Source organism: Polyodon spathula, chromosome 6 (genome assembly GCF_017654505.1).
Source record: "Polyodon spathula isolate WHYD16114869_AA chromosome 6, ASM1765450v1, whole genome shotgun sequence".
NCBI classification, from domain to species: domain Eukaryota; kingdom Metazoa; phylum Chordata; class Actinopteri; order Acipenseriformes; family Polyodontidae; genus Polyodon; species Polyodon spathula.
Genome location: NC_054539.1, coordinates 58,694,315 through 58,766,403, shown reverse-complemented (window position 1 = coordinate 58,766,403; position 72,089 = coordinate 58,694,315). Strand labels below are relative to the sequence as shown.

Sequence of the window (72,089 nt, the reverse complement as noted above, 5' to 3'; positions counted from 1 at the left end):
TTACGAAAATGGCTGTTTATATACTGGGGTTTGTACAAACATCTGTTAATAATTCCAGGACAGCTGTTGAGCATGTACACGTTTGATAATTGTTTGTGTTGATATTTGCCAAACAGACAGTATCAGTCAGGAATCACAGTGAAGTAGTGGAATGACAGCAAATCCATGTCTATATGGTAGAAGCACATATTTCCAGTGTTCCTCTGTCAAAGGGACACAATCCAGTTTATCGCAAGGCTCAGCTACCACATATATGTCCAAAGTTGTGAATATTCAAACAGAGAAGTCTATTTTAGAAACTTCTTATGCACTGTTAGAGATGTCACGGTATACCGATTTTACCGTAAACCGTGGTATAAACTGCCATGGTTTTGAAACCACAACCATTTTTCAAACCATGATTACAGAGTTCACGATATCGGCGCGTTTTTGTATTCTCCGTTTGTCCATCGGTGAGCTGCACTGACATTTTGGGGTTTTGTTTGTTTTCCAGTTTCCAGTCCATTTTAGTTTATAAATGATCAAGACAGTGATGCAGCAACTGTTTCAGCCAGCTGCGGTGCGGGTGTTGGCATTAAGCATTTCAACCAATTGGCACTAAGCAATACTGTGCAAGGGCGGGCGTTCATAGTTTCAAACTATCGCTGGTCATGTCAGCATCTGCTGCGAGAGACGACATTTACTGTATTATCCTTTCGCTAACTGTGATGTTGGATGGCAAACCTTAAAAATAAATCTCTAACTTATAGAACGCCACATTTAAAACAATCAAAAATAAAAATATTTTGCTGTTTTCGTAGCAGTAGTAGCTGAGTGACTCAGGGGCTCTGGCAGCATATGCATAATAAACTCTAGGATTACACAGTACAGCATAAACTCCGGGTGAGATTTTGAGTAAACAGCAGATCCCTCCAAGAAAATAGCTTGAACACTAATTTGAAGAAATTATAATAATTCATGTTTTTATTTATTTCACGCCTCATTAATGCAGTGGTTTCATTTGCATGGTAGTTTCTATACTGTCATTTATAAATTATGTAACGTGTATAGAATACGTTTTAATTGAAGCTGCGTAATTTGGCCCAGTACTAAACAAAACAATTGTGTTGAATGTTCGGTTTTGACAAGATCGTACTGTATTGCTACTGCATAAAGAAAATACAGCGGCATAAGGATTATACCTTTCTACCACAGAATGTATTCTTAAAAAATCACACAAGAGAAGTGGTTTATGAACAGTAAGTACACAACTTTATTATTATGTATATTATTTAAGTAAGCTGTCAAATATAAAACTTATATTTAATGAAAATATAAGTCAAATTCTGTTTTTAAGTAGCATGTGTAAACCTTACTGTATTACTGTAGATACCCTACCCCCTTTGCAACCTAGTTTTTATTTTGCCTCTTGAAAATCAGAACACAGAAAGCGCATTTTCACCATGTTTTTTTTTTTTAAACATGTTTTTAGTGGAATTACTATAATCTTTACGAAGTAGAAAATGCACTATGCATTGTGATTAAATACCTCCACAAGAGGAAATCTTTTTAATTTGATTCGTTGTACAATGTAGCACCTTTTTCATTTGCAAATGGAGATTTCAAAGCCAGACCAGTTCATTAGTGTGGTGTAATTAAATACAGCAATGTTAAAATTACAATAAAACCCACTAAGAGAAGAAAGCCATTTTATAAAAGCCTGTTTTTAGTCTGTAATGGTCCCAGCTTACCTGACAAATAAAGGCACAGCATTCCATAATTTAGGACCTCCCATGTTGCTTTTCTTGACCCTAGGAATAACCAGCAGCCCTGCATCCTGTGATCTCATTCTATACTGCGCAGGAAGTCAGTGTAAAGAGGCCAAAACAGGGGAAATATGTTCACTTTTCCTGGTTTTAGTCAGAATTCTAGCGGCAGTATTCTGAACAGGCTGCAAACGGGATACCACACATTCTGGGACACCAGAAAAAAGTGCATTACAATAATCAATTCTAGATGAAAGAAAGGCATGCAATAGTCTCTCTGCACTAGATAATTGGTCTAAGTTTGGCTATATTTCTCATATGGTAAAAATATACTTTAGTACCTTCATTAATGTGCATCTCAAATGAGAGATCAGGATCAAAGATGACCCCCAAACTCTTAATTTCTAATTTAAGTTTTAATGAGACACTGCAAGGGTCGAGCTCATGTAATCCCACATTTCCTTTTAGTTGGTTCTGAGAGCCCACTAGTATAACCTCTGTTTTATATGAATTCAACATTAAAAAAATCTGTGACATCCAATGCTTGATGTCTGTAAGGGAAGTAGCTAATAATACCCAGGCAGAACAAATCCCTGGCTAGAAGGACAAATATAGCTGGGTATCAACAGCATAGCAATGGAACTTCACTCCATGTCTGCGGATAATGTCACCTAACGTTAGCATATATAATGAAAACAACAAGTGACTGAGAATGGAGCCCTGTGGAACACCACAGACAACTTCCGATAATGCGATTTTACCTCCCCAATAGAGACAAACTAAAACCTATCAGAAAGATAAGATTTGAACCAGGATAGGACCAGGCCAAACAGTCCCAATGTGCTTTTAGATAATACAGTAGGAAGGAATGGTCTACAGTATCAAAGGCAGCACTTAGATTTAGAAAAATTTAAATTGATGGAAACCCAGAGTCAGTTTGCCAGCAGATCATTCACAGGTCTGACCGGGGCAGTCTCTGTGCTAAGTGCAGCATGAAAACCAGACTGAAACTTCTTGAATGTACCATTAAATGTTAGAAATGTTTGTAACTGAATTGCAACAGCGCTGTCTAGAACCTTATCTAAGAATGGTAGGTTGGAGATTGGCCTACAGTTATTGAGGATTTTAGGGTCCAAATTGTGTTTCTTAAGCATAGGCTTTAACACAACTATCTTAAGTGCTGAGGGAACTATGACAAGGGAAGTGAACTCTTTGTAATTTTTTAAATGTGGCTATTAATTACACCAAGAACATATTTTAATAGTTTTGTAGGAATAGGATCATGAGAGCATGTAGTTGAACTAGCTCTGTCAGTTATTGTAAGGTAATAGAAAAAAGCCCCCATAGTAGCCTTAATATGTGTAGCTGGTAAAATTGTGCTGAAGACCTCCTAATAGAAGGTGTCTGAAATCTCATTTCTGATGTCTAGTATTTTATTTTTAAAGAAATGTAAGAAGTCATTGCAGCTGTGAGAGGAGCCAATGTCAAGGGTAGGACTATTAGGGGAAGGATTAATATCGAGAGTGGCAAAAATAAATCTAGGATTATTTTTATTTGTTTTAATTATAGTTCGTTTTTGGTTTATAACAAAAGGTATTCATATTAATTAGTATTGATTTTATTTATATTTTCTTTTTTATTGTTTTATCAGATTTAACAATTTATAAATAATATTTATGACTGCTTTTTAATTAGAATCTAGGGTTATTTGATTAATCCAAGAAGGACCCACCAGCGAATAAGTAACCAACATCCAGGTGGTAATGTGTAATTACTTATGAATTATAATTAATAAAATAAATAATAACACTTTGCTACATGATGGCAGCATTATGTTGTTATATATCTTTGTAGCCTACATGGGAAGGGATATAGATTATGAAAACAAAAAAATGTAATACATTTTATGAAAATTAAATCTTTATAAATATCGAGGGTGGGCTGAGAGCAACAACTTACCGCAACTGTCTGTCAGTAGAATTTAAGAAAGTGAAAGTGTTTCCTATATGGGGAAAATGATACATATTATTAAAACCCATAACTTAATATATGTGATATATGTTTTCTTTGCATACATGTAAAAATCGGACTATCAGCTTGTACCATCTCAATTGAGATCTACAACAGCCAGCTAATCTTAAAATAGGTCAGTTGGCGCAGGGTTGGTAAAGCACCAGCTCCCCAACCGCGATGATTAGCCAACCGTGCCAACCTTATGCCAACATTGGGCCAACGCTGTGTGCAATCTGGGAGCAATCTTATTGGCTAACAAGTGTTCCAGCCTGTGTAGCTATATCACCATACCAGCGCAGCTTGGAACTTTTAAAACCATCTGCCTAATTAACTTGATGGGGTAAGGAAGTTAAATTCATAAGTCCAGAGGTGTTGTTCCTCAACAAGGTAAAGGCAGTTTCCACTAAAGCTCTTATGCCTGCAAATGTTGTATCAAGTAAATGTTGTGCATCATTGCATTCATAAAGAAAGCCAATTCCAAGTTTAATTACAAGTTGTTCTTTAGATACGTATACATGTAAAAAAAAACTTAATTGTGAGTATAATGTAGACATTTTTATTATGACCTACTGTAGGGTAGGCATTTGTGGACTGTTTTACTCTACTAAGACCTCTTGCTTACTAAATAACTTGGTATCCCTGAATGAATTACAATACCATAAATTCAGTGAAAGGCCAAATCTTATCAAGATCAGTTGGGTGACACATTTGGTAGTTAGTTATTCAATTTGACCAATATTTTTACAAAACAAGAAATCATGAACCAGTGTAATACGTTAAGTAAAGTAATGTGGACTTAAGCCAGTAAGACCACAGGTGTGAGTATACATCTCTACCACATACTATTTCCAATTGTGTAATTGCACTGGTCAGTACTGAAACACACATAAACACATCTGTTTCTGATTTGACATTAACTCATTGTGTTTTGAAACAATATGCTCATTCAGTCTGGTCATTGTATACTCCTAAGAAGTATAAAAAGTACATTTGGAAATCTGTAAATATCTTTTGAACAGATTTTAATACAATTTACTCCCCTATTAGCAGATGATGCAAACGTATTCAGTGGTGGAAGAGGTATAAGGCTATACTTCCAATGTTTTCTTTTTTGTTTTTTGTTTTTTAGTTTTGGTAAAGCTTGACATTTTATAACCTCTCCTGTCCCTGTCAGCCCATTTATTAATTTGCACATTTTCTTACTTGGTGTGTTCTTCACCTTTTATTTTTGCTTCAGAACTGATGTAAAAATATAAATATGTAAACAGAAATTAAATCAAGCTTTTATTTTAAAGAGGTAATTTGACCGCAATATTAAGAAGAAAGGCCCACATTTGGTTAGCATTTGCAGAGATTGGAGGAACCGTAAACTGCATAAATGAAATAATCGAGAAACAGTATCTGGTAAGCTTAGAAATGACTGCACCTGGCCAGTCGAAACACATTTGCTAATGTAGGCTGTGTGTAAATATATGTGCTTGGTAACCAGTCAATGTCACTTGAAAGTTGCAGTTTCAAACAGATGTGTGATACTACTTCCCACAGTTTACTAGGCCAATACTTATTTGGGCCTGTTGTAAATGGAACCTACAACCACAAAGGTTCTGCAACATAAACAGCAAACTTCTGATGCAAGACAAGGTCGCAGATAGTGGATGACATAACATCAAGGTGATAGTGACATCATTATTTTGAGCAGGCAGGGAGTTGTCTTTGGCATAGGCTTCCTGTCCTGTAAGGGAGTATTATGTTCTTTTATAATTATTCCAGCCCCCTTGACTGTTTTCGATAGCTATGTAGAAATGGAATTCTGATAAAAAAAACAAGCTTTATTATACAGGGTGATTAGAAAGTAAGTTTTACCACATCAATTCACTATGTGTTGATGTAGTAAACTTACTTTCTAATCACCCTGTATATTGACCCATTACTAAGTGTAAAAATAAGGAACAAAAGATACAAAAGCAGGAGAAAAGCAATGTATATACAGTATATTGACATGAAGGGAGTAAATAGCACATCTCCTAATCCTAGATCACAGTGTGTGTTTACAGCTGCAGCCAGTTAATTAGCAAAAGCAAAAACATGGCTTGCAAACTCAAACTTTTCAAGACTTTAAACATTACTCTTAAAACATCACCTGTCATTCTGGTGATAATTGATTATAGAATTTAGAAATCTTTATTATAGGGTTTGGAGCAACATTGTTGTTATTAATAGCAAGCTGTTCTATTTTGAATGAATCATTTTTGGATGTTCTAAGACTTACAAGTTAAATTATGGAGCAATTTGCAAAGGGTAAAAATGAATAATTACTTTATTGCTCTGAATGTGATCAAAACAAAAGCAAAGGAGATGCTAATTTTAAAAACTGATTTCTCTTGAGCACCACTCAGCATATTGAGGAAATATATTGTATTTTATGTGCATGGTTACTATGTTAAGTTTATTTTCTGTTTCTTTTTGTTGCTTTTATCTATTTTATTTCAATCACATATTAACCTCATGAATGTCTGGGGTTCTACTGGCAGCAGGTTTAATGCAGTCATGTAAAACTGCCTGGACATTACTTCCTTCATTCATTACCTTGGTTACTGAGCTCCATCTTCAATGATGATAACATTAAGTGACCTTATCTGTATAAATACACAATGCCCTGTCAATTTCAAAAGCGAACTGTGGGCCTCAAAGGAGAGGTGTTTGCCTCGAGTTTCCCCAAAGGATACTGTACTGACCCCCACTATAGTGACCACTATGCATAACACAACTAAACAGGCATAGCTGCATTTTACATTAGGTTATTCATAATATAAAAGTATAGTACTGGCTGGTGTGAGGTAAAACTGTCCAGAATGGTAACCATATCCCTTGCAGTCCTCAGTGTAAAATAAAGAAATAGGTTAACCGTACCAAATACATGCGGCCTGATTTAAAGCCTAATCACTATTATTATAAATTTAGAATGATAATAATAATCCAATATAAACAACAACAAAAAAACAGGGCATTTCAAAGTGACTATAAAAGTTTATTTATCATTGAGTTTGTAGAGCTGCAGTAAATGTGTGTGGAAATTCGTACTGTAAGAAAATAGCAAAGACTGAGCTACTGGTTACAGACAATAAAAAAAAAAAAAAAAGGTTATCTGAAAGTGATGTCAAAAACAATCAATGAGCCAGGCAGTTATTTAATATTTAATACAGGTAGGAACAAAAACAATCTGGAGCCGACCGCCACTCCCCATTAGAACTGGCATACTGAGTGAATTAATAACCACTTCCCAGCAACTGCAGGGACTATGCTTATAATGAGGGTGCCACAGCACATTAGTGATAGCACCAAATTTGAATAACATATTGTAAACCCTGCTGCCTGTGTAAATGAAATCTGCTGTCCTTTAATGGCAACTCTAACTGCCCACCACAGCTGGGAGGAGGGGGATAGCGTGCCAAAGCCTATTATCAGAATATAGAAAAAAACACCACCTGGCTTTATAAAAGATAGGCTATCCACCTCTTATCAGAGTATTATAAAGTCAGTGGTCCACTTTGCAATTCTGCATTCTGCACAAGTAATATTATCACCATATCCTGGATAAAATATCTGATTCTTTTCTACTCTAACTTATGCAGCTACTTGTACCTAATTGCTTTCTGTGTTGCAGCTAAACTCTCAAACAAACCAGATCATGTACCTTTTCTCAAGGGTTTCTGAGATTTTGTAATTTTAAACACAAGCATTGACTTGAGAGCACAACAGGAACACATTTTAAGGTACCTGTGTTTGAACAAATACCCTAAAGGTGTGGCAGCAAAGCAAAGTTATAGTATATATATATATATATATATAGAGGCCTGGACAGTATTGTATATATATTATTATTTCTGCGTGCTCTATCTGTCGTTTCGTATATATATGTTTATATATCGAGGACAGTCAGAGACACATATCTCGGGCCTGTCACGCACGAGTGCACGTCCATGAGGTAGCTGGAGACCCTGTTCTGACGGGGTTCTGGCTGACGGCTTGTCAGAGCGACCTCCTCCTTATAGGAATAGTTTAGACCACTGTTCTGAGGGGGGGCGTCTGGGTGACGTCTCAGTAACGAAACATAGTGGTTGATCACTGTAGGGGACCTGACGTTTCAAACTAGTATTAAACATCTCCCGAATCGAGAATCTCACCTAATTGTATCAAAAGACCCCTGACATTCCCCTGGACATTTAATTAAATTTGGTAAGCTCTTTAGTGAAGTTCACTAGAGGGTTCATCACTGTGGCATACTCTGGGATGAACTGTTGGTAATAACCGGCCTACCCTAAGAGAGACCTCATCTGGGACTTGTTTTTTGGGATTACGGCATCCATCAAAGCCTGGACTTTGGTGGCAATGGGTTTCACTTGCCCATGTCCCATAATAAATCCTAAATATTGTGTTTCTTCTTTGGCAAATGCACATATACCCAAGTTGGCTGTCAGCCAGGCTACCATCAGAGACTATAAAGACGGCAGTGACCCTAGCCAAATGCTCTCGCCAGGGGGAGCTGTAGATAACCACATCATCAACATATTCATCATGTGGGCTTAAAATCTGTTCCATTAGTCTTTGAAAGTCAGCAGATGCACCATGTAGCCCAAACGGCATGGTTTTGACATGAAACAGATCATTGGGTAGAAATTGTAGTTTTCTCATGTGATCTGCGGGTTAATGGGATCTGCCAATATTCCTTCGTCAGGTCCAAAGTTGAGATGAACCTCGCCGTTCCCAGTCTGTGGAGAAGCTCGTTAACCGGAGGCATAGGATATGCGTCAAACTTGACAATAGTGTTTACCTTTCTGTCCTGTTTGGCGACTATCACAATTGGACTGCATCATTTGCTCCTGGAAGGCTCAGTCACCCCAAGTTCAAGTATCGCCCATACCTCTTTGTGAATGCCACCTCGACGACTTTTTGGGATCCGGTAAAGTTTCTACCAAACCGTGATGCCTGGGGGAGAGATAATGCCATATTCAACGAGATTAGTTCTTCTGGGCACGTCAGAAAAAAAAAAAACATCCTTGAACTTCTCAATTAACTTGCACAGATCTCTCTTCTGAATAGGGAGTAACTGTTCCCCCATCGTAATGTTCTGTATGCTAGGGGCCTCTATACAGGGTCCAAAATCATTCTCTAGCTCGTCTGGGGCTATAAATAAGGCATCCCTTGCCTACCAGGGCTTTAATAAATTGATATGATAAATTTCCTTTTCACTGGGGCGATGACTGCCGAACTTCATAATTGACTTTCCTTATTGCCCAAATGACCTCATATGGCCCCTGCCATTTAGCATATATCTTGGATTCCGACGTGGGAAGAAACAGCATTACCTTGTCTCCTGGTCGAAAGGTCAGAATCCGTGCTTGTAATGCTGCTGTTGCCGGTGCTGAGCCAATTTTAGACTGACCTGGGCCAAACGACAGACCAAATCCAGGTGATCACAGAGTAGGAGCACAAGCTGCACTATGTTTTTAGACAAGCCTTTGTGCTCTTCCCAACCCTCTCTCAACAGATCGAGGATGCCACGAGGCTGTCGGCCGTACAACTCTGGGGCACCTCTCACTGCAAAAACGAGGTAGGGAAGGAATTCTGCCCAATGTTTCTGCTCTTGATTCAAAAATCGTCTCTGCAACTACTTTAATGTTTGATTAAAACGTTCCACCAAACCGTCCGACTGTGGATGATAAACAGATGTCTGGATGAGATGTATATTTTATACACCTACTGTAGTGTTTGAGACAGAAAGTTAGTCCCATGATCAATCAGTATCTCTTTGGTGATCCCTACTCTCGACATAATCTGCACTAGTTCTTTGGCTATTGCAGCAGCACTAGAGGACCTCAATGCAACTACCTCCAGGTAATGTGTTGCATAATCCACCATTACTAATATATGTGTATACCCAGAATTAGAAGGTAGCAAAGGGTCCACTATGTCCATTGCAATGTGCTCAAATGGAGTGGAAATAATTGGCATTGGGACCAAAGGGGCAGGGTGCACTCGACCTGGTGCTACTCGCTGGCAGTCTTGGCATGTGGCTACATATTTCGACCCTTCATTATGAAGCCCAACCCACTAACATTGAGCCTGTAAGCATTCCCTCGTCTTGCTGGCTCCCAAGTTTCCTGCAAAAGGGATGTTATGCACCAGCCTCATGACCTCGGGCCGACACGACGGGGGAACAATCAACTGTGTTACAGGCTGTCCTGTGACCATGGCAAGGTTTGCCCTATGCAGTAATTGCCCCTTGATAATGAAATGCGGATATACTAGCACCCCAGCACCTTCAACATCCTTAACTTCAGTAGACTGAACCTGTCCCCAAACATGCACCAGTGTAGGGTGTTTTTATGGTCCCACACTAGATCTGTGCTTGAGCCCCACATGTCCGGTATATTGAGAGGGCCCAGAGCAACATTTGTCCTGGATGGCCCCGTAAGTGGTATTTGATAGCATCCGTGCTTTCTCCCATCACTCCCCAGCCTCATTTCAGAGATGCACCTATCCATTTTTCAGTCCATCTCTCTCTTTGTTTTCCTAGGACAAAAAAGGGAAGAAAACAGGTCAGCTTGCAGGGGGAAAATCTCACCAATCATTTCCTCTGCTCTGACTGCCACAATTACTTGTGCGGTCGGCCTTTTGAATTAATTGCCGATGCTGTGGCCAGTCCTGGCCCAGAATTACAGGGTGCGGCAGCCTTTCCACCACCCTCACTGTGAGGTGGCGCTGTGTCTGACCTATCAACACGGGATACATTTTAGGTTGGGGTATGTCACCATGTGTCCATGAATATAGGAGATCCCCGCCTTGCCTTGTGGCTGCCACGACACACCACCTAAGAGAGCTGATTGAATTAACATCTGTGCACACCCTGAGTCCACTAAAGCCTGGTTACTCATATTACCAACCACCACATCAACAATACAAGGCCCCTCCCGACCATTTCCCTGTTCCTTACCTTCCTCAGATGCTCGTTCCTTACCTTCCTGAGATGCCAGATTGCACGGCACTCCATTACCGAGGGACATAAGTGGGCGATGTGTCCAGGTTCATGGCACCAATCGGGGCAGAAAGCATTGGGTTTATCTGTCTGTTCCACTGCTGATAAGGCAGCGTGTTGGGGGGGATTTTGGGGTAAATCCACCCCAGCTGGGGGCCAACCGCTGCCTCCATGGTAACAAGGTTGGTGCAATAAAAGGGGTCAGCAGTCCGGTCTTCATAGAGACCTGGAAGTCCTCAAAATCCTCTGCCAGTTTGACCATCCTTGGGTCTCGGCGCCAACCATATGGCAGAACTGCTCCAGGAAGATGGCTTCTCCCATTTGCTGCCCTGTCTATTTGGCATGGCTGAGCCAGTGCACCATGTGGCCACAGAGCTTTTGCGCAACCACCCTGGGACGGGTCTCCCGTGGCCTCTGATACTCTCGGAACCACACCCAGTGTGTTTCCCCCATGATATTCAGATGTTGGAGGGTGGCCTGTTTAACCAGGTTGTACTGGCTAGCCTCGTTGGTCATGGCCTGGTATGCTGCCTTGAGCTTCCCTGCTCAGACAAGGGCCCATTTGGCTGGCCCAGTACTCCTTCGGCCATAACGCGGTGGTGGACAACTGCTTGAAGGCAACCAAGTATGCCTCTGGGTCATCCTCTGCAGTCATCTTTTGTTTTCTTATTTAATAAAATACTGAGATTCACCCCTATACTTCCTGAGTCTGTGTTTCTGGTCTGACGTCACCCCTGCAGTCTTCCTGTTCACAGGCTATCATTGCTTAAATAGACAATTATTAAAAATAGGCTACACCAATACAGCTTTATAAAACCTGCTATTAAGGGATTATACAACATTTTAAGTTGTACTGTAAAACCTGTCTTCACTGACACCAGAACTAAGTGGTCACCTCTTACCAGCCAGCAAATGCCAGAACAGATTTTTTAGTTTTAATACACAGGAATGACAGAGACACTTTGCATAAGCAACTAATGTTCAGTCCCTTTGGAGACTGGTTATAATTCAGGCTTCAAAGTAATTACAGTGCAACCTTGCTTTAGGGCCAAATCACAGTTCAGATCACTAGTCCTCATTTGCTCCTATTGACAGTAAAGTCACCTTTAATATAAAATATATAATTATTATTATACACACACACACACACAGTGCCTATAGAAAATCTACACCCCCTTTCAAAATTTTAACATTTTGTTGCCTTATAGCCTGGAATTAAAATGCTTTAAATAGTTTTTTATTTTCATTTATCTACACATCCTACCCCACAACTTCCAAGTGAAAAAAATATTCTAGAAATTTTGTAGAAAATTATTTACAAATAAAAACTGAAATAGTTTGGTTTTATAAGTGTCCACCCCCCTAGTAATAGCAATCTTAAATTAGCTCAGGTGTAACCAATCACCTTCAAAATTAAAACACCAAGTTAAGTGGCCTCCAACTGTGTAAAATTGTAGTGATTCATACAATTTCAGGATAAATTTAGCAGTTCCTGTAGGTTCCCTCTGCTGGGTAGTGCATTTCAAAGCAGACTCAACCATGAGCACCAAGGCACTTTCAAAAGAACTCCAGGACAAAGTTTTTGAAAGGCATAGATCAGGGGATGGGTATAAAAAAAAATATCAAAGGCCTTGAATATCCCTTGGAGCACGGTCAAGACGATTATTAAGAAGTGGAATGTGTATGGCACCTCTAAGACCCTGCCTAGATCAAGCTGTCCCTCCAAACTGGATGACGAGCAAGAAGGAAACTGATCAGAAAGGCTACCAAGAGGCCAATGGCAACTTTGCAAGAGCTTCAGGCTTTTATGGCCAAGACTGGTCAAAGTATGCATGTGACAACAATATCCCAAGCACTCCACAAATCTGGCCTCTGTGGTAGGGTGGCAATAAGGAAACCATTACTCAAGAAAGCCCACCTTGAATCCCGTTTGAAGTATGCAAAAAAAAAAAAAAAAAACACTCAGGAAATTCTGCAGCCATGTGGCAAAAAAAAGGTTTTGTGGTCTGACTAAACTAAAAGCTAACTTTTGGCCTAAATGCAAAGTGTTATGTTTGGTGCAAAGCCAACACAGCGCATCACTAAAGAACACCATCCCTACTGTGAAGCATGGTGGTGGCAGTTATGGGGATGTTTCTCATCGGCAGGGACTGGGGCACTTGTCAGGATAGAAGGGAAAATGAATGGAGCAAAGTACAGATAAGTCTTTGAGGAAAACCTGCTGCACTCTGCAAGAAAGCTAAAACTGGGACGGAAGTTCACCTTTCAGCATGACAACGACCCAAAGCACACAACCAAAGCTACACTGGAGTGGCCAAGTAACAAAAGGGTAAATGTCATAGAGTGGCCCAGTCAGATCCCCGACCTAAATCCAAACGAAAATTTATGGCATGACTTGATGATTGCTGTTCATCAACACTCCCCAATGAACTTGACAGAGCTTAAACAGTTTTGTAAAGAGGAATGGTCAAATATTGCCAAATCTAGGTGTACAAAGTTTGGTAGAGACCTATCCCAACAGACTAACAGCTGTAATTGCTGCCCAAGGTGCTTCCACCAAGTATTAACTCAGGGGGATGGAGACTTATCCAATTATAATCTTTCAGTTTTGTATTTTTAATATATCATTTTTTTCTCACTAAAACCTTTTTTCCCCTTAACATTGTGGAGTATGGTGTGTAGAAAAGTGGGAAAAAAAATCCTCATTTAAATGCATGAAACTCTGAGCCACTGACACAACAAAATGTGAAAAAAGTTAGAGGGGGTGTATACTTTCTATAGGCACTGTGTGTGTGTGTGTGTATATATATATATATATATATATATATATATATATATATATATATATATATATATATATATATATATACTAAAACCAAGTTGGAACAATTTGTATATAAGAAAAGAAAAATAAATAACTGGAACAGTTAACTGCTCAATATAATGTCAACCAGTTTAATAAGTTGGCTAAACAAAAAGCTTTTCAAATAAACAAAACCCTATGGTGTATATGTCCCTTCAGTAGTAAGGTCACCCCACTGGTAAGACCACACTTTGTTGGTCCCTTGCCGGTAGGTTTCACAACAAGAATATGCCACTAGTCTTGCTATTAATATAACACTGTAATACAATTCTATTATAATTATAGATAAAGAAACTAAAGTGTGACAATTACAATTATAACTCAAAAGATCTAGTTTTGTAATCGTTTCTTTGCACTTTCTACACTCCAGATTGGCCCGTGGATGTCTTTAAATTAATTTATGACTTCCCACCCGTCCAGCATATGCAGAGGACAAATGTATTGCAGGGACCATTTTGTAAACCGACCTATATTCTCTTTGCTTCATGTCATTCTGAGGGATGGTACAATTAACTTTGGCCCAAAAACTGGTGAGACTCATATTGAGTGGGCATATGTTAGTTCTGTGTTCCTCCATGGAAAAGGGCTATGAAACGAGACACAAATGTCACTAAAACAGAGGAGGTAGCAGCTGCGTCCACAGCATCCCTATTATCCTAGGGACTCTGTCACCATGGTATTTATGTTTTAATGCCTGCATAAACACTTCTGTGGCTGTGTTGAATCGCTTAGTCTCCACTGTACCAAAGGCAAGCTGTCACAGTGGAGTTACTTATTAGCAAAAAAAAAAAAAAAAAAAAAAAGGATTGTGCAAAAATTTTCTTCAGAAGCAAATATTCTTTTCTTTTTTCTCAGCAAGCAAACAGCTAGCCAACACTGCCTTACCACTTTAATAGGAACTGTAGTACAACCTTCACACAATGTGACACAAGGTGCTGGAAGGTGTCATTCAGTCTGTATTGTTTTATGCACAGAGGTAAACATGCTTGATGGGATTGAGATCTGGAGATTTTGGTGGCTTTGGATCTGTCATGTTTCTTAAACCATCCACTCACGGTGCTAGTATGATTTATTCTCTTCTTGAAAATAACCATCGTCATCAGGGTACAAGAGCAGCATTGTTGGGTGAACTTATTCCGCAACAATATTTGATTAAATTACAGCAGTCATATTGTCTTCCGAAATCAAGGGGCCCACAGCGTACCAGGAGAACACATCCCACTCCAGGGCAAGGCCAAATCCAATCAGGTTGACTGGTCCTAATAAAGTGCCAGGCAGTTTAAATATAGTATATACCAGGGCTACTCAACCCTGGTCCTGGAGGGCCACTGTCAGTCCTGTTTTTTGTTCTAACTCTACACTAAATTGATTAATTGGATCAATTAAGCATCTAATAAGCACTTCATTGCTCCAATTAATTAGGGTACAGTTGGAACAAAAACGAGGAGGGACAGCAGGCCTCCAGGACCAAGGTTGAGTAGCCCTGGTATATACCATCTGTAGCAGAGTAAGCAGAGGAAAAATGTAGTCCATGGGTTTGCTGCAGGACTACATCCCCCAGGTTGGGGTTGGAGTAGAGCCAGAAGTGAAATCACCTGGATCTAATTTAACGCGGGCAACCTGCCTGTGATCAAGCAGGTAAAAAAATGTTTGTCTAGTCTGTGTTAAGGCTAAAGCCCGCCTCACACAGCCCAACTCAAGTCGTCACGACTCATCTCGTCTCAACTGGCCATACAGAGTCTGGATGAATCGTAGCAGTATATGTGCCCTTAAAACCAAGAATATCCAGCTTTCAGTCGGGATGTCTTCAGATTTGAAGATTGAACATTTTGAATCTTTTTCAGTCGCCCTGTCGTTCAGATGTGATCATTTAAAATTATGTTGACATGCTAATGAAAAGGAATGAGCAATTTCCATATTTTGCTGCCTTAAATCTTATACACGGGAGAAAAGGGAACCCAAGATTTTTATATTTCTTTACATTTCTAATACCACGTAGAAATAATTATGAAGTTTTAAAACCACAGATACCTTCAAATTATTAATAAACTGTATCATCATACATGCCACTGACTTGCTAGGTCATTGTAGTATGACTCGAACGTCTATCATGAAGTCAGTATTTGTTTGACTGCATTGCCATAGTAACCAAATGCATGGTGCTGATGAAAGTATGAATTCATAGAGTGAAATACTGTAAGGAAAATAAAATGCCTATTTTTTCATGTTAAATTGCAAGAAGCTCCCACTTTGCGACATCATAAAAGAACAAATCCGAGAGGTCGTTGAACAGGCTTTGGGCTATTGCAAGGGAGGGGGGGGGATACTATTGAAATGTACTGAAGTGAACCACACTTCCAGGTAAGCTTCTGGTCGATCCTCTGCCGTAATCTTAGTTGGCCTCTGTAGCCTCGGATCTGGACCCACTGGCCTGGCAACCCCCTGCACATCAGCAGTTAGGGTTTGATGTAACAGGTCCATCATGGCCACAAGCACAGTGGCATATATTTCTGCTCCTTTATTCTTGTGCACTGCTTTTTATGGGCAGTGCCAGTGAATCCCTCTTCTACACCACCTGTGGAAGGGTGCTTACTTCACTGACACAGGAGACAGAAAACTGTAGTGCTAAACACCACTTGGGTGCACAATTTATTATTGTCCACAAGGTGGCACTGCTACCTATGATTACCAGCAATGATATAAACTTCACAGATCAGGTTGGGTACACTCGCAGGTGCATGCAACAATAATCAAAACAGAAGGCACAAAGAAATAGAGAAAGTAAAACACTTAACAAAACTACAAAATAAAGGTGTTGCACTCTGCAGCGTTTCTCCGACTGTCGCTACCCACACAGCCTGAGACTCATAGGTTAAAAAATATACTTTCGGGGGTCTGCCCAAGGTTTCACCGCTACTGCTATATTTCTTTTCTTATTTGGTTTTGCTTTATTTCGTTTCAGGGTGGTCTCCTTTCATTTCTCCATCTGGCCACAAAATTTCCGCTGGCTTGTTTATGTCCTATAGGGGGAAATCTGAGGGAACAACAAAGTGTTATTTTATAGGGCCAACAATCCCCCAAGGCCCACCTCTCTCCCCTCCTCTCCGTGTCACTGCCATGACTGACATCGAACCTTCCGAGGCTGCTGCTCTCTTCCTGCAACACATACGTCAGACAGTCAGCACATATCTCCCCTGTTACAGGCCTATAGACTTTTTGCAACGACTATATACTCTTGAACACAAATTTGGCCATGTGTCTTTCTTTCTTTTATGAAATTATATATGGTTTACTGCATTCTCGTTGACATTATCCAGATATTTTGTGTGTATGCGTGTGTGTGTGTGTGTGTGTGTGTGTGTGTGTGTGTGTGTGTGTGTGTGTATATATATATATATATATATATATATATATATATGTATATATATATATATATATATGGAAATTCATTGGCACACTGACTTACAACCACAAAATGGAACGATCATTACAGTTATGTTCAACGGACCTCGTTTACATGAAATGATCTTTTAAAGTATTTTTAGAAGAGTCAGGAGACAGCAGAACAGCCTGGTTTAGAATGAACCTCCAGGCAGTTCAAAATCTATCAACTGAGGGAACTTGACAGCGGGACAGAAACAATTAGTAACAAGAAATAAAGTAAACCGATACCCCTGCACATTTCAAATGCTAATAATAATGAAACACTGGTCTCAAAATACTTGTACCATACTGTAAAATGATTCCTTTTTTGTTAACATTAAAGCACATTAATATTATCCTCTTGAAATTGGTCACAAGCTTCACACTCTATGCTTTTTAAAATGGAATAAACCATCCAGGGAAGAGCAGACTGTAGTTACAAAATGATGATCTAAGCACAACATTAGCAGGTTCATTTTTAGGTATCTAATAATTGTAATTCCTGCATTATTTTCAAACGGGGTTTCACCCTTACCTGCCAGTGATAAACTGCAACAGCAGAATTCGCACATCCAGCGTAAGGCTGTCCACCACATCCCAAAACCACTGAAAAACAGTCATTTCAATTCCTCACAAACTCCGATACAGTGATCAAACTTTGCAAAAATGTCCACCTCCACTAGTAAAAAAAGAAAGTCACGCCACTAAAAATAAAGTTAGGAAATGACAACTTATTTAGCTTCCAAATAAGATCAGTTTTCCAAACGTTTCTTAACAAGGAAGTATATTTATTCGGAGTGGTTGTTGGGTTTTCTTGTTCCAATATTGAGTTACAATCATTTGCTCTCTTAAGCCAGTGGTGCACAACTCGGTCCTGGAGGGCCGGTGTCCCTACAGGTTTTTATTCCAACTGAACCCTAAAGTACTTTATTGGACCTTACTAGAAGCTTAATTGGTCCAATTAACTAATTTAGGGTATGGTTAGAACAAAACCCAGGAGGGACATCGGCCCTCCATGACCCGAGTTGTGCACCACTGTCTTAACCCCTTTGTAGCCCCCATCGGCTACGTTCGACTGCCCTAGTGGTCTTTGGGTAGCTGCCATTGGCCAGGTTCAATTTTGTACTATACGCCCATTATTAGCTATGTAACTACGGCATTTCATCATTAAACTGCACCAAATGTTGTATAGAGACAATCAAGCTCTTTCCGAACCTGCCAGGTTTGTCTTGGTTTACTTACACAGCTTGATTGACAGACTGTTCACTTTGAAGATAGTTGCTTTGGTTGGTGTTGCAGTTGTCACTCTCACACATCCACATTCCCAGATCGCATTCACCATGTTTATATTTTGGCCCACCTTTCTATTTTGATTTTCTATTGCAAAGGATACTGAAAACATGTAATACATGTAATTCATTTTGTGATATTCTAAACTCTAGAAATACACTTATTTTGAAGTATACGCATGTATAAACTGATAGTCGGGATTTCTGCTTAAATGTGATACAACTCTGGGAGACGGTTTCTCCCAGTGCTATTTATACAGCATTTTCAAATAATGAATGGAGATCGCTTTTCAGAGTAAGACAGGTTCGTGCAGCACAGTGCAGTAAGTATGTGATTACGCTGACATATCAGCAGGGATGGGGTTAAGTCTGTCCCTGCCAACAATCACATGGGGAATGTGGCCATTATTCTTATTTTATTTGAACTGTTTTTTATTTTTTTTATTTTTTTCGTTCCTCGTATCTTGTTTTGTTTGTTCCTCTTTTTGTGTTTTGTTTATAAAAGTGCGTAACAGCTTTTGAACTGCAGCTTTTCAATCTCTGGGTTAAATTCTTGACGGTAAATAGCCCTGGCCATGATGCTACCCTTTCACAATGAGCTGCACCTATTTTGCAACTACTGAAATTCACTAGGTCAGGGCTAGCCAGTCAATGGTACATGTGCATCTTAACATTAATTCATTGTCAAAGTAAATAAATAAATAAATAGGTGTTGGGAATTCAAACTGATGGTGCCGCTATTACATTGGTTAATTACTTCACATATACCTTATACTATTTATCTACACCAGACACACAGTGCCTGCCAGATAGAACTGGAGTAGCTGCAAGGTCACCTACAGCCAGTGCCCATCAGCACCTGCATCTTGGCCAGCAGCAATTGCTGGCTTACTTGGATTACAATATTACAAGGTCTAGTAAGGTTATCCCTTAATCACAGCAGACAAGCACCCCATAGTGAATGCAATCAAAATCCAGAAACTAAATTCTCACCATAACTCAGGAGTCGGACCTTGGAGCACTGAGTGTCTATATACCAGTCTGCTGCATGGCCACTAGTTGGCCTACAAGTTATGCAGTAATTAAACAGCAATAATCAATTTAATAAGCTAATTGTGTGTGTTTTTTTTTAATCTATTACTATAGGCCCTAGTCTTACATTATCGTTTAAGTTAATGCTTTGTATGTAGGATGTCTCTTATTGTTATAACAGATGCTATTTCATCGAGTTTGGGTTTTGGCTGGTCAAATTGTGCAATGTTTTTTGATAATAAGAGATATCCTACATGAGAAATATGAACTTATTATAAATTACAGATTTTATTATTTAACTGCTATGAAATGTAAAAACTTTAGAACTATAAACCACATGTTTTATGTACAGGGTGACATATGTACACAAGACAGGATGTACTGGAATTATGTATAAGTGACTTTCCAGTAGCTTTCATGGACTTACCAATTCATATTCATCAAAGAACTGTACCAGAGAGGGTGGGATGAACGTGTGGAAGCCTTGCAAGAAAGCATTAATCTGTGGCTGAATAGCTCAGGTCACCTGTAGTTCAGTTACAAGCTGGACATACTTTAAAAGAAGAAAAAAAATGAATAGAAGCCGAACAGCCTGCAGGTATTGTAGAAAAATGAAAAGCAAACTTAGTGATTTTTCTTTTGTACCCCGCACTGCACAGCTTTATTCCATTTCTCAGAGAAGATATGCTTCATGGAGCGAGTCTACCTACTCAGCAATTGCAGACTCTCCCTTTCTCCCTTCAGCTGAATTGAAATTGCTCCATGCATGTCTCAAGTCTGTGCAGCAACAGAATGGGAATTCAATATTCTTACCACAGCATGAAGAGCATACCTCCACATGACTAAAAAATACTGAACTAGAAACAGAATCCATTTGTCATTCTCTCAGTATGCATTACATTGACTTTGCATATAAAACACTAATGATCCCCTTGCTTATCTTTATTTATTTGAAAGACTAGATACAACCCTATTTCAGAGAAGTGAATCTTATTGCAAAAGCCAGTGCCCTTGGGTAAATAACTTTGTCAATCTCAAGTCAAGGTGAACTTGAGTTCCCCTAAAGACTTGTGACAACAGAGACACCTACCACGCGAAACGGTTTATACCCATGCAGCATGTAAATCTGTTACTATCTTGTCCACTGGGAACTGTGCTAACTACTAAGCCACTAACAACAGTTGTCACTTACTACAGTATTTTTTGTTTAACTGGAACTGCTTAAAAACCCATAAACTGTACAGAAGATGAATTCCAGTATTACAGCTATGGCCAAAAGTTTTGCATCACCGAGAATTTTAGATTGACACATAATAAATTAAATAAAAAATACATCACAAATAATATCGTAAAAGTCTACCAGAAGCCATAATATTAATACAGTATGCATATTAGAATTCGAAATGTCATATTTTTCAATTTGTCAGTATATGGGAAAATGACAAATCGTTATGTAATTCAATATGTTAACAATACATTATTCAGCTGGTCTCATTCGACTTTTGAAGCAAAATTAGTTAATTTTATAGTGTAATGCAAAACGTTTGGCCATAGCTGGACTAGCACATCCGGGCAACAATCTTTACTATTTCCAAGACTTGAAGATGCACACTGTGCCAACCCTATAAAAGAAAAAATTATATATTATTGTGGCAGAGCAAAGCTCTGCTCTTTAGAAATTGGCAGGGATGGGGTTAACTTCCCCTACCTGCCTGGGTTTATTATGTTCAGGTGGCTGGGGTTGATTAGTTGATTAGGTTGATTAACGATCAATCAGCGCCCAGCCACCTGATATAAAAGGAGGCCTCTGCTTCTCATTTGGGGAGAAGGGAGCTGAGGAAGCAGGTTGGTGTTTGTTTTGTGGTTTTTGAATTTTTCTAAATCCAGTGAAGGCATTGCCCAGCCTGGAAACCTTATTTTTGTTAGTTTTGTTTTTGCTTTATATATGTTTGAGTATCTGTTATTTTGCCCTTGTGCACTTTATTTTTGTTTATTTATAATAAAATTGTTATTTTTTTGAACTGCAGACTGTCTCTGGGCCTCTATCCACTCGCCAGCCTGCCACAATTATATATATATATACACACACACACACACACACACACACACACACACTAGCGGAAGTACCCGGCATTGCACAGGGAAATTCAGTATTTCAATATTTCATGCATGACAAATTGGTGAACGGTAGCCTTATGGTTTCCTACAAGTTACAGATCTTGTGTGTCGCACAATGCGCTCGGACCCCTTTGCCTTTTTTTTGTTCTTTGTGTTTATTTTTTGGTTTTGGTTTTCTTTCATTTGAGATACCCGGCTACTGTAATGATCCAGCAATGGGATTATTAAATAAAGTACCCCGGGGGTCATAACATAGCCTTCGACCTTCCCCTGGATGAAAGAGGAGGCCATGCAAAGTTTGGTTGCACTGGCTCCTGCGGGATCCGAATGCATAAAGGAACAGACAGACAGACAAACTTTCTTTTATATATATATATATATATATATACAGTATATACACAGTATATTATATACACACACATAGTGCCTATAGAAAGTCTACACCCCCTTGAACATTTTTTCACATTTTGTTGTGTCAGTGCCTCAGTTTTCATGCATTTAAATGAGGATTTTTTTCAACTTATCTACACACCATACTCCACACTGTTAAGGGTTAAAAGGTTTTTATTGAGAAAAAAATTCTATGTTAAAAATACAAAACTGAAAGAAAGATCAGAATTGGATAAGTGTCCCCCCCCCACCCCCCCCCCACCCCCACCCCGAGTTAATACTTGGTGGAAGCACCTCTGGCAGCAATTACAGCTGTGAATCTGTTGGGATAGGTCTCTGCCAACTTTGCACACCTAGATTTGGCAATATTTGATCATTCTTCTTTACAAAACTGTTCAAGCTCTGTCAAGTTCCTTTGGGAGCATTGATGAACAGCAATCTTCAAGTCATGCCACAAATTTTGATTGGATTTAGGTTGGGGCTCTGACTGGGCCACTCAAGGACATTTACCTTTTTGTTCCTTAGCCACTCCAGTGTAGCTTTTGCTGTGTGCTTTGGGTCATTGTCATGCTGAAAGGTGAACTTCCGTCCCAGTTTCAGCTTTCTTGCAGAGGGCAGCAGGTTTTCCTCAAGGACTTATCTGTATCTTTGGGTGATGCACTGTGTTGGGTTTGCACCAAACATAAGGCTTTGCATTTAGGCCAAAAAGTTCCATTTTAGTTTCATCAAACCACAAAACCTTTTGCCACATGGCTACAGAATCTCCTGAGTGTTTTTTTTTTTTTTTTGCATACTTCAAACGGGATTCAAGGTGGGCTTTCTAGAGTAACAGCTTCCTTCTTGCCACGCTACCATACAGGCCAGGTTTGTGGAGAGTTTGGGATGCTGTTGTCACATGCGCACATTGACCAGTCTTGGCCATAGAAGTGTATAGCTTTTGTAAAGTTGTCATTGGCCTCTTGGTAGCCTCTCTGATCAGTCTCCTTCTTGCTCGGTCATTCAATTTGGAGGGACGGCCTGATCTAGGCAGGGTCTTGGTGGTGCCATACACCTTCCACTTCTTAATAATCGTCTTGACCATGCTCCAAGGAATATTCAAGGCCTTTGATATTTTTTTATACCCATCCACTGATCTGTGCCTTTCAACAACTTTGTCCCGAAGTTCTTTTGAAGGTTAAGTCTTTGCTTTGAAATGCACTACATAGCAGAGGGAACCTACAGGAACTGCTGAATTTATCCTGATGTGAATCACTACAATTTAACACAGGTGGAGGCCACTTAACTTGGTGTGTGATTTTGAAGGCGATTGGTTACACCTGAGCTAATTCAGGATAGCTATTACAAGGGGGGTTGACACTTATTCAACCAAGCTATTTCAGTTTTTATTTTTTATTATTATTTTTGTTACAAATTTCTTTGTAATATTATTAGAATTTTTTCACTTAGAAGTTGTGGGGTAGGATGTGTAGATAAATGAAAAAAAAAAAAAACTATTTTAATTCCAGGCTATAAGAAGGCCAAACCCTTGGGTAAAATTTTGAAACTTTCCATCCCACATTATGAAAGATAAGTATATATATTATACTTTTTTTTTAAATGCCTTGTGCGTGGTATATATGTTATATCTATATATATATATCTAGCATACACAAAAAAAACCCAAAAAAACAAAAAGGTTTATATATATGTGGACACAATATATATAGAGGAAGAGAGGTTATTCCATTACCCAGTGATGTAAATGTACTGCAGATAAGTGTAGTAAGACTTTCATTTAAAATAACATAGTTTGTTAACATCTGATTTGGTCATTTGTTTCCTATAGATTTAAAGTCAAGAACACTGTAAGTAAATTAAGAAAGCGCGCTCTTTAAGATACTTTAAATGCTGTGGTAGGAATATTTGTTTTATTAGTAACAATAGTAGCTACCATCTGGAGCAGCCAAAAAGTAGACAGTTTCTAAAAATGGACACAAGTGCATGTAGTAGAGAAAGAAACAAGCAGAAACCAAAACACAAACTGGTTCCAGTAGAGCAGTCCACAGAGAAATGCATCTGGGTGATCCTTTATGTATTGGTTGCTGCAGCATCTCTGGAATTATTTTTTCTAATGACGTGAAACTTTGAAGATATAAAAACCATTCATGGGCAAATTGTTAAATGACCTTGACTTTGACCTCCAGTTCAATATGGCTGTCTGAAAACTATTTTGTTCTCGATACCAAAATTGCTCCAAAACGTCTGAATTCATTTCTATCAAAACACAGTGAGATTAGATTTTGGAGATGATCTGATCAAAAGGTGAATGACTAGCGGCTGAAGGGTTTATCATTCTGTACCCTGCTGTAATACTGGGATCAAAAAAAAAAAAAAATATTTCCAACTGCCTTAACATAGTAAATGCAGTAAGACTATCCAAATTATAAATGCAGATTAAATGCTAAAATATTGTAATAATTCATTACTGTACTGTATGTCCAGTTCTGAAAATGATGTACACTTCTCCTACATTTTGAAGTACAGTAACTGCAATATTTACCTTACTGTTCTGGGTAACAAATATACTGATTCTACCAGGTTCCAGAGGCACCTCTTCCATGGTGCCAAATACATCTGTCTCAACCGAGAAAGCTCCAGACCTAAGTCAATGATATCATTGTCCAAAATCCACTGGAGGTTTTTAGCATATTCAGGTCAATAGAGGCCACATCTGGGTAGGTAACAGGAATTCCTGTATATGAAACAGAAAATAAGAGTAAAGATAAGGGGGTGCCACTTAGACAAATGTATTTTATTACAGTGTGATTGCAGATTGATTCCTAAAGTTTCCCAAGTTTCAGAGGCCCTTTTAAGTGCTTTATATTCATTTCTATTATATTCATAATTGTAGGCAGAATCGCATATCTGCAATATTTGCAGAGTGCAAAAATTAAACACAAGAACCTTGGGACCATCTCTGGCATTTAGAGGTCTGTTTTTCAGGGGGAAAGAAGCACAATACAGTATAAAGGCTTTGGTTTAATAAGAAATATTTTGCCACCTGGTTGATTAAAACCGTTCAGTCTTAAAGCCTGACAGCTGAGAGTGTTTGATGCCAAACAAATGAGCAGACTGGCTCTGTGAAAACAAACAGGCTGACACTGGATAAAACTGCGTGGTAGAAAATGAGCAGAAAGCTGTTGAAAAATGAATCTTGGTTAAAATGAATGGGAAACAAAAAAAAAAAAAAAGTTAAAAAATGTGATTGTGTTAAAATGAACATGGTGGTACTAGAAAATTGAGTTTTGTTCAAATCAGATTGACCTGTGCTGTAACACAAAGCAATGTAAAAATGTAACAGAGTTGGGTTGGAAAACTGTAGTAATGTAAAAATGACTGGAATGGAATGAGAAATGCAGTTGTGTGTCGGGGGCATTAATACACACTCATCCTTTCTCAGTGCACTGCACCACCAGTTTGCATACTGAGAACAGCCAGATCTATGAGGCGAATCTTTCCTTCTTAAATAAAATATTATCTGTTACTCAACAGATGGACTGGGAGTAGAAATGAAATACACACCCTTACAGTTAAACAGATTTATTTGAACTTACTATGAATAAAGCAGACCAATGAAGCATATTATCCCACGTTTCCATCTGCACCATGAGTCTGTACAACTCAATCCCATACATGATTCCAAAATCAAACTGGAGCTGCAGAATACTCGTTAGTCTGCAACCAGACTTTAAACAGTGGTAAAGGAGCGCCTGCATGTAAAAATAAATACCCCCTACATCCCTCAATTGGTAACGGTTTTCTTGCATTTTCAACATAATTTTTGCATGTTTCACAGTCACCACCGGGACACCACCTTCATCAGACCTAAATATTTCTGTCTAAATAGTTCTACCTAAAACAGACTGCTTTGTTGCCACTGGAAATTAAAGAGACCGGTTTAAAATCACTATGCAATTCACTCCTAGTGGCAGATTTGTTTTTATATAGAGCTTATAATATGCTGCATAAACAGGTCACTAAACAAAGTGATCAGAATTGCATAAAGAAATGTTGATGCTGTTTTTATGGGTACAGTTATCTAATTTTAAAGATAAACAAACAAATATTTTGATGCTATCACAGACCATGAAAGTCCTCAGAACCTACTGTGACCAAAAATCAGTAAAAGATCAGTAGTGTAGTATTATAGTTCAAGGTTTGTGATCATGTACTATAGCTGATCACAACCACAACTCTGAATTACAACTTTTTTTTTTTAAATGGGCTGAGCTTGGGTTACAAAATATGTACCTCTGTATCAATCAATAGTAATTTATAGGTATACTAATCTAATGCTAAAACACAATACATCTGGTTCATTTATAGATTTATTTTAATATTTTAAATCCCTGAAAGCAATTTTTAGCAAATGCTTCAAGTCAGCCAATAAATATTTTGAACCAGTTGTTTGCTAAGGAGAGAGAGACCTCTAGTGGCAAAATAGCACATGTGTTCCTGGCTGTGGCTCTCAAACATTTTCCAGCTGGCATTCCTTTTAAGTCTGGTACAAACCCTTTGCAAAATCCACTAGCAGTTTGAGTACTCTTTAAACATTGCTACGTGTCTCTACAGTACACGAAGTAGATAACAATAAAAAAGGTGTAATTGTCTCATTTGTTTTTGGCAATGAACATGAGCCATCAAATCCAAGTATACATTTTATGAAAGCATTAAAAAAAACTGTGCCTTTTCTAACTTGGTACTGCCTGTGTAACATGTAATGTAAATGTATTTTATAAAAGGAATGATAAGCAAGGCTTGAAACAAATCTGTAAAGGTGTTTAACTTTAACTACCCCTCCCCACCTTAGTGTTTTATAGATATTATAAGATGTTAACATTAATTCAATGTATTCATTATTTACACCTTTTATATTGTTCTACTGAACGGCAAAAGATTTAGGGGTGGAAAGACGACCCAATCGAATGTCAGTTTAAGCTTACAGTAACATCTGAAATGGCTCGATTTGTCACCTAGTTAAATTCCAACAGAGGACACAAGAGTACAAATAATACATTCTGTATCTTACCAAATATGTGCTTGTAGATGAAGAGAGTGAAATATATATCGGTATTACGTTTGCAATTTTCCAGTACCACCCCTGTGTCAAGAGACTGCTGCATGATCTTGGTTAGCGGTTTGTAAATTACTTCTTTCATTTCTTTGAGTACTACTGGGAGGATCTCATCCGGCCCAGGGGATTTGTTTATTTTAAGAGCTCCTAGTCCCTTTAACACTGGATAGGAACTGGATGACATGTGGGGCATGTTGTCAGTATCTTCCTTTGTAAAAACTTGTGAAAACTAATCATTTAATATATTTGCTATTATTTTTTCTTCATCTACGATTTTGCCATTTGTATCTCTTAAACATTTAATGTCCTCTTTGAATGTTCACTTGCTGTTGTAATATTGGAAAAACATTTTGGAATTGGTTTTAGCTCCCTTAGCAATGTTCATTTCTATTTCTCTCTTGGCCTTTCTAATAGATTGATCATGGCTTGTGTGGAATAAATAACTATCAGAAACGTACAACAGGGCTGTATTTATGAAACACACTGTGTGAGGTTTAGCGGGTTAAGAAAGTAGACTGGCTATTCCAGTCACCTTGATGCGATATGTGAAACCATTTACAAAAATTACCTTCTGTAACTCATGTGTAGCATGGGGGTTCATCTTCTGTTAGTTGTACAGCCCACTGGAAACCCAAATCTAACTAGGGACATGTCAGCTGTAATCTGTTGAAGACAGGAGTGAATTGTATTACTTAAAAATGATAAACAAGCAGTGTCAGCACAGATTATACATACCTTGAATAACACATTAAAATCTGTGGTGTGGTCTATTCTACATAGAGTCAAAAATCTTTGATCAAATTCAGAGTGCTGATACCCCATATCGGTCCCTATTAGATTCATTATAATAATAATAATAATAATAATAATAATAATAATAATAATAATAATCTGTGGTATAAAATGTAGGTTAATGAGTGGTTCTGAAGATACGGGTACGTATGACTTTTTAGTACATTTGGATGTAGTATGCACAGTACATAGACTTACAATATGTTGAATAATATGCATGTATACAAGTGCCTATGCTAATGTATAATATTTAAAGGTTTAAACAAATCCACACACAGAGAAGATATAGGAGCTGAACATGTCTAAAAACTACAGCATGCTTATTGTCTGGTAAAAGTTTGGTAGTTATATAGAGGGTACTACATGACGCTTCATTGAGCACCGCAGTTATCATACAAATGAGGCTGAATAACCAATGAGCCCTTGAAGGGACTTGTTTACAACAATCCTCAGTAATGAAAAAGTACACCCTTGCATGTACGTTCATGAAGTAGTCTGCACGTATAATAGGTAAAATGTACTGTATGGAATAGAGAGTGCCCTTAAATCTTAAACTAAACAGCTCAATTCTGGGATTTACTTGTTGCAGCTGAATTCTAGGATTTTCTATCATTCTATCACTGGATATGAAAGATTCCAAAATGACAGCCTTTTAAAATGTATTGACCTGACATTGATAAATGAATACAGCACATTTCTTCTTTCTTTACTGAAATGCTACAGGCACTATGTGACACTTGTAGATAGAAAGCCATTGTTAACTATGAACTGACACAGCCCACCAGGGAGTCCTCTCAAATTTGTCTGCACAGGATTACAATGCAGTATGTGAACATCTGCTAAATTCAATCACCATCAACAGTACTTTCGTCACACATTCACAGACAACGTGGGGAAGTAACTCTGATCTTGCAGCTCCAGTGGAGAATATGCAATATATACATTAAATACAACCAGACTACGTACAGGATTTTAATCAAAGATATTAAAAGGTCATTTTAAAAAAAGGCATCGCTGACTCACAAGACAAACTCTCCTACTGTTTTGAGTACAAAAATGTAAAATGCTGGTGGGGTACACTGTACTGTGCTGGTTAAGTACCTTCAGTAAGATTGAACATTTATGACACCATCAGCTGACTGAGTAAAGACTGCATAGACTGGGATTAATTATCTCATTGGAAAGAATGTCAAGCCATTCTCTTACAACTCCTTGACCCTGTTACATGTTATACTATGGGAGGGTGCCCAACTGCCTAAGGGAAAAATGTGTCTTGCTTTAAAAATGTAGATAGATAATATAGCTCTATAATCTCTTTCTCACACTCACTCTCTCAAGCTCAATCTCTCACACACTAATATTACATTCAGAATCACAATACTGTATCTGCAATATTTATATCCCCCAAAAAATTTACAAAAAACCTTGGGACCATGTTTGCCATTTAGACATCTCTTTTTCACGGGGAAAGAAGCACAATACAGTATAAAGGCTTTGGTTTAATAGGAAAGATTTTGCCATCTGGTTGATTAAAACTGCTCAGTCCTAAAGCCTGACAGCTGAATGTGTTTGACTCCAAACCAATGAGCAGACTGGCTCTGTGAAAACGAACAGGCTGACACTGGATAATACTGCATGTAGAAAATGAGCAGAAAGCTGTTGAAAAATGAATCTTGATTAAAATGAATGGGAAACAATAGAAACATGAGTTAGAGTGTGGGAATGTGTTAAAATGAGCATGATGGTACTAGAAAATAAGAGTTTTGTTCAAATCAGTCGACCTGTGCTGTAACATAAAGCAATGCCAAAATTTAACAGAGCCTTGTTGGAAAAATTTAGTACCGGTAATGTAAAAATGAATGGAGCAGAATGAAAAATGCAGTTGTCTGTCTGTACCATTAACGCACACTCTCATCCTTTCTCTCTAAGTGCACTGCACAACCAGTTTGCATACCGAGACTAGCCAGATCCAATATGCGAATATTCCCTTCTTAAATAAAATATTATGTTACTTAACAGGTGGATTAGGAGTAATAATGATAAAAACACCCTTATTGTTAAACAGATTTATTTGAATGTACTATGAATAAAGCAGACCAATGAAGCATATTATCCCACGTTTCCATCTGCACAACACGTCTGTACAACTCAATCTCATACATCATTCCAAAATCAAACTGGAGCTGCACAATACTCGTCAGTCTGCAACCGGACTTTAAACAGTGGTAAAGGATTGCCTGCATGTAAAAATAAATATCCCCAACTGGTAACAGTGTTCTTGCATTGTCATCATGTTCCACAGCCACCAGCTGGTCACCACCTTCATCAAACCTAAATATTTCTGTCTAAATAATTCTACCTTAAACAGACTGGATGGATCATCGTTTGTTGCCACTGGAAATGAAAGAGACCGGTTTAAAATCACTATGCAATTCACTCCCAGTGGCAGATTTATTTTTGTTTGTTTTTTTTTTTTTTTCAGAAGAGGATCTTATAATATGCTGCATAAACAAGTCGCTAGACATAATGTGATCACTTTTGCATAAAGAAATATGCTGATGCAGTTTTTATGGGTACCTATTCTAAAGAGAAATACATAAATAAATAAACGTTCTGATGATATCACAGATCATGACAGCAAAGTCCTCAGGACCTACTGTGACCAAAGATTAGTACAATATTATTATTATAGTATTATGGTAATTTACAACCAATGCTGAGCTTGGGCTACAATGGCTAACAGAGCAACCTTTATATATAGTTGCTATATATATATATATATATATATATATATATATATATGATTATATATATATATATTATATAGATATATATATCATATATATATATATATACACACCACACACAACTTTGTATCAATCAATAGTAATAGTAATTCCGTATCATTAGATAAGTCTTGTGTCAAAACACACGACATGTGGTACATTTTCAGACTTATTTTAATATTTTAAATCCCTAAAAACTATTTTTAGCAAACGCTAAAGCCATCCGATACAGAATATATTTTAAAATTGTTGTGTCGTGTTAGATAAGGAAAGAGAGACCTCTAGTGTCAAAAAAAAAGCGCATGTGTTTCTGGCAGTGGATCTAAAACATTTTCCACTTGGCATTCCTTGCGAGTCTGGTAGTAACCCTTGGAAAAAGCCTTGACCATTTTGAGTTATGTACTCTTTCAAACACTGCTGTGTAAATCTTTACAGTACTGTATACACAGAAGCAGGTATTTTTTAAAAAAGCACTGAGTGGATATGCTTTTAATGTGTTTTTTTCACAACCTCTCTGAAACCTTTTTGTAATCCCTAATTTGAGAATCCCTGGACTAAAGGGAACAGAAATTAGATATTTTAAATACACATAGTAAACGTCTATAGCATCCTACTGGAGTTCAAAACTGACGGTGGCCCTCTCTGTCAAGTGATTGGTTCACATCATTGTCAGTCCCGCCCCTTTTCAAAAGAAGGCCTTTCTCCCCTGCACTCTTCACAAGAGAAAATGACTGAAAACTTATTTACATCGAACACAGAATTACAAAACATACTACAAAAGATTCCAAAACATGCTCCAAACACTAAAATGGTGATTAAAATGTCACTGTCACTTTCTGACTTTCAAACAAATTCAACTCGATGAAAACAAACATGACAGATGGGATATAAACTGTATTATGCAGCAGTCGCAAACCAGACAGAGATGGAGAGAAACGTTTCTAACTATACGGTATGAACTTCAAAAACATTTCATGTTTTTTGTTTATTTATTTATGCTTAGGGTCCTACTTAATTTGCGATATTGCAGATCCCGCAATATTAGGCTTCTATCACAATGTCTAGCAGTGTACCGGGGCACGTTAAAAAAATCTCAGGACTTGATTTTTACTTCATGGCACGCACAATCAGCTGCTGGAATTTGCAAAATGGCCTGATTATTCTCTTCGATTTCAATCCTTAACTTGAGCAGTAAGGTGCACGTCAGATCTTGGGTTGCTATTGAGTTTAACAAGGTGTCTGGGATTGTGACAGACAATGTCACGTACTGTACTCGGGCATATAATATTAATGAAGAACTACGTGGTCTACTTCCTAAGTTGGTACATATAACGTGCAATGCACACATTATCTAGTAATCAGTGGCATAACGTTTTTCTAAAATTGACAAGTTCGTTGCTGCAATGAAACAAATAAATGAAACACTACCCAGCTCGCAAACAGCATTTTAAAGCTTTTCTTGCAGAAAAAATGGAATGCAATTCGTGGTTTCATGCAGTTCTGTATCACATTGAGAATGTTAATGTGTACAGCAACTTCACTAAAAGTGAAATGAGGATTTCATCTGATAATCGTCTGGACACTTTAATCTCAAACCACTGATGAAAAAAATCAAATCTTTCGAGTTATGTTCTGCTTGTATCCATGAAGTGTACATCACCTGTAATTCTACAGCTGTTTCCAGATCCAAAGCGATCCCTATCGATCTTGGTTAATTCTGTAGATACCAAACGTGCAGCGTCTCGGTATGAACAAGTCTTCACAAAGCAACGTCAGGGCATGAATGAGAAGACTACCAGTGGGTGTTCTGCACTGACCTTAAATGCTTCAAACATGTAAAGGTCTAAAGATTACTGGACTTGATTTTGTCCAGCTCCTGTTCTAAATGACCTGAGAGGAAATTCACCTTACCTCAAGGTCTAATGGGAACTTTCAAGTTACAAAAAGGAGCCAGGGAACAGTAATCTCTGTCAATTGATCACTTTATATATTCCTTTCTGTAAGCTTTTCTTCCCTGCTTGTCATCTCGTTTAATTCTCTTCTCTGTCAAAGTATTTTCTATTTTTTAACCAACCGTTCCTTCCTCACCATGGCAACGCAATGCAATCCCTTGCTTCAATTTCTCATTTCTTGACTTAGAGACAACGTCACAGCTGAAGCGTAATCAGTACATTAAAGTAAAATGGAACACAATTCAAGGTCCCAATTCCCAGTACTGCATGACTAATATAAATGAGGCTTTTCTATTTTGGAATCTATTAACATCCTGACTAGGGTGGTGTTTGTTGTTAATCATTAAAACAGCTAATATGCAATCCCTTTTGCTTAAATAGGTTCAAATTTCAAAGTGCCCACCGCAATCCCCTCAATGCATTAGTAAAATAGTATTTATCAGTGGCATTTTATTTATGTCTGCTTAGCCTTCATGATGTCCTACGTTTCTCATGCCGATCACCCAGTTTTCAAAGATACACGTAACTAGGCAGAAATGTAATTGATAATGTAATTGACATAATAAATGTAATTGACAAAAATGACTACAAAAGATTTAGAAGTGAGTAGTTTTTCGAGATTTACGATTATACTGTAAATACAGTATAATCAAAATCTCGAAAAACTACTCACTTCTAAATCTTTTGTAATCATTTTTGTATTACTTTAGTATAAATACATGTTCATTTGGATTCATATGTTGTTTTTTTCTGACTTTATGTGAACGAAAAGATACACATTTGCCTGTTTTCCCATTGGAAATAGTGATATTTTGAAATGTCACTGTCCTGGTCACAAAAGCAAAGTTTGTGGGGAATAATAGCCATTTTCTATACTTTTGAGGCATAAGCAATTAGGAAATAACACTTACTACCCAGGAACCAAAAAAAAAAATAATAATTGTTGCACGGTGTTATCAATACACAACATATTAAACTAAAAATAAATATACACATTGGTGCAAGAGGTCTTTTAAAAAGTTTTTTTTTTTTTTTAAATGACTATCATTCCTTTCGTCATATTTGATCTTTTCAGAGGCATGACAGTAGAATGGCTAGAATTACAAGAAGCAAAACAAAGCAAAAAAAAAAAAAGCAAGAGACACAAAGATTTAACCAGTCGACAACTTAATGAAATCAAAGAAAACTAACATTTTTTGGGCAGCTGGTGTTTTTATTGATTTGATGAAACATAAAGAAATGGTAATCGACTTAAAAACAGCTTGTCTTGAAAATGTAAACCGTCTGTTATGATAATTGTGTGCTGCAGTGTGGAATTCGAATGGTCAGGAGTACTCAGTTTTGTTATGTTATCCTCTGTGCCGCTTGTCTGAATCGCTCCATAAACAGTGCTGACAAACCGCAATCAGTGGTAGTAATGCGTGGATTGTGAAGTTTGTCTTTGACCCCTTCTGTATCTTTTCATTATCAACAAAAAGACCAGCACGGAGGATTCATTCATTTTAATGTAATTACAATAAATGGAAACGTTGAAAACCTCCAATGTTTACAACAAATGAAACATTGCTTGAATAGCTATTTATCTTCAAAGCAGAAGGAGATATATATATTATATATATACATTTTAATTAAAAATACCAACTACAGCTGTATGTTAATGGAACACAACGCGGGCCCTGTGTTATCCCTTACTTTACAACTGCTGCGTTGAGTGCACGTGAGCACAATACACGAAAACTCTAAGGAATACATTTTCGACACTCCGAAACTTTAGACCTTTTTTTTTTTTTTTTTTTTTTTTTTACTCTTCTCCATGTATGCATTTTCTTCCTGCTTCTGTAGCTGTAGTTTTTAAGGTCTCTTTGGGTATGCAATGGAATTGATAAACTATGCTGCCGCTTTGTTTTTGTAACTATGCAACCTTTCCACAGACCACCTGAAGGGTGCTGACGGACCACAGATTGAGAACCACTCCTCTACAGCACTGCCTACTGTAGTTCATTTTGAAGCTCAACATATTTTTTCTGTTTCTGCGGCATTAGAACATCAGACTGCGCTGTCTCTTTTTCCCCCCTCTCGGGATTCCCTTTCACTCAAACATGTAAATCAATCAAGGATTTTATTTGGTTAATCTCATCTTTGGTCTGCTTGACTTGCTTTGGTCCCCTACACAATTAACCACATTTTAAAAATAGTCCCTCTAAATACATGTGATTTAAGCTTAATCTCTTGATGCATTTCCAAACAGAATTTCTGGCTCATTAAAAAATGAATTCTGCTCCTTTTGATATGAAGTGTTGATATTAATCCTTGTATTATATTCCAGAGATCCATTACTGATAATTTGCCTTTTTATGAATGCTTTTTCACAGTTCATTTAAATATCTGGATTTAATAAACTTTAGGTTTAGGGTTACAATGCCCCAATTTAACACAATTTCATAACAACACTACTGCGTTTTAATTGAAGTATTTTTTAACCTTATTTAGTTTTTTCAAAATGAATTAAGAGGTGGTACCGATTATCAGATGTAACATTGTGGAACATATAAATCTCCAATAAAGGATATAAATAGTTATTAAAATTAGCAACCTTACTGAACTACATGTATAGTATTTTCAATTACTTTGACAAAATCTCAATACAGCCTTCATTAGCATAACCAATTGCAAGCCAATTTTCAAGATATAGGTAATCAGGCAGAAACATTAGAAATTAACCAAGCAGACAAATTTTGTGACTAGTGCCTAGCAGTATAATTGGTTATACGACCTTCACAGTACCCTAAATGTTAAAATATAACATGCTCTGTGTGGAACAAGTATGAGTGAATTGGGCTTAATAGTTTGTGTACTTGTGCGCATTAAAAACAAAAGGTTTCACATTCACTAACCTGTTTTAGGCAATTGTTAGCTTCTTTAACTGTTCAGAAAAGTTTCATTTTTACAAAACTATTAGATAAACTGGGACATCGTGACAGAGAGCGAATGAATCTTAGTCAACAATCTCCTCCCAACTTGTGGTGGTGCTGTATAGCAGGAACACTGTGCCTCATACTGGATGGTCTGGCAGTTCATTCCAGGGTCAGTCGGAAGCCAGCCATCCAGGAAGGGGGTGGAATCACAGTGTCTCACCACACCTGCACTCACTATCAGAAGTGACCCTTGTCTGTGTTCTATGTTAATTATTAGTGTCAGGACTGAAACCCTTGTTTTGCACGAAGCGATACACATTGCTGTGTAGCACCTGTGCTTATTATTTAAGTGTTGTTGACACGCAACCCAGCCAGATTGACACGCTCTGCAATTGTGCACCACCCCCTGGGAACTCCCGTCCACAGTCGGCAGTGGAATAGCCTGGACTTGAACTGGCGACCTCCAGGCTACAGGGCACATCCTGCACTCCACGCGGAGCGCCTTTACCGAATGCACCGCTCAGTAAAATAACATTTTGCCTTTGTAACAATACGTGTGTCACAATACATGTACAGTACAACAATCATAGAAAATTTCAGATTCTTTATTTTTACGTTTAATTTGGAATAATGAATGGCAAAAGGATACAGAAAGCACCACTTTACCTGTTTCAAATGGTTGGTTCAGCTTTATTAATATCCATGCCAAACACATCAAATTTTTGTATTGTCCTGTATAACTGTATTTATGATCCAATTTAGACTTTGACAAGGCTCTGTGCGAAGATGTGAGGCTTATAAAAGGCAAGTCGAAAACTAAAAGCCTTCACTTAAAATAGAATCAAAGTAAGATGATACTAAATGAACCATAAAAGGCATCTATCAAACTGTATGTTGCAAGTGCTGGTTCAGAAAGCCTTCTGTTCTTGATCTAGAAGACAGCAGCTGTCGTGATCTAATTCAGCCGAGCAGCCATAAAGTGAAACAAGCTGTGATGAATGCTTGTGGAAAAGGGAGCTGCACATTCCTCCAGCTACTTTGTATGCAAGCTTTTACTCTATCTAAAAATAAATAAAAAGTATAGTCGGAGAATTGTAAATTAAACAGACAGTTGACAGTATATATTTCTTATCATTTATGACAAGTCCAGGGTGTATCTTTCAACTGACTTTTTCTTATAAAATAAGCCCGACTGCTGGAATGAAGACACCCCAGCAAATGAGAGATAATCCTGGGCAACTAAACCAACCCAGGTTAGTACAAAAACAGTTGTAATAAAAAAAAAGAAACATAAATAAAGAAATAAATGTACCTTTATAAAAAACTTTTGGTGAGAGATCTTTATTAATGTCTAAATGTATTACTGATGCTTCTTGTCCACTGCTTGGCACTACAAAAGAGCGTTTTGGTGTGTGTCGCCCCCCCCCCCCCAAACCTGGCCAACCTTGCAAATTCTTGCCGTGCATCAAAGGTCACTGGGGGATTGTGGGATTGTGTTTTGTTTTCTTTTACAGAAACCGGTGGTAACAAATATATTTAACCATAGGCTGATAACAAATAAATCTCGTTAAGAAGGAATGCACAGCCAAACAAACAGCCAGGTACTGTATGTGACTTCAGACTTCTGTCTTGTGTGCTGAAGCAGGGTGAACACTGTTCAATTTAACAAAGCTTTCTGCTTTCGGTTTATACAAAAAAAGCTTAAAGAAAACAATAAAGAAAATGTTGTATGCACGTTTTAACTATATGAAAGGAAAAAAGAGCTACAATGGTCTGTTTGTTTCATCTCTACGCGCCCTCCTGGCTACGTGATAGCGCATTTTCTTTGTATCCAGTTTGGCTAAAGCCGTGTTCAGCTGTTTGGATGAACCGTGGAAACACCCAGTTTTGTTGTCACAGGCAGCTGTAGCCAGGAGTGTGTGTGTGTGTATATACACACACACACACACATAAAAATTGATGTAAGAAGCCCATATTAACACAACAGCTTTTCTTTAAAATGTTTACCTGTTATTTTAAGGGTTGTTTTTTTTTGTTTTTTTTGCCAATTCCCTATCCTTTCAGCCTATCTGCATCTATCTGAGTAATTAAATGAGTAATGAAATGCATTTTAGAAATCTGAAGATTCCAGCCATCTAGCCCTCCTCACATTAAGCTGACAGATGACAGCACAGTACCTCTGTGAATGAGCAGGATGTAATTCTGCAAGTTGAGGGCTTCTTTAAATCAACACATTTACTTAAAATATATTATAATTTGGGCTTCTGTTATTCAGGTTTTATTAATTTCACTTTTTGGCACTTATTTTTTAGCTATTTTCAAGCTAAAAAATAAGCGAGTGGGAGAAGTACAGGCGTGGAAAAGTACAAAGCAGTTTAGAATCAGTAAGGAGAAATTGCATCTTGAATTGCTTTAATCAGAAAACAGAGGACATTGGGGAAACACAACAGCAGCTCAAAGTCAAACATCCACATGTGTTTTTCTGATAACAAACAAGCTGAAACTCGGAGCAGCTGATTCAAATTCAGCGCCGTTCTGAAACACGGGCGAGGGGAGGAGCCAACAGCACAGCAGAACAACGCAGTTAAACGAGGCAGTCTTCCCAGCGACAGCGAGTGGGAGAAGTACAGGCGTGGAAAAGTACAGAGCAGTTTAGAAGCAGTTTGAAAGCAGGTTGACGGCTGCAGAAGAAACTAAACTTAAAAAAAAAAAAAACTCAACATGGTCTTCAAGCCAGTAATCTGTGACACCTGCTTGATGTGGGAAATCCGAGAAAACCCAGCGGAGCTAAAGTGTGCATAAAGTGCCGCGCGATCCAGGATTTGCATAAACTAGTAAGTATGCTAGAAATGGAGCTGGAAGAAGTGAGACAGCAACAGGATCTTGAGGAACTGGCACACCCACAATTCATGGAAGTCTGCATCACCCCTAACAGACTGAAAGCCACCAAGGAGATAGAAGGTCAGAACAGCTGGGTTCAGGTAGGCAGAAGCAGGGAAAAAAAGAAACTTCGTCAAACACAACCACCAGAAATCAAAACAACCAACAAATTTGAGTCACTTCAGAATTTTGATGAGCAGAACCAACAACAAGAGAATGAAAGGAACAACATCCAGGATCCCGTTGACAGTGGTGACCAGACAGCAAAAAGAAGGGAGGTCATGATTGTTGGGGACTCCATATTGAGAAACACAGCAAGTTCAATTCGCAGTTTGGACCCCCTTACTACAACAGTGTGCTGCCTTCCGGGAGCCTCGGTCAAGCACATCACTGAGAACGTGGACAGGCTCCTAGAACGAACAGGAGACAACCCAGTAGTAGTCGTCCACATCGGTACAAACAACATTGGAAGAGAGAGACCAAAATCCCTGCAAAACAAATTCAGAGAGCTAGGAAGGAAATTAACCTTGCAAAGGACCTTATGGACAGCTGGAAATAATTAATCAAAACGCATGGCTGAAGTTGTGGTGCACACGGGAAGGCTTCATCTATCTTGATCATTGGACCACATTCTACAACAAGGACTATCTGTATAGACGGGATGGACTGCTCTTAAATAACAAGGGAAAAGATCCTCGAGCAGGTTCAGAAGCATTTAAACTAGAAAGGAAGGGGGGAGAAATCAACAAAAAAACAGAAGGGAGACCGCATCAAAACAAGAACAACAACTCAGGTAAGACAACCATTAAATGTATTTATCTAAATGCTAGAAGTATCAGAAACAAAATTCTAGAACTTGAAGCTACTGCACTAACAGGTAACTATGATGTGATAGGTGTTACAGAAACGTGGTTGTCTGAGAGTGATGGGGACGAATATAATATTTGTGGGTATACACTGTATAGGAAAGACAGGCAGGACAGAAGAGGAGGAGGGGTAGCGCTATACATAAGAAAGTCTTGAAGCCCAGGTGTTAAACCTGGACAAAGAAAATAAAACCGAATCAATATGGGTCAGAATAACAGACAAAAAGTCAAAGGGCATAATAACAGGAGCATGCTATAGACCGCCAGATTCAGACGGTGAGCACAATAATCTGTTATACAATGACATTAGAAATGCGTGTAGCAAAGAAGAAGCCATACTAATGGGGGATTTCAACTTCCCCCAAATAAAATGGGAAAACCCGGTGGGTAGCACGAAGGATGAAATAGAAATGGTGATAATGACAAATGACTGCTTCCTAACACAATTTGTCAAGGCACCGACTAGAGGGGAGGCATGCCTTGATTTAGTCTTTTCAAATAACGAAGATAGAATAACTAAAACAGAGGTCAGAGAACCACTGGCAAACTCAGACCACAACATGGTCTCATTTGAAGTGTTTTTTAAAACCCCAAAAGTAATGACTAAAGCTAAGGTTTACAATTTTAGAAAAGCAAACTATGAAGGTATGAAACAGAGACTAACAGACGTAGATTGCAGTAAAATAGAGAAAACACCCACAGAAGAAGGATGGTTGTTCTTCAAAAATGTAGTACTAGAGGCGCAAAACAATTACATCCCTAAAGTAGACAAATCTAAATGTAAAACTAAATTGCCAAAATGGTTTAAGAGATCAATTTAAAAAAATATTCAGCGAAAAAAGGCACTTTACAGAGCATTAAAAAAGGACCAAAAAGTATGCAGAAAGAGTACACGGAACTGCAAACGCAAGTCAAAAAGGAAGTTAGAAAGGCCAAGAGAGAAATAGAAATGAACATTGCTAAGGGAGCTAAAACCAATTCCAAAATGTTTTTCCAATATTACAACAGCAAGAGAACATTCAAAGAGGACATTAAATGTTTAAGAGATACAAATGGCAAAATCGTAGATGAAGAAAAAATAATAGCAAATATATTAAATGATTAGTTTTCACAAGTTTTTACAAAGGAAGATACTGACAACATGCCCCACATGTCATCCAGTTCCTATCCAGTGTTAAAGGGACTAGGAGCTCTTAAAATAAACAAATCCTGTGGGCTGGATGAGATCCTCCCAGTAGTACTCAAAGAAATGAAAGAAGTAATTTACAAACCGCTAACAAAGATCATGCAGCAGTCTCTTGACACAGGGGTGGTACCGACAGACTGGAAAATCGCAAACGTAATACCGATCCACAAAAAGGGAAACAAAACTGAACCAGGTAACTACAGACCAATAAAATAAACTAAATAAAAACTATAACTAAATTATAAACTATAATAAGATCCAAAATCGAAAATTACCTATATGGTAACAGGGTCCTGGGAGACAGTCAACATGGTTTCAGGAAAGGGAGATCATGTCTAACTAACTTGCTTGATTTTTTTGAGGATGCAACATCGATAATGGATAATTACGAAGCATATGACATGGTTTATTTAGATTTCTAGAAAGCTTTTGACAAAGTCCCGCACAAAAGATTAATTCCCAAACTGAACGCAGTTGGGATTCAAGGAAACACATGTACATGGATTAGGGAGTGGTTAACATGTAGAAAACAGAAAGTACTGATTAGAGGAAAAACCTCAGAATGGAGTGTGGTAACCAGTGGTGTACCACATGGATCAGTATTAGGTCCTCTGCTATTCCTAATCTACATTAATGATTTAGATTCTGGTATAGTAAGCAAACTTGTTAAATTTGCAGACGACACAAAAGTAGGAGGAGTGGCAAACACTGTTGCAGCAGCAAAGGTCATTCAAAATGATCTAGACAAGATTCAGAACTTGGCAGACACATGGCAAATGACATTTAATAGAGAAAAGTGTAAGGTACTGCACGCAGGAAATAAAAATGTACATTATAAATATCATATGGGAGATACTGAAATTGGAGAAGGAATCTATGAAAAAGACCTAGGAGTTTTTGTTGACTCAGAAATGTTTTCATCTAGACAATGTGGGGAAGCTATAAAAAAGGCTAACAAGATGCTTGGATACATTGTGAAAAGTGTTGAATTTAAATCAAGGGAAGTAATGTTAAAACTGTACAATGCACTAGTAAGACCTCATCTTGAATATTGTGTTCAGTTCTGGTCACCTCGCTATAAAAAAGATATTGCTGCTCTAGAAAGTGTGCAAGGAAGAGCGACCAGAATTATTCCGGGCTTAAAAGGCATGTCATATGCAGACAGGCTAAAAGAATTGAATCTGTTCAGTCTTGAACAAAGAAGACTACGTGGCGACCTAATTCAAGCATTCAAAATTCTAAAAGGTATTGACAGTGTCGACCCAAGGGACTTTTTCAGCTTGAAAAAAGAAACAATGACCAGGGGTCACAAATGGAGATTAGACAAAGGGGCATTCAGAACAGAAAATAGGAGGCACTTTTTTACACAGAGAATTGTGAGGGTCTGGAATCAACTCCCCAATAATGTTGTTGAAGCTGACACCCTGGGATCCTTCAAGAAGCTGCTTGATGAGATTTTGGGATCAATAAACTACTAACAACCAAACGAGCAAGATGGGCCGAATGGCCTCCTCTCGTTTGTAAACTTTCTTATGTTTTATGTTAATCTTTTTTTTTTTTTTTCCGGGCTTTTGCTTTTTATATATACTAGTCTCCAGCTAAGAGAACACCCCTCGGGAAGCAAGTGAAGTGTTCTTATAGCCGAAGTGTTCTCTTAGACAGAGTTGCCCACCAGACACAATACGAATCAATCAATCAATAAATAAATACACATGTAGTACTTGTCATGACGCACGTGCATCAACATATGAAATGAACTGAAAAAGCAGTAAAAAAGCAACACAATAGCAAGTGTATGTTAATAAACTATAATAATACAATTATATAATACAAGGATTAATAATACTACAGCTAAAGCAAAAAAACACGCAAAAAGCTGAAATCACTATGTACTATGAAATTAGCTTGTGGGTGTGTTTTGTCACAATGGCAGGCAAAAATAATGGCTGTTACTTAGGGTTAACTTAACATTAATAAACTAACTGTCAAAATAAATTAACACAGCACCACTACACACGTTACATGACATCCACATTATTTAATAATGCGAATGGTGAAGCAAATCACCAGTAGGGGAAACGTCAAATTGCTCAGCGACTTGTGTCTGATTCAGCTTTTTTTTCAAGAGCTCAAATAATTTCCAACTTTGGGTAGCAAGAGAAACAGCGGCACATTTTTCAGTTTGTTTACATGTCATTTTTTAGCGAGGAGGTGCACTCGTAGAATCAATGTCTCTCAAGACACTCTCGCGATTTTACAAAACAGTACTGTATCCATTGTGAACAGATCGCTGTCGGTGCCTAGAAGTCTTTTAAGTGGAGCTCCTGTTTCTTTAGCATTTACAATGGGAAAAATCAGTTTCACTACAAGGGTGTTCCCTTAGGCAAAGTGTTCTCTTAGGAGGTGTTCCTATACATGGAGACTACTGTACTGTATGAAATTATTGTTTTTGGTTACTTTCCAAACTGCTTGGGTGTTTCTTTCTGTCAAAATATGCATAGTAACTCAAGTACCTGCACACTTTTTTAAGTTGTACCTTCTTTCCTTTGCTGTATTCCACAACAAAATCTTTAAGGCTACAGGCACATTCTTCTGGGGTGTTTGTGTGTAGGCATTTTTTTAACATTTCGCCACAATTTGCAATTCTATCTAAGCGCACCAAGCTAATAGCAGGAACCACACATGCTGGTTTAAAACTTATCTTGCCTCCATTCTGAAGAGTAGCAGGCAGCTTAAAACCAATAATATAACACTGTTTGTTTGGGCCATTGTGTGGGCCAGCCATTAAGTACTTGTTTCCAACAACCTGTTTAGAACAAGGACTGTTTCAAATACCCTATTTAAAACAAAGACTGTTTAAAATAAAAGGAACTGTATAATAAAGTAAAGGCTGAGAGAAAACTGGGCTTTTCTGAGCTTAGTTTTAATAGCATCCCAAAGGACTGTGGACTTATTTTAAAAAATGGATAATGCAGCAAAAATTTTAAAAATATAAAACAGGTGGTTCTTGAGTTCCTTTATTATTAGCAGTGTTTTTCCTTTGGAAGTGGATATTAGGCCAGCAGGCTGCACAGGGAACTGGCTGCACTTCAGTTCATGCCACCAGCAGAGGGCGCTCTTGTAACATGGAAAAGAGAACACAGAGAGCAGTAAAACACTACTAACAGTAAGCTTGGACACGTGCAGTTCAAGCAATCTATGGTACTTACCTGAGCCTGCAGGAACACGATCTTCATACCACAAAAGAAGTATACAACCAACTGGTGGACTTACCTTTCAAACTGCAAAGGAATACAAATACAGTTACTAAACCTGTTCCTAAAGGAGTACAAATTGACTTAATTATGGATACTCACCTGGAGGAGACTCTGACCAGCAAACCCTCTTCTGGGTCAACTGCAGCCAGTAACCAATCTATACCACTGCCAATCGTGGACGGGAGTTCCCAAGAGATGGCGCACAATTGGCCAAGCGCTGGCCGGGCGGGGTAGGGGGTAGGTCGGCTGGGGAGTCCTTGGCTCACTGCACACCAGCGACCCCTGTGGCTGGCCAGGCACCTGCAGGCCGGCTTGTATGCAATTCAAGTCTGCGTGGTCCTCCGACATTAAGTTCTGGATATGGCTGCACGGTGAGCTTGCAGAGTGAAAAAAAATCCAGGTTGAATAATAATTGAATAAATACAAATTTGGGATAAAATTGAAAAATGAATAAAATACTAAACAAATTATTATTACTATCACAACATTCTTGTTTCAACTCTATGTTCTTATTGTTCTTAAGGAGATCAGAATAGTGAGATATTACCTGGCTAGTGCCTGGCATCTACACTGCAGCCCACATCAACCAAAGAGCTACTGTGTTCATTATGTTTTAATTCTGATAGGGACATACACATTCCAACACACATGATATATATATATATATATATATATATATATATATATATATATATATATATATATATATATATATATATATATATATATATATTATTAGTCCTAACCACTTCGAAGCGTTATGGATTTCTTCAAAGTGGACTGTATAAACTACCCCTTTGAGATTTAAATAGATATCCCTTTGGAAGAAAGGTGAGTTTAATAACTAATACTGCAGAAAAGCAACAAAAGTCTTTCAAATGCTATTGTGAAAAACTGGGATTATTTGTTCAGCATTAGCTTGCCCATATACCACTGTTTTTTTTTTTTTAAATTACAACTTTAAATAGAGCTGTCGCCCAGAAAAAAGAGCCAACATTAAGCTTCAATTTTGATAAACGCTGTCTATAGATGTCTCTTTACTCTCAAAAAGATAAGCAAAAAAACAGTTTTAGATTAGAGCTGTTTAGTCTCAAGAGACACTTGACTTATTCAGCACGACATATACTGCATTCAAATAAGGGTGCCATACCTGGGCCTTTATGATATGCATTAACCAGGACATCAATTCAGGACTCTCCAAGAGGAAATGAAAATGGTTGAATAATATTTGGGGGTTTCTGAAAAACAAACAAGAAAAAAATGCAGACAAACATGCTTTTTATTAATTCATTATTTCTTGTTATTGTTACAACAACAGAAAAAAAGTGTGGTTTTACGTATATGGGTTGGATACATTTGTATAACCTGCCATAGCACAGTCAGTAAGGTGTAGGGCCACTGGGCATGAAGATTTGCAATGACTCTGTAAATTACTGTAAATTGTTCTGGAAGGCTAGATGGGAATTTGGGGAGGAGGGTCTACAGTCTTTTCTACCGACCTTTATATAATTGGTTTGCAGGTTTCCAGTTTTGCATTATGGGTTTTGCAGGATTCAGAAAGAGGCAACGGCAACCTTAAAGAAGCCAGGTGGAATGTGGAGTTGGTGTGGTCACAGCAGGACTTGTCTGTGTCAAAAAACAAGTTTAATAATGCATTTCCGACATGGTATAGCAGCACCTTTTAAAATGCGACGACCTCCCATTTTCCAATATTTTCCTTGTATATGTGGGAAATCTGATGATGTATACTACCTGGTAACAAAACACTTCAGAACTTCATCATGCCTGCAGACAAATTCTATAAATCATGGAGATGTCATTCTATACAGATAAGCACAAGCAAGAAAATCCTTCATAATGCTAATAAAACCGTACGTCAGGTACTCTTTAGATTGAGCAGCATCTGGAAGTAAAAGTCCTCAATGCAAAATGAGAATCAAAGTCAGAATTGTTATTCCACAAATTTAAGGAAATCTAGGGGGAGATTAGTTTACTAGTCTACACCATCTTAGCTCATACCTTTTACATAATTAATTTTACTTATGTCCACCATGCTGAAACAGTATCACACTATTCCATTCTTTAGACACAGGGGTCCTGTTTGAACTTGCTTATTTCATAAGTAACAAGTATATCAATAACATTAATCCCCCACTGCGGCTGGATTATACATTTGGGTTAGCGGTTCTTCAAATACCTGTATGTGTGATTTGAGCCTCCACTACATCCACATCTGGAAAAAATTGTATCTTAAAACAATGGCAAATATGTAGACTTTTTTTTTAAAGCAATAAATACAAATTACTAACAAACCTGTTCAGATTTAAAAAGAATAAATCTAGGAGCTAATTTTTGCTGATGTCTTTTTCACTAAGGTTTCGTGTCTTTCACACCTTGAAACGTGGGTTCAAATCACAAGTAAAATGAGCCCTGATAGAACATTGGCCCACCATAGAACCACCACACAATTTCAAGCTAGGACCTTGAGCGCAGTTCAACTTGGGTATTCTGTTTTTATAGGAGTCTTTTGTCAGCTCTTACCCCCAAGGCATCTGACAGGAACAGCACATATCTAAAACGCTTGAATGGCAGTACTGAGCCTGTTCACGGTCGTGGAAATGATGTTTTCACTGTCGGCATAGGCTTCCTGATTCCCGTCAGTCACACCCCTTGGTTAGCGAGTGCAACCGTTTCTCCTCCAATCCAAGGTTGCCACATCGCTTCCCTTCTGGGTCGATGATTTGGTGTACCGTAGCTCCGCCCCATTTCTAGCCAACTTCAACCTACCCCTGGGAAAGACATCCAGTCCAGGGCACTCTGTTCCCTTTACACAGCGCCCTCACAGTTTGGGAGGGAGTTTTATAAACATGATTCATTCTTTCTTTGCCACACGCCTGAATTGGGGTCCCTTTGGTTCTCTAATTTAAAGAGTTAATATTTTGATTTATTCTCTTTTCTTTTTTTGGGGTTTGTAATCATTCTAAATGGGTGTGAGCTCTGTTGGTCCCGTACTGAATTCCTATAATTTTCTCTATATCTGTCTTTGAACTTGTTTTGTGCTCATCTGGAGAATTAAGTGCTAGGACCAAACAGCCTTCCTCATACCATTCCAATTATATGACAATGTGTGACAGAGATCGAATGATTCTTGGTGTTAGATCTCCTTCCCGACTTGTGAGGGTGCCAAGTAAAGGGAACAGAGTACCCTAGACTGGATGGTCCGACAGTTAATTCCCAGGTTAGGTGGAAGTCAGCCATCTAGAAAGGGGACTGAGCTATGGTACACTAAATCATTGACCCATTGCGGATTGGAGGAGCGGATGCGCTTGTTAACCAAGGGGTCATGGTATATAAAAGGGGAAGTAGTGAGGTAATCTTTTCCTTTTGTGAATGGTTGAATTAAATTACCAGAAGGAGAACCTGGGTTATGAAATGTGAGTGTTTTTTTTTTTTTTATTTGTCGTTAATAATACAGTTTGTAATTATTTGGACAGCCAATACAATCTGGAGCTGTCGCTAAAAGCCAGCACTAAGCCCGGATCAACAACACTACACTTTTGTTTAACACTAAAGAACTGTATTCACCATGCGCACTAGAGTACGCACTGTGGACTGCTGTTTGTATTTGTGTATGTGTTACATGTGGGTGAATTAAAAACGGTCCTTATTTCTGGGCCAAAATATTGTTATTATTTACTGCTGTTTTAACATCAGGCCATTGATTTAAAAAAATAAAAATAAAGCAACATTGCACCTGGATTATAATTGTCTGTCTGTTTATTGATCATCTGCACCTGCAAACTGCAAACCACTTTGCCACACAACGTGACGTTTCGCACTCTGCCAGCCCACCTGCTCTCTGTCTTTATAAATGTAGAGTCGATGGGGTTTGTAGAAGTAAAATGTTACATGGCATGAATGGAATGAAGTCCCAGCATTTGGATCCTATAGACAAGCTCAAAGCCCTGTACAGAAATGTAAAGAAAAATGTACGCAATATGGTATCAACAGAGCCCAGAACCACTCAGCACGATTGCAAACACCATACAACCATAAGTGAAATAGAAGAAAACAATTAAAATTACACTGTAAGCTAATGAGTCGTTGTGATAGGGTAGTCGGGTGGTGATGTCAGGCCAGATGCAGGAAGAAACGCAGGCAAAGGTACTGTGGTGCAAAAAGGCGCTACAGCGCTGTTTATTTTAACACAAAAATAAAATATAATTTTTTTACAAAAACAATGCTCACAGAGCAAAACCAAAAGGCAGACAAAAACAAATCACGACCACTAAACAATACCTCGGTCAGGCTGGGCAATCGGCATCTCTGATCCTATATAGTATCTGTATTTTAGTTCAGTTTTGCCCCTGTTCTCTCCTCTAGAACACCCACCCCGAACTGAGAGCACTGCAGGTTTATATGCAGGTGGCCATCTCCCGATTAGCAACAAATTAATCACTTAATTAATTCGAGAGATGTCCACCTTCTGCACGAGGTTTCTAAATAGTGGGTGGGGCTTCCCATACACACTACCAAACTGTACAAAAACAAAACATTCGGCTCCTCACCGTCAATACATTTTAAAATAAATACAAATAAACAACACGGTCCTTGCTGTCATATTTACACATAATAATAATAATAATAATAATAATAATAATAATAATAATAACAACAAAAACATATATACAAGCAGGGCTTTTCCATGCCCCTTTTAATAATGTGCAGGGCTCTCTCCTGCTGCCCTGCTACAGTCGTAAACTACAAAGGATAGGACATCTTCTAGCCCTGAAGCCAATAATCATTAGTCAAAAGATACAGTAAACTTAAAGCTTAGCTGTCAGTGCCCTCTTCTGGAAAAAAATGGCATTAGCCGTGTGCTTTATTTAAACAGAAGAACATTCAGGCACAGCAAAAGCATTTAAAGAAATGATGGCCTGTATTAATATGCTTTTGGAGTGAGTATTCTGGTTGAAGTTGTTGTACCAATTGCAATAGGTTCAGAGTACTGGGGGTCGAGTCACACTTACCCAACTCTGACCACTTGCATGCATTATCTATTCACAGAGGTACCATGATTTTTGTTGTCCCCTCAAAATAAATGCAGGTTGTTCTGAGCAAGCGATGTCACAAGTGTAGCAGTACCCCAAATGTAATCCATTTACTCCCATGCAGAACAAATGTAGAGCATTTTGGAGTAGCACTGTAGTGTGACGGCTTGCTTGTCTAATATATTGGAACGACGATCTATTCAAGGATACCAAGATATTTAGTAAGGAAACAGCCTGAGTGGGGTAATACAGGCTATGCATGGCTCAATGTGGCTGAATACTGTTATGAAACATTGTACAGGACTCCCTAGCCTTTCTAAGATGTTCATGTGATACTATTCTGATAATCCTTTTTACTAGAATAGTCTGACAAGAAAATCAATTTGTTTAGAGAGATAATTGAGTATACACAGCAAGAAATATAATTGTATGAAGACATTGTCTGCTGATATAAATGAATGGGTTTATCACAGCATGGTTTTATTTATACAAACAATCATATAGATTAGAGTGCAATGTTATGAACCCCTGCATTCCACTTTATGAACCAGAATGCAGACTGCAACTCAGATTGATATCACATGTGCTTTACATTTTATTAGGGTTGATTATGAAATAAGTACCACTGTGAAGCACAAGCTGCAATCTAACCAAACTGTAGCAAAACAGAAATTTTAAGGAGTCTAATTTTCAATAAAGAACTTTCAGATTGAGGAATATAAATCAATCCACAGTAAGACCCAAGTCGAGCAAAGATTAGCTGTGCAATGTGACCTTTGGAAATAACCAGTCTCAGAGAACACACCCTTCCCACAGAACTAACAAACCAGGTAATGTATTCTCACCATTGTCAATTGGTGGGTAAATTAAAATAGCAGTATCCTTAAAGCAGACAATTAGTGTGGTGGTATTACAAATGTGTTCCTGATTTCACAGTGGTGACTTTGCATCACCTAATATCTTTCAGTCGTTCCTTCAGTCAAGTTTCTCCTATCAATACGTGACTGAACTGTTTAATCTATCAGTGCAAGTGCACGGACTAAACAGCACGTACGTTTTTTGTTGTATCAAGGATTGGAATGTTGGGGTTTTGAAGTGTTAAGCGTTTTTTTTTTCGTTGCCACTATGCATGTCAAACATAGTTGTTAACCTTAGTGTTTAAACAGTATTGTACGGCGCAAGGATAATTACTTTTATATTCAAAGTTATATTGGGGAATGGCATCTTGAGCTGGTGAAATGCCCCTGACACCATGTTAAATGCATGCAACCTCTGCAGTGACTGCATGTCACCAAGGTTCAACAATGCACATCTAAATCCGTAAAAGTCTGGAATATAAAAAGTTACAAATAAATAAAAGGCAAACGAGGAACTGCGTGATTGAAGCTTTTTTTGAAAGAGAGTGCAATGGGTGGGCTCAGAAACGTTCTTCCTGTCCTGGAGTTGTCAGAGTAGTATTTGCATACTTTGTGAAACTTGTCTCGTTACAGCATTGACATTTTTCTTCACAACGTCAAACTTTTCTGACCTTGAAAACTTGACTTCTGGGTGGTTTATTTCCATTGAAACCCATGTCATTCCCATTGTCTGGCGAGCAAGGACCTAGGCGAAAGACTTGGCAGAATATTCTCAGAATCAGCAAGAGACTCTTCATTTAGGCTTCATAATTACTTGATAAACTAAAGAAAAGGAATATGTCGGCACCATCGCTTCAAGAGTTAAAGAGTAAGTAGCATCCATTTCTTTGGTCTCCTCACCTTTGCATGATGTTTACAATACGTCTACATGGCTCTTCTTGCAATTACTGAAATACTGTTATTCTGCATTTTTTAAACTGTCATAGTGCTTTTGCCTCAGTTCAAGAGCTGCTCTTTAGTTTTAGTTGCATATCATACACATATTTAACATACTGTAGATTACATTAGCCATAGTGCTAAGTTAACAGCAAGTATGCTCTAGTGATCAGCTGTTTTGGATCAAATATTCAAATCGGTAACCAGCAATACACAGCTGACCACTAGATGGTACTGATGCTTACTAATATAAAGACACATTTGGCCGATTACACTTTGAACCAGCCAAACAAATTCTAAATTTGATTTCTAGAAACAGCTGAACAAGTATGTGTACAATGACCTGAAATCCACATTTCAAATAGCACCTAAGGTATAAAACTTTTGCATCAAGCTTCACAAATGTGTTTACAGTCATCAAATCCCCTAAACAAAGCAGCTGCTATCTGTGTCAGATAACCCATAGTGATAACGGTTCTGATACCAGCTCTTTGTCAAATTTAAAAAGGACTACTCAGTTATATATGACTACAGAAATAAACTTTACTCTTCTTATTCTTATTTTTAGTCTATCACATGATGTTACTGCACAGGATGAAACCAGACCCTACTGAAAGCCAACAGACGCCACTTTTCTCTTATATATGCTGTAGTAAATAAATGTATAATCACTAATGTTATGAACATAGAACAGTGGGGGTGTCTTATATTGTAACATAGAGAATTATAATACTTAGTTTATACATGTTTTAACCTGAAATAGATGCAACTGTTATAAAAATATGGTTTGTTGTAATGACAGTGGAGTGACCACTTTTGAGGGGTGGCAATCTGAAAGGTGGCCATCTTTAAGAGGGGCGAGGGGAGTTTGCACAAGGAGAGAAGTGGTTGGAGTCAGTGAGGAGTGACAGGGGTGTTTGCAGTCAAGAGTTTGATCAAAAGGAAATTCGTGTTTGGTCAAAAAGTGTATTTTTGAACATAAAGAAAAGCCTGGACCTTTGAGAGTGGAGTCTAGCCTCTAAGTCCAGTTAAACCAAAGTCTGCTGGAAAAGCTGACTGGCCATGTGCTCAGCGCAGGAGTAAACTGGAACAAGTGAACCAGAGTAGAATGAAGGTTTCCTTGGAAGACAGTGAGTCAAGCAAAGAATTACTTACTAAAGCCCACTGTTTACACAAGAGCAAATCAACCAGGTGCATGTCAGGTATACACTGCCGAATGTATATAGTGTAAATAGTGGTCTGTGTGAACTGTATAATAAAGGGTATGGTACACCAGAGTCTTACACAACTACCATTGTAGGTAAGGGTACGCTGGTGGAGGTAATGGGGTCAGGCTGGTGGTGATAAATTTCCACACAGACAGTTTAAAGTCTACCACCGGTTGGTAGTGAAGATTTGAGTTGTTTTCTTTCAGTTACCTTCACCTTCTATCAAAATAAATATTGCCAGCAGCTGGTGTACAGCAATTACAGTTGTGGACATGATAATCATTTACATCACCTTGACCATCCTGTTACAATGCCTAAATATTCTAATGAGCATACCAATTTTCGGTTTAGCTTCGTATTCATTATTCTCACTTTGACTGTAAATATCGCCACCTCACCATGAGGGTAACATCCAAGTACTTATTTATTATACCATCCATAACTATGTGTAGGTTATATATATAATGACATTACAAACTTTAACCTTGAAGTCTTTCTCAAATGTTTTGGCTAGAAGTATTTCTGGACTGTCGAAGGTTTGCTTTCCAGGTGCACCCTTATTGAAAAATGCCATAAAACAGGGCTGTCTACTGAGCTCCACAATAATCGTTCAGAGATAGTAATGGGTTTGAATATAATTGGATACAAGAATAAAAGGTAATTAGTTGTCTTTGCCAGAAGGTACTGTAAAAAAATAATGTTTAACACAACACTACTGAGGCAATGTCATAGTTTAACTGGAAAAGCACTTTTTTTAGTTTTAGATTACACCTTTTGTGGTTAGTCAGAAATACAACATTTATAAAATTTGTGTTTGCAACTTTCAAGAGACCACTTGTCATTGGCATGGCTCTTTACCCGAAAAAGGAAAGACAGCTGTGTGGTAAACAGACACCTTTCAGTGCAAAATTAAAATGGGAACACAAAAGATTTTAATTAATTTCTTACCTCAGGAGTTTGTTCCCATTTGTAGTGGCTACTTCAGCAACGCTAGTCAGAATCTTCCGATAGGCTACTGGCTTCCATTGTGTTAGGAGACATGCTCAAGAATTTGACGCAGCTAAAACAGAAATAATCATTCAACTTCTCTTTCTGCTTAACACATTCAAATGAACCATTCAAAAAACAGTTTTATGTTAGGTAAATTCTCCTTAAAATCATCATCTGGACGAGGCACTGGAATAACCTTCCGTGAAGCTGTATTAAAATCTCACACGTCTCTCCATAGCCCCCCTAAAGAGAAAGCAAAGGGCTGAGGCTAACACAAAACAAATTAAAAATGCAAATGCTTCAACGGCTGCATTATTTCCCTGCCTCCACTACATTTGTGTGCATTTGGAATACTCTACTCTGTTCATCTGAAATTATTAATTTACTAAAAACAGATTTAAAAGGGGTTTTATATGTGTCTTTTCTTGTCTGGCTTTTGCATTTGGTATGGTATTTGTGTCTGTAATATTGTACTCACGTATGAGCCTAGTGTATTGATTGTTTGAACCAGTTTGTGTCTATTTTTTAATTAAACAGAGGGCTATGGATCAAACTAATACACTTATAATACTCTTAACAGTGTTCTGCAGCAATCTCTAAAGCTAAAGCGCCACATTCAAACCCAGCATTTAGAATTAAGGGCTCGGTGGTGTTCCAGATGACAGTATAGAGTATAAACTTAGAGATGTGCAAAAACATTTTCACGCCCCACATTAGCATATCAACATTCATAACTGTGACATGTGCACTACTGACCTTTCAATCATATTATTACTGAAGTGGTTGTAGCTGGGAAAATAAAACCCTGAATTGACCAGTAATGTAACTCAATCTTCTATGCAGAGTTTTTATGGAAACATGTACTTTTATTTCAAATATATTTTTAGTACCATAAACATTACTACTTAGGTGAAAGGAAGTCAAACAGTAAAATGATACATGAAAATAAGCCGTGCAAACAAAGGACTTCCTTAATCATATTATGGTAGCTGTTAACATTTTCTAAGATTAAAAAAAGAAAAGAAAAAAACATTTATGCAATAAGCCCTGCTTCTTTCAAAAATTGCACAGGTGAGATCTAAACAAGAAAAGGATGTGGCCAGGAGGTAATGATTACATTATTTGCAGGATAACCACTTTTAAAGATCAACTTGGTAGGTACAGTTCTTAACCTGTACAGTTATTATAACAATTGTATTCTCCTTCTTACTTATAATCCATTTTTTTTAAATAGATTAGTTATAATACAAATGATATTTCAAACCTGCCCCACATTTCTGTTTAAAGGTGGCTTTGTATGAAAGACACAGACACCAATGGGACATTCCAAAGTACAGCCAGTGTGTACCTGTACACAGGAGGTCCAGGGGGGTGGTTCCATTTTTGTTAGGCAGTACTTGGCTCCTCTTAACAGAAGAATCTGTGCTGTGTCCTGCTGACCATGACTGCAAATAGAAGACAGCGTTAAGAGGAAACAGCAGTAACAGCTGTCCAAGGACGTACCAGTGGATACAGACGTGAGATGTTAGCTAAGTGTTTAATTAGAATGCAACTAACTTAGAATGAACTAAATGATAATCCAAGCTAATTAACTGTTGTAATATTTTGCCCGTATTGTGCTATTTTTTCATAATATCCAGAACTAAAAATGTTTCTAAAAATAATAGAAATGCATGTTTTGGAGATCATGCGCCCTGTCACTAAGTCCTCAATCAATCCTAGATGGGGATTAGTATTAATTTTACTGAAGTACAAAGAGGACTGGACGTTCTCAAAACTAACAAATCCCCTGGTCTGGGTGGCAACTAGCTGTTGGCAAAGATTTGTCACAAATCAATTAAGACAGAAGATGTCTCATCTGCCTGGTGCATTGCAAATGTAATACCCATATTTTAAAAAGGGAATGAGGTGGAACCAGGAAACTACAACAGTCTATCTCTCTTCTATAACATGCAAAATCATGGAATCAATCATAACAGGGAAACTAAATGAGTATTTATAAAACAAGAACATCATAAGAGACAGCAAACAGAGATTCAGAAAAGGGTGCTTGTGCCTGACAAACCTTTGCAAAGATGGAAACAAAAAGAGCCTATGATATCATATACTTGGACTTCCAAAAAGCCTTTGACAAAGTACCACATGAAAGGCATGCCCTATATACCTCAAGCTACAATCTGCGGGAATACAAGGCAGTACATGCAAGTGGATACAAAACTGGTTAAAACACAGAAAGCAAAGGGTACCTGTAAGAGGTGTAATGAAGAGAAGTGGGTTAATACATTGTGGCCCTTCATTCCGTAACAAGCTGACATTTAATATTTGCTGACATGTTATATTTGCAGAAAAATGTTGAAATACAGCTCAACTTTTAATAAATCTATAATTATAAGTTGTTTTTGCCTGAGGTGGAGTTACTTCTATGTTGAGCAAGGACAAATTACATGGGCAACTGGTGACATTACCCTGGCAAATGTGACGTCAATATTAATGCGGACTTGTTTAGATGAGCATTGAGCAAAATTTACAAATTGTCTGTTGGGTGCTGACCTCCGTCATCTCGCTCCCAGATATTTGGGTGAGAATCTAGATTTCTTACTTAACTGTAACTGCTGCCTGCTCCAAGAAACACGTCTTGGAATTTGCATGACTGTCTCTGAAGCCTTTCCTACAAAATGAATGTATGATAAATTGAAGCTGACCTAATGGGCAATCCCTGGTATGTATACATGTAAATGAATTACCATATTTACTCAAATTTAAGTCACCCCCAAATTCACGTGCCAATGGTGAAATGGTTTAGTGATGTTTTGTCTGATGTACCCAGTAGAACTAATCTTATCTAACATGCTATTGTCACTCTACCAGGTGTTAAGGACAGGGAGAGACCGTACCAGATCCCAGAAAGTCATCAGGATACAGTCCGCAAGGAGGTGAGGGCAATGCTCGAACTGGGAGTCATTCAGCCTTCCCGGAGAGAGTGGTGCAGTCCTATAGTAATGGTTCCACGGTACCACTTTTTTTTGTGTGGATTTTCATAATGTTAATGTGATCTCCAAGTTCGATGCATACCCTATATACCCGAAGTGAAAGAACTCCTCAACAGACTGGGAAAGACTCTGTTAATCTCAACTTTGGATCTGACAAAGGGATACTGGCAGATTCCACTAACTCACAGCTTGTGAGAGAACTGCTTTCTCCACCCCAGATGGGCTGTTCCATTTCCAGACCATGCCGTTCGGACTGCATGGAGCCCCAGTGACCTTCCAGAGACTAATGGACCAGGTCCTATACCCCCATCGGAAATATACAGCCGCCTATATTGATGATGTGATGGTTTTTAGCTCTACCTAGAAAGAGCATCTTGCTAAACTTTCGGCCATCTTACAGTCTCTGAGGGAAACGAAGCTGACAGCTAATCTGTGTAAGTGTGCATTTGGTATTAAAGCGACCCAATATTTGAGCTATATTATGGGTAACGGGTGGGTAAAGCCAGTAGCCTCTAAGGTCCAGAGGTGGCGATACCGAAAACCAAGTCACAGGTGAGATTACTACTAGGGTTAGCAGGCTATTACCATCACTTTATCCCAGAGTATTAGTCAATCTCACCAAATTTAGTAAAGTGGATAGGCTTGCGTCAGGGAGCCTTTTATATAATAAAGAGGAGACTATGCTAAGCCCCTGCCCTAATTACACCAGATTTCAGCAAGGAGTTCATCCTTCAGACTGACTCCTCTGACATTGGTCTGGGGGCTGTCCTGTCCCAAGAAGTAGATGGAGTAGAACATCCCATTTTATATTTGAGCAGGAAGATGGTTCTCAGGGAAAGAAACTACTTCGTCATCGAGAAGGAGTGTTTGCCATTAAATGGGCAACGTACACTCTGCGATATTACTTATTGGGACTTTCCTTCCTCCTTGTTACGGACCATGCACCTCTTAAGTGGTTACATACGATGAGGGGCACAAACAGCCGAATAACTTGGTGGTATCTGGCACTGCAACCCTTCAACTTCCAAGTGAAGCATCATGCGTTTAAAGAGCACCAAGATGCTGATTTTTTTGTTTTCTCAGGGGAGGTAGGGTTTGCCGAATGTTTGTTCGGCTCAAATCTGAGGGATAGGAAATGTGAACGGGAGAGAAGGAATATGAGCTGCAAATCTACCTCCTGACCAGAAAGGGCACCAAGTAAGGTTGGAGGTACGCCTTCACAGGGATGGGCCGAGTCGATAGTAGGACGTAACCTGAAGTCTGCCATCTTTGACAAAAGGCGTAGCGGTATGACTGCAGTCACTGACTGTGATCAGCTGTGGTGCGGGCACCGATTGGATAGAGTGGGACGCTGCACTGATCACAGGGAGTTTATCAGTACAAAGGGGACACAGCTATGCGAATACCCCCCCCCCCCCGCCTTATGTTAAAAGTTTGATCCAGCCGGAGCACTGTGTTGTTGTTTTTGGCAGACAGAGACCACTATGGGAGCTGACACTGGCCAGCCAGCACGTACATCCGGATCTGCAGCACCTTCCCTTGCACACCCCACTAAACCTGCCGTATGATCCCTATAACATTGCTGGTATAGGAGGTGGATCTTTTTAATACAGTGTGGACATTTCTGAAAATATACCTTCTGTTTTGGACATTCCATTATTCCCACACCACTCACATCCTGACAGTTATGTACAGTATTGAACAGCAGTCCTTGCAGTTTGCGGTAGCTGTAAAAAGGTAAATTACCTTTAACTTTATTTCAGACTGTTGTATTTTCCTCTCTTTAATTTAGCCAACATAGTTTTCTTCTTTGCTGTAGGCTTATTCAAAATAAAACACTTATGGTACTTGAAAAAAATTAAGTTTAGCTGGAAAATAGAAAATGAAAAGTTTTTAGTCAGTTCTATTGTCCTTATTGCTTTCATAGCCCAGCTAGTTTTCATCTTCCTTAGTTCAGCTACCAAATACTGTAAAAAGCTGAAGAGCCGAGTTTGTTCATTTAGTGTCTTTGTTTTTTGCCTACTAGAATGGCATCACCACTGCTCCACAGACAGTCATCTTCACTCCAGTCAAGATTGTTTGAAATGCAGCACTTTGATGATGACATCTAAAGGTATTACCTTTCAATCCTCCATTATCCATTTAGCCAGGGGTGCCCGTTTGATTATGCCAGCAGGGGTCAGCTGGTGATCAATTGTAGACATCCATTCTGTGTATAGCTTTCTGAAATTATTCTTAAAAGGCTTGTTAACTGACAAATCCTAGTGGCTGCAGTTGGAATGTCACTCCACCGGGATATCAACTTGTTTCTCAGTAGTTTACACTTCATTGGGCCTATTAAATGCCCACGAAAAGCATCCAATACAAGTATACTGTTAAGTTTGACAAGGTCAGACAAGGTCTTTTTCATTAGCCCTAACAATCATGCCCACGGTTAACATCTCATTATTTGGCATTGTCTTTCTTTTAAAAATCACACATGGAGGAAGCTTCCCCAATCAGCTGTACAGCACAATGTGACAGTCATGTGCAGCAAATTTGGATTCGAACGTGATGAACTTTTAGCTGCTTTATGCTTCAAACCTGCTTCAAAAGGGAAGATCTGTCCTCATGACCTTTTCCAAGCTCGAAACCCTCACAGAATAATAAAAAAAATAAAAACATGGCCATTTTTTTGTCTACCTGTTAGTATAATAAAAGATACATCTGGGTGTATTCAATTAATCTAAACAGTGTCAGAGCTAATAATACCTTCACTGGGGCAAGTTCAGCATGGAAGAGGGGGTCTTGGTCTCAGTTCAGCTCCTCCTACATGGCACAAGGCAACCCCAGCTCAGCTGAGGAAGCTGGTGGTCAATGAGGTGCAAAAGCAGAAGGCTTGGATGCGATGTGTAAAGGCAGTTTCCCACACCAAGCAGAGAGAATGGATTAGATGGGAGAGTGTGGAACACCACAAGATCAGCTGGCAAGACCTATGGACAATGGAATAGAGCAGGATCAGTTTCCTCATCAGATCAGCATATGATGTTCTCCCATCGCCACAGAACCTAAACCTCTGGGTGGGCGAGGATCCCTCATGACTTTTGTGTTAATTACCTGCAACATTAAGGCACATTTTGACAGGATTTAAGGTTGGTCTTTGCCAAGGGCGGTTTACTTGGTGCCATGACCAGGTGCTGCGATGTTTGGCCTTAGCATTGGAAGACAAGCGTAACATGACCACTAAATTGCCACCAGTTTCATCAAAGCATTACACACAAAAGACAATATTCCTCCATCCAGGAGAGCAACCACCAACAAAAGGTGTTAAAACCAAGCCTTGTCCAGAACAACTGGAAGCTGCTAGAGAATGAAAAATGCTGGCAGATTTTGGTCAACGGCTTATTTTTCTAAGATTGCCACTAATAACCTTCAACCAGACATTGTGTTGTGGCCTGGATCAGCACACCTTGTTCATCTGGTAGAGTTAACAGTGTTGTGGGAGGATGCTGTGGATGAGGCATATGAGAGGAAGAAACTTTGGTATGCTCAACTAGCTGCTGAAGCTGAACAGCGAGGATGGAAAGTCTGGGTTCACCCAGTGGAGGTGGGTTGTCGAGGCTTTGTGGCACACTCTACAACCCGGTTTCTTAGAGATGTCGGGTTCAGTGGCCAAGAGTTGCTGAAGCAGCAGAAAGGAGCAGCAACTGGCTGTGGTTGAGACGGAAAGATTCTGGATGGGGATCTGAAGCACAATAGAAAAAAGCAACACTGATGTATGGGTAAGTAAGCTGGACTGAGTTGAGTGGGGAATGGAGGGGTGTGATGCTGGGATGCCAGGATCACTGTTGAACCCTCTTGAGGATGGAAGGTGCCCACTTGAAGACCCCAGAGATGTTCCCTACTTAGCTCAATCCAGACAGTTGTCATGCTGATGCGCTGGGAAGACCGCACTCTGGTCGCAGCCATTGTGTTTTATGATGCTCTGGGGAGGCAAAAAAGGCTGATCCCTGGAGCCAGCATTACACTTCAGCCATCAACACTAGGCAGAAGGATATCTACATCATCAAATGGAAAGAAACACAAATGGATGGGGATGCAGACGGATCACATTAGTTTACTGTAAAGCTATGATTTGGTTGGTGCTTATCATGGTGAGAGCCGAGTTCACATCATCATGAGTAGATGTTCCTCTAACCATGCAAATGGGTTGAACCATCAACTTCAAAGTAGTTTTTTTTTTTTTTTTTGTGTAGAATTGGAATATCGGTGGTATTAAGATAATGCATTGTGTATATCAATTTAATAGACCCCAATAGCTCACTTACCACATATAGTACACATAACACATCTCAGGCAAAGTGGTCAGGAAAAAATAAATACATAGAAGACATAAAGACACAGACAAAAAAAAATATATTACAACGGCTAAAAGATCCAAGTCAATGACGAATTGATTGAGATACTACAGTACATGGGAGGACAGCTCACGGACAGTTCTTCTATTTGCTTCCCATTCCATAGCACCTCCCATTATACTGTCTTGCTATAAGGCGGTATACTGTATGAATGCATTGGTTGTTGTAATTGCAGAATCAGAAAATGACAGAAAGGAAATTAATTCTGTTGCCACATTTATAAAAAAAAATCTTGAAATGTGTGAATGGCACCTTGCTGTAACTAATGCTTGAAGGCAACCAGCCCACAAGCATAAGGGACATGAATATGTTCAACTGAACTGTAGAATTCCCTAACTTGCAACTTCTATTTTGAAATTTATCTCCCTTCTCGCACTGTTTTTTTCATTTATCTGTCACTTTGGTGAAAGCAACATTTCAGTGCTTTGTGAAAAAGAAAAAAGTATACAATTTTCACCTTAAAAATAGAAGTTGCAAGTTAGGTCATTATACTGTTACACATATTGTCACTAAAGATTGTGGGCTGACTGCCTTCAAGCACTACAGCAAGTTCTAATTCACACATTTCAAGAAAGAAAATCATATAGCCTAACCCCACCCCCATATAATTATTTGCACTCTCAGGAGTTGTTCACATGAAAAATCACAGACCCGACTGTGCGCTTTACAGGAACAGTTCTGTGAGCATTCTTTTGGCACCGCCATGCAGGTCCAGCGTGCCTAACAATGAACATTAACAACCAATCACAGAACACACACAGTCCAGTGGCCACGCCCCCCTGCTCGCGCCACAGTTCTACCTGAGGTCTCAGCTGTCAGTCTCACGCGCAGGAACACCCAGAGAGGGTGAGCAGAGCGAAACAATTGTATATGGAGCGGGGTAGTTAGTGGAGCGGACATTTCCGGCCCGCACCTTTACAGCACTGAGAAGAACAGAGCATGGTTTTATTTGTCTTAAATATTTGTTCAGCCATGGATTTTGGACAAAAGAGTTATAAACAAAGGTGGCAAATACATGCACTCATTTTACAGTATTTTCCATCATGCCTGTGCATGGTAATCATTCATTTTCCAGTTTCAAACCACAATTAGGCACTTATGTTTTGAAGACTTGAGAGTTGCATTTAAAAAAAAAAAAAAAAAAAGCTTTTATTTTTCTTTTATATTCAATGTGATTGAGGTGGCACTTTAATTCATTATGATATATATTTTCCCGATTGTGGAGCTGCATTTGTGCCAAATAAAAATGTGAGAAACGTCATCTGTGTGTGAATCCATCTGTCTGCAGTTATTGTTCTTATACAGTTATGCACCAATAAAGCGCTGTGAACACGGTTTATATTTTCTGCACCCAGGATAGTTCTAATCTTAAGCAAGTACAGGATGGTCCGTCAGCCCCATCGACTCATATAAAAAATCTCACAGACAACAATCTGCTTGAATCTCTACAGTCTGGTTTCCCGGCCGGATCACAGTACTGAAACTGCTCTGCTCTGGATTGTGAATGATCTCCTGCTCAATGCTAATGCTGGTGCTCCATTCTGTGCTTGTTCTCATTGACCTAATAGCCACTTTTGACACCATAGAGCATGGCATTCTTCTTGACCGCCTTAAAAAGTATACTGGAATCTCTGGAATCTCTGGAATCTCTCTCCCGGATGTCCTCTTACCTATCGGGACATCTGTTTTCTATGCTGGACGCAGTGGTGTTGCAAATCCAGTCACTTGTGGTGTCCCCCAAGGATCTGTTCTTGGGCCTCTTCTCTTCAATATCTACATGCTTCCCTTGGGTTACCTCATCTGCCAACACAGCCTCATGCCGACAACACCCAGCTCTACTTAAAACTAAACCCTGGTAACCCCTCTGCCATGGTCTGACTCTAGGCTTGCATTCAAGACATCGAGGCCTGATGTCGTCAGCTGAACACTAGCAAATCTGAACAACTCCTAGTAGGATCTAAAACTCACCTTGAGAATCTAAATATAACTGCCCTGAGCCTCGGAAATGCTCTGCTGTTGCCTTCCCCTACAGTACTAAGACTTGGTGTACTTCTTGACAGAAACTTCTCCATTGATGCCCATATCTCCTCAGTGGTCAAGTCTTCCTTCTACCATCTTCGAAACATCTCCAAAGTCCGTCCGTCCCTACCTTTCCCTCCTAGATGTGGAGACACTTTGTCATGCATTTGTCTCATGCTTATCCTCAGCATGCCTGTCAGTGTTTCCTTATCGTGAGGACAGTCACAATATAATTTTTTATGTCTTTATTTAAACTATAATGCACTCATATTTGTTAACACTCACTTACACTTATTTCTTCACAATGTATGTATTATTTCAGAACAAGGAGATAAACTCAGGATTTAAACTTGAAAAAAATGGCAAAATAAATCATCTTGTACAATACAACAAATTCATTGAATTTAATTAGAGAACTCTTGCTGTCAGAAACACAAAACAGAATTGTGATGTCCTTATATCATTATTTAGTGCATTTTGCTGAACAAACAAACAGCAAGACTCAAGAAGTGGGTTTACTAGTCGTTTTAAAAACTTGGTGCATTTTCCCTCATGAGAAGACTTCAGGTTTTCAGTAAGAACCAACTTACCCTCATTCAGTCAGACTGGAGGCGAGTAAGGAGCTGTTGAATTGAAGTACTGGATCTCTTAGAAGTTGCATCTTTTCTCAGGTCAGTAATCTGACGAAAATGAATGGGACTCTGACAGCTACTTCATTTTAAACAAATACAAACTAAAATTCCATCTGGAACACACCTCACTGTGAAGCGGGTTTGTCACATTGCAGCACGTTTGATATTAGCGATGTCAGTATGATAATGGTGTGGCTTTAAATAAAGTAAGAAAGAAAGAAGAAATGCCATCACTGTGCACTGTTGTTGTTCTGGCTTTTTTTTTTTTTTTTTTTGGGGGGGGGGGGGGGGGGGGGGGGGATATTGGACTTTTATATAATTTTCCCAAATTGGGGTTATAAGGGTATTCTTACACTAGGCAAAATGCGATAGAATCACATACGAGCTTACTGTTTATTTGAAAAGGGTAGCTACACTTCTTTTTTTTTTTATTGAAAACAGTTGTTATAATAGATCAAAGATCACATTATTGAGAACCTCATTAAACATTGTTAACATAATATATGTATGTATGTATAATTCACTAATGTTGGTCAGCTGTCAATTTATTGTATACTCACTACCAATAATTGCATTTCTCTAAAACATATTCAAGTGACCAAAACTAGCCTATATCTAGTAAACAAGGTTCCATGCTTGAATAAAGCAACTCTGAAGCCCTTTACTTTTCCCCAATAGTAGTATCGTTTAAAAGGTATAGCATTTCTCCATTCATCGCACACTTGTACTGTAACCCCCCCTTGTTAAAAACAGTGGGGTCGACTGGCTTTGCTTGTATTTTCCCGGAGGCGACATTTCACTCTCTTCCTGTAGGTGGTGCTGTTGAAATTAAATATTTCTCCCAAGGATACCGCACAGTATCCTTATTTATTTATTTATTTATTTATTTATTTATGTTTTCCCCAGAATGCAAAACTTTCTGCTCCTGCGTGCCAATGTGGAAGTCTGTTGTCTCTACTACCTGTTAGTTATGTTTTCACAAAGTTTACATCGAAATCAGTTTTCTTTCTTCTTTGTTTCTGTTTTCTTGGTATGCGAAGAATGGCTCTCTGACATGGACTATTATTTTTAAATAAACACGACAATCAGCCGTTTAAAAGACCTATAGACAATTACACACACACACACAAAGTAGTTGGGGTAATTCCTAGTAGCGATGTGACGTCCCGGTGCTTAATTCTGACTTTTTGACGTAACATCGCTTATTTATGACTTTGTTTCACAACTTCTCCCTTTTATTTTTTTCTCCCTTTAACTTCTCCCTTTGTTTTATGAAGAAAACGAAGTACTTTCTGCGACCGTTTGTTGTTATAGAGTCCTGCTGTCTGTAGCAGTTTCTGGTTTCTTGAATAGCAACTGTATTACAATCTCTAAAAACTCAAATTTAGCAAAATAAGCGATATAAGCAAAAGCAAAGTGGTAGACCATCTACCTGTGTTTACCTTTTCACGGACCATTCGTAATTTCTGTGCTGCAGAGCGTATTACTGAAGTTGTCAATGGAGTACTCTACTTTAAAACACAAAAACAAAAGTCCTTCATACAAAGTTACCTTTATAGTTCTAAAATAGGTCTGACTTTTAAATAAATATATGTTAGTTTATTGTTGAAGCATAGTTTGTCATTCTTTTATGTGCAGGTGAAATAGTTCAAAGTAATACATAAAATAACATTTATGCTTCTTTATAATAAGTATATGGGTAATAATACTTTATAGTGAGTTTGTTTTAGTATGGAGTTTATCAGTTTTATCTATTCACATTTAAGTGGGATTGGACAAAGTAATGACAAACATTTGTTAACCTGTACAGTTTCGTAATAGCTTTAGAACTGTAATAATAATAATAATAATAATAATAATAATAATAATAATAATAATAATAATAATAATAATTTGTAACATTCAGTTACTGTATTAAGTCAAAGTTTTGCCAACATTTGAGAAACACTTTTTTGGGGGGCAAATCTTGGTGTCTCAATCCAAGATCTTTACTAACACAGAAATCTCAGAAATGTTCGAAATAATCATTTATATTGATATATTATGAAACCTGACAGATAAGCTGAACTTCAAAATAAGCATAATGTACTGTGCTTATGTTCCTGAGAATCTTACTGTCAGTACCCAGTACTGACACCAGATGGCAGTGACACCATAATTGCTTGTTGTCAAAAACATAAAATACAATAATTTCAAAAGCATTTGTTTGAGTTAAAGCGTGTGCTGTATTATGTTGTACATCTTGATTTTTTTTTTTTTTTAAATATCCAGAGTAGTACTAAAAATCTCCAAACCCCTTTTTAAAAATATTTTTTTGGAATAGATGGTTTATCAATATAAATAGTATCTTACTTATGAAATATACAGTATCACGTTGTTTTTGTCTTTTTATAGTTACATTGTAATTGTTTTTGTGAGTTTTTTTTTTTTTTTTTTTTTAATATTGTTTGGTCTATTTAATTGAAATGCAAGATGCAGAGTTGAACAATATAGGTGACCTACAGAGGAACCAATAATTATTCAATTACCCTTCAGTTTCACAATTCCTTGATAAATAAAATACTACATTTTGTACATGGCTTGGAGAAACTTAAAAAAAAAAAAAAAAAAAAAACACTATTAAATAGTAATAATAAAAATTCCTTAGATAAAGGGTATGGTTCTGTAAAGATTTTTAAAGTAACTTTTTAATGGCTTAAATAACTTTGTATCAACTGCGGGTAAACATCACAATAAATTTTGGCGTTTGGTCTGTCTGCATTATATTGCTAAAACTTAGAAAAGAAAATGTCATATACAAATGTAAACCCAAAGCCTGGTTAATTAATAAGTTCGCTTCATTTTAAAGATAAGGGGTGTGGAGGCTACAGTATACAACTATGGCCAAAAGCTTTGCGTCACCCAAAATAATTAACTAATTTTGCTTCATGAAGTCGAATGAAACCTGCTGAATAGTACATTTACATATTGAATTGAATACCACTTTGCAGTTTTCCATATACTTAACGAAAAACAGATCTAAATAGAAAAATGTGACATTCTGAAATTCAACTTAAAATACTACTATTATAACTTTTGCGATATTATTTTGGAGTTTTTTTTTGTTTTGTTTTGTTTGTTTGTTTTGTTTTTTTAATTCATGTTTTATCGCATGATAAATAAAATATGTAAATACATATCTTCATTCTTCATTATATATTATATATATATATATATATATATATATATATATATATATATATATATATATATATATTAAGATGTCTCAATTCTAAGATTATAAAGCAGTTTCAATCTGGCGCTTAGCCGCCTAGCATCCAATAGTCGGTGCTGAAGTGCTGAGAGCAGGTGAACATGTGACGTTAGGGGTTCGAGCGGCAACTCCTTGTTTCTGTCAGCGATAGCCATCAATTCAGTTTACCCGCTGCTACCTATTGCAACTACAGCTACAAGTCCCGCAAATCAGGAAGTGAAAACACCAGTTTTTCAGAAATAATTAGTCGCTACAACAATGGCGAACAATAGGTAAGCTACTGCATACGCCTTTCTTTATACACGAATGTGATTAACTGCTTTACTAGGGCAGACAACCGAAAAACCAAAAAAAAAAAAAAACCGCTATAGGTGCTGTGCTGGAGAACATACACAATGCTTGAATGGGAGTTTTCATTGCGTTGCCATGAAGATGTTAGCATGTCTAATGTATTGTTCTTCCGGGTTCACATTTGAGGGGTTTAAAACATAGAATGGCAAACGCATTGGCAGTCATTCAGTACATTAATTATCATAAACAAAATAAACAAACGAGTTTGAAAGATCTATTTCCTTACTAGTAATAAGACACGAGAATGGCAGAATGGCTCTGGGCACACTAGCTTACCGTAGTTTGGAAGTGACTGAAATAGGGCTGTTGTATAAGAACATTTAACAGTTTGTTGGACGTATATTGTATAGGCTACATTTAAGCTCGGTTCAGGCTGCGGGGTGTGCGGTACTTAAGCGCGAGGGGGCGGCATTTAATACAAAAGGACGCATTGTATTTTATACATTTTAATGACAGTAAAGTAGCAACAGAAGCTGTTACTGTATAGCAGAGGTAACGAAACGACACAGCTTTTGTACAATAACATGTCACCCCCTTGAACTTGGTTCTGTGTGTTGCTGAATATAGGATGTTCAATAAAGTACCCTTTCACTTTTAATAGCCGGTAGGCTAGGTTTTAATAATTGTAATATTTTGTGACTTTTGTTTTGAAGTAGGCCTATTCAAACTGAATTTAATCTAAAACGTGTACTTCTATATTCCAGGTATATGACAGTAACAAACGCCATTTTGATCATTACTGTAGAGAAATATTGTGTATTTAATATTTTCCATCTAATTGTATAATATGGAAGTTACTGTTAACTGTTGCCAGTGTTGTGTATACAGCATGCATATCAACGTATACAAAACAGCGATTTTGGTTATTTTACATCATGCAAGTGGCTTGTCATTATATATAACTATTTTATTGTACGCGACGACTATCACTGATGTGTTACAATGATTGTATAATACTACATTAAAAAAAAAGAGAGATAACATTAATAGTTTTAAAATAATGTACGTATCTGTCTATTTGAAAGTCAATTTGAAATGACGGTAAAACGCAATATGAATGGTTGGTTGTATTGCTAAAAATTAAATTAATTAGGAATACGATTAATCTTAAGAAACCGCGATCACTTAAAATTCTAAGTTATTAACACATAATAAAAAAAAAAAAAATCCCTTTTGATATTGTTAAATTGGATCACTGTGTTGGATTTTGACTTCGTTTAAATTACAGGTTTGTCTAAAAGAGAAACATATCCTGTTATAGTAGATCATTTCCTTATTACATAAAACTATACAAAATATGTATTGTAATTATTATCCAAAATGGTACCTTATGACATTTCCGTTACTAAGGTTATAGATGTGTTTTACTTTTTTAATGTCATAATTAGAAACCGCCATCTATTTTTGTAATTGGTTATGTGTACTGCAATTGTAATATGCACAATGTTATGTTACAGTTAACAACTGCAAGTAAGCATTTACAAAAGGCAATGAGTAGTGTTTTAAATAGTAATGCGATTTTATTGCATCAGTATATTATTCCATAAGCCATACATTTTGTATTTTCTGTCTTTTTTTTTTTTTTTTTTAAATAGAAGATACTTTGCCATTTGTAAGATATTTGAGAGGTCAACGTATTATCTATTATCAGTTTTACACAAAACATGTACAATTGCTTGAACACATACTGGTATTGTATTTGCAAATAAATAAAAAAAAATGTTTAAAATGTTGTATACACAAACAAAATCTAGATGTGTTTTATGTAGCATCAAACATTAATTCAACAGTAAAGCTGTGTCTGTGCTTTTATCTGTCTATCTATATCAAAGCTCCAAGCCTTTTTTATGCACTTAGTTAGGGAAACATGTTACTTCCAATAAGTATGTTTTGTAGTGAATTTAATTGAATGTGATTGCCAAATTATACAGTCTATCCTAGTGGGAAGATACACAGATGCACAGTCAAATGCCTCAAACAAGACTGTACACTAAGGTGATATGAGAAGCCCCTCCAATGACATAATGGTACTGTATGATGTCGCTGACCGGAGTGCTGAATCAAGACAGCCATATTGATCACTATTATACATACCTGTATTGAAGTTCTGCAGATATTTCAGCATCATATGCTATTATATGTTAATGTGTCTTAACTGTAGCGCCAGTTACATCTGATGCATTCTGCCGATACAGGCAACCATAAAGCAAAGTCAAACTGTGTGCTGTGATCCTTCGGAGCCACACTTGCAGTTTTTACTGGATCAATAAACCTTTATGTGCTAGAACTCTGAACCAGATATTGACATCTACTTAAAAACACTATGTGATGTTGCCATAGTTTCATGTGCATAAATATTACAATGGTTGGCTTTATATGTACATTTAAAAGAAAACCACTGAGGAAAATATTAATTGTCAAATTAGTAATTTTAAATACCAAGTGGAATTTGTGTTAGGGGACTGTATATTTAAAAACAATGGTCGTGATTTGGTGAAAATTAAGGATACCCGGAAAACTACCTATTTAAAGCACATATTGATTATAATTAAATCTCAACAAGGGGCAATGGTCCTAAAACTGCTTGTAAGGTGGATACTGGAATATGAACTAGCAAGGTGAAATGTCATTTGTTATGGGGGTTTTACTACTGGGTTCCAGTATTGCAGTTTCTTATTTCTTTTCTTTTTTTTAAATAAAAAAATCCTTCTTAATGTTATCCCAATGTCTACATCATGTGTGTTTATGTGTCCACCACAGCAAGATATAGCTTCAAGTGGACTTTGAGTGTATTTAACCAGTGTTGATGCTTTTGCTGCTGAAATTTAAATATAGAATATTATTGACATCCTGTCTCTAAAACTAGAGTACATGGATATGCAGGATCATCAAATTAAAGGTGAGGTGACACACCAGGGGAAAGGTCATGCAGCTCATTTCAAGCAATCAGTTACCAGCTTTCCCTAAGCTGAACAAAGGCTTAATTATACAGCAGAGGGAGGCCAGTAATGCTGGTTGGTCTTCACAAGAGTGGATTGATAAGAAGGTTTACAGCTGAAAACTGATTGATGTCTTCATCTTTGTTCCTATGGGTATAGTTTATACAGAGGCACTATCTGTTTAGAAATAGGAGATCCAAATGCATATTTTCTCCTCCAAAATATGGTAAATAAACAATGCCTTTTTCTATGTTGAATAGATAGATATTACCTGTATTGTTACTGCACGACACGACAGATTGTAGAGCTATAGAGATACATGATACAAATCTAAAGTAAAATATATACTGAATTGTAATCATGCCTGTATCTAGCTATGAGGACACCAAGGTTGTGTCCTTGTTGTTTTTTTTTTTTTTTTTTTCATCAATGCTGATGCTCATGTAAAAATTCTGCTAAAGTACAAGACTCCTTAATTTTCTCTGTTGGTTTGCCGTGTAACATAGATTTGGAGGTTGAACAGTAAATACCAAGCACTCACATAAATACTGCAGCTATAGCTTGAAACCCAAGCGTGATCTCACTAGAATGTCAGCTGTGGTTACGACTCCAATTGTAATGACAGCAACAGTTTCATGGTAAACAGGTCTTTGGCTTTATATTGTTTTCAGTGATTTAATTGTGTAGATTATCCTAAATATTTTCACAGTGCAAACATAACGTACCGCTCATGAGAATCTGTCTTTGGATGTGTGCTTATCTTTACGTATAAAATCTAGAAGCATAGCCGCTTTGTTTCTTCCTTCTGGCCAAATGTGTTCCTATCAATGACTCAGCTGGAGGCTTTATCACATAAAACCATTCTCTCCTATTAGAAGGAAATGAAGACCATTTGTATCAGCAAAACCAGCCTCAGTGCAGTCTGTTTATTAGCAGATACAGGAGGTAGTACAGGCAGAAGCAGTAGAAAACTATTCCAGTTGCTACTGGATTATGTTATTACTGATATCAAATATATAAAACAAATTGTGTGGTATGTGTGTTAGATGCATTTTTTGATTAGAAAAAATATTTTACAAAATAGTGCGAGGAAGAAAATCCTTTTACAAATCTCCTAACTATTATTATTACTGATTCATTAGGAGTCATGTGCCACAAAACACTCAAGCAGGCAACAAATGATCTAAAATAAACAATACCCTGACAAAGCAGTTGGATGTATTCAGTTTAAAAAGCAGTGGATTTAAATACTGCCACCGTTTACAACATTAAAACAAAGCCCTCTTTGTGACAAGTTTATGAAAATCAAAGTTAAGTATCTTCAGTTTATTTCTGTCTGAAGATCAGCTTTAACAGTAGTTGTAGATTCTGTAAATGAAAACTTTGTTGGAATACTGTTATCACAGCAGTTGATGAATGTCTTGACAGCTAGCACAAACATGGCAAAGAAAATATAAGGACAGTTAAGAGGAAGGAAATTTAGAACAGGGATCAGCGAGACACATTTGTTAATTCATCAATACAAATTAGTGTTTGGATCAAAATTTTTATCCAAGGAATAAAATATGGATATGGATTCATCACTACATGGAGCAGCATCCCCCCCCCCCCCAAAAAAAAAAACATAGAAAAGGTTCTTTTAAACACACTTTGTGTGAAGACCAAGTAAAAACCTTTGTTCCCAAAACAAAGGGGGGGTGACTGTTTACTGTGTTTTGTGTGTATGAAAGAACTAATTTTTAAAATAAAATTATACATTATATATATATATATAATATATATATATAATTATATATATATATATATATATATATATATATATATATATATATATATATATATATATAATTCTTTTAGAAGGTTAAAGATCTCTCTCTTTTAAATATTGCTAAATTAACTGATTGTAAATCAATATTTATAATACAGGATTCATAATTCCTTTTGAATCAGAATTTATAATGCTAAATATACTTCTTGAAAAATAATCAGTTGACTCTTCAATGATCCCAGAAATTAATTATACAGCAGAGGAAATTAGTTGTTTTTTATTTCCATTAAAACACAACTAATTTCCAGAAACAAGTGTTACATTTTCATGTAGATTTTTTAAACATCTACATTAATTCTTTTATTTGTAATAATCCAAAGGAAGAAAACATATGTATTATATTTAATAGATTTACACTGACATTTTGTCATTGCAATTTGACTAGGTGCTATAAACGTACAGCTATGGCTAATAATAATAATAATAATAATAATAATAATAATAATAATAACACAGTTTGTCTTATTTGACATCACGTAATCAAATAAACTACAAAGTGGTATTGCAAAAGTCTACCATAAACAATAATAGTGGTACAGCATTTCATGTTAGATTTTGAAATGTCATGTTTTTTAAATTGGTCGGTTTATTGTTAAGTACATGGAAAACTACAAAGTGATGTGTAATTCAATATGTTAACATAACATTATTCAGCAGGTTTCATTCGACTTTATAAAGCAACATTAGTTAATTCTATTTCGGGTGATGCAAACCTTTTGTCCGTAACTGTAAACCCACAGAGTCAACTAATTAGAAACAGTGCTGGATTTTTATTAAATTTGGAAACATTGGTTTGCAAATTTAAACATATTGATAATCTTGTCAAAACCAAACTGCACAGAATGATAAACAATTTATATAATACATTTTATACCACTGCATTTGAAAATCCTCAAAATGAAAGTGGACTACTTGCATGTCATGTGATAAAGAATGTATTGATCATAATACAATCATTGCCAATAGCTATTTTGCACCCAAG

General features: G+C 37.7%; 1 pseudogene; it reads right to left on the bottom strand.

Annotated features, from left to right (window-relative positions):
• Positions 1–16,615: 16,615 nt before the first annotated feature.
• Positions 16,616–56,955, bottom strand: LOC121317714 (annotated as a pseudogene).
• Positions 56,956–72,089: the final 15,134 nt, after the last annotated feature.